The sequence below is a fragment of the Nelumbo lutea genome, chromosome 1 (genome assembly GCF_056320005.1).
Source record: "Nelumbo lutea isolate HS-2025 chromosome 1, American lotus-T2T, whole genome shotgun sequence".
NCBI lineage: Eukaryota > Viridiplantae > Streptophyta > Magnoliopsida > Proteales > Nelumbonaceae > Nelumbo > Nelumbo lutea.
In genome coordinates this window covers 147,133,562-147,205,650 of record NC_142684.1, presented here as the reverse complement: position 1 = coordinate 147,205,650, position 72,089 = coordinate 147,133,562, and the positions used below count along the sequence as shown (strand labels likewise).

The following is a 72,089-nucleotide window of genomic DNA, read 5'->3' as shown; positions in this document are numbered from 1 at the left end:
ATATATACTAAAATTAATATTTATTATATTTTTAGGAATTATTTATTGTATTTTTTGATAAATATGTTTTCAATAGTTATTTATAAATCTATTTTTGTTTTGTAAGTTAATAGAAAGTAATCAATAATTATTGGAGATTAAACAACTAAAATTTAACTTTTGAAATTAATTTATTGTATTTTTGTTTCAAATTTATTTTTAGTAATTATGTATTTCTTATAATTTAATAATTTATTGATTAATATTTATTAGAGATTAAAGTATTATTTGAGACTATTTATTGACTAATTTAATATATTTTCAGTATTTATTGTATTTTTGTAATTATTGTATATTTTATTAGATATCTATTATATTTTCATTATAAATTTATTTTCAATAATTGTGTATTTTTTGTATAAATGTTCAATAATTATTGGGTTTTAAACTATTGTTATTTATCAGAGGTTAGACTATTAATTTAGCTGAAATTAGCAGTGTTCAAGGATTGGTTTAATTTAGTTACAGGATATTTCGCCAATCAAATCGACTTGGTTAGGTTGGGAGTTTGTCCCTCGAAAACCGACTAACCATTTGTGAAAATCCACCAACTTGGGTTGTACTGGTTTGGGTCTATTTTTGGTTTGGTTTTTTTGTTCAAAAGATTTAATGTTAAAAATTAAATTTAAATTAAATAAATTAAAATTGTATTTTTAAAAAATAAATTACTAAAATTAAATTTATGATATAAAATATTTTAGGTTAAGAAATATGGGAATTTTTCCACTTTCTTGTATTAAAAAATATATTTAAAATATAAAATATATATATATGGTCAAGTCAATTCAATTTTGGTCAATTTACAAATAACCAAACCGAAACTGACCTAACTTAGTTGAATTGGAAAATTTCTGAACCAAAGCCGATCAGAAATACTAGAAAAGTAACCAATTCAGGTCGAATTTGATCCCATTGATTAAAACAATTATATACTCTTATATATTTCTGTTGTTTATCTTTCGCTTAACAAAACTCATGCATCACATGGGTCCTGCTAATATATTATAAGAGAAATCAAGTTTGATGCAATAGTTTCTCAACACGGTATATATATATTAAAGTAATTATCTCTTATAAAAATTGTTGACTTCTCCTCGATAAAAATGCTAAGTTATGAATTTTAGTGCCAACATATGAGAGAGAGAGATCATCAATCATCATCCCTTGTTGATGACTAGTGAAATTTCCAATCATCCCCTTTAGACCTCATTTTGAGGGAATCTGGAAAAATCTAACCAAATTTGAGGTGCAGTCTACTTATCCCAACTTTTATTTTATCGAGCTTCAATGCCGCACAATTTGAATGCATGGAGCTATTATGCCAGGGTTGCCAACTGACAGCTCAACTCAACGAGATTCTCTCTTCACATCACCATTAGGAAATTTGTTATGATAGCAATCATTGCAATGATTGCATCGTGAATCATTTGTTACGATCTTCAGGTCCATCTATATAACGATTGAGTAAAATAATGATTGGCATCTACCTTTACCCTTAAATCGTACTTTATCCCTACCTTCTTCCTCTCTGAGCGGTGAGAAAATCACCATAGCTCAAGGCAAACCCAAAGCCTTGTCCCGCAGAGGAGTTAAAACCAAGGATTAAAATAGTGACACGATATATATCGACAAGATATATATCAATATTGGTGTATATCGTATCGTATCAGTCGAGACTGATACATTCTGATACACGTTGATACGCACACATCTCTTGTCTTTCTTTGAGTGGTGAGAAAATCACCATACCTCAAAGCAAACCCAAAGCCTTGTCATGGAGAGGAGTTAAAACCAAGGATTAAAATATCAATATGACACGCTCGATATAGGGCATATCGACAAGATACAGAATAGTATTGGTGTGTATTGCACCGTATCAGCCGAGATTGATACGTTCCAATACACGTTGATACGTGCGCATTGTCTTGTTTAAAAACCATTGTTATGAAGATTCAAACTCAAGTCTTGACACCCATGCTACTATGTGCTAACATCTCTTGTCTTGTTTAAAAAGCAGTTGTCTTGGCGAGCTGCAAGAAAACAGTACCAAAGTGTCTAGGTTACTTTACCTGGAGTGGGCACTCCAATGTTTAAATTAGCGAAGAGTGTTTTGGAGAGCTAAAATGCAAGAGGACTTGAGAGTTGCGAGAACTAAATCGCATGTACATTTTCTGAGGAAGGGGACGCCTTTCTATAGGCAGATTATTGTGAGTTTCATGAAGCGTGTCCAAGATCACCAGCTCGTCTGGTTCAGAGGTGGTTTCACACACGAAGATGGACTCCGCGTAAACCAATAATGCTTATTCGGTTGCCTCCGAAGTGGGTGAGGCGGGGTTAGCTACATCGATGTGGTGTTGTGATCCCAGGGGAGTCGGGGACGATAACTCGCTTAAGAAGGAGGTCTCTCATCGCATTGTATAGGTTGCTAATTGAGCCTTGGTCAAGTCGGCGTAAGAGGAAACAAGGTTGGCATAGGCATGTTGCCTCTTATGCCGATTTGATACCTTTCAAGTTGTTTGCAAGTCAACCTACCGAGGTGGGGCCATGAAGGTCTAGATGGGTGTGAGGTGTCCAAAATGCTCCTGAAGTCTGCTTACATGGTACTATGATGTCATTTAACAGTTCTGTGGTACCACGTGTCGCAATGTCACTAGAGGGCCAAATCAACAAAGATGATCTATCAATAGCAAGGTGTAGTGTTTCATAGAACCTGTGGAGGTGATAATGGAGGAGGTTTGGAACTAGTGGGAGTGGCTTAATCTAGAGAGTGGAATCAATGATGATCATATGGAAACAGTCATTACAGAAATTAAGTTTCACGCAATGACGATGTTTCTTACACAATATTTTGAACATTCAAGGGAAAATATGATATTATAAAAACCTTTGAAATGAGCCAGTTAACGGCTTTGAAACGGTATGATTGTATAGGTCTTTTTATCTGCAGCCACTCAACTTGACATATATAAGTTGTTTTTTTTAATTTCAGTGTATATAAATAATTTATCATAGGAAAAATTCCCAATTGGTACCCTGTACTTTAGGCTGTGTGCCAATTTAATATCCGAACTTTAAAACACGACAATCTAATACTCAAACTTTCAAAATACGACAATTTAGTATCTACCGTTAATCATCTATTAAGTATTATGGCAAAAGACACATGCCTTTTAAGTGTCATCTAATTTTCTTTATTAACCATCAACAACAACTGTGTAAGAAATGCCCTTCCCGGTTTTTCAAAGACTAATGACTCAATGTTTTTCGTTGCCCTAAACAGCTGCTCATCGCCACTATTCATCCTCTTCGGGTACTAGATTGTCGCATTTTAAAGTTTGGATACTAAATTGGCACTCAGCCTAAAGTATGGGTACCTATCGGGAATTTTCCCTTTATCAAATGTACATTGTATGTAAGTGAATTCCAATCAACCCACCAACAAAGTATGTCCCACTTTTATGGTGACCCTAATTTTATAGTCAGATGTGCAAGTTATGAATTTCAACTTCGAAAAAAAAAAGATCCTTAGGTTGTGTTTGGTTTGAAGGAGATATAATTCTCCTTTTCTTTCAAACCAAACATAGCCTTATAAACATTATTAAATTCTCCTAGAAAAATGAAGGTGACCCTTATAAAAATTATCAAGTTCTAAAGAAAAGCAAAAGTTATGAATTTCAGTGCAAACATTTGAGAGAGAAACCCGATTCAGTCAGGGCAAGGTCCATTCCAACAACCTTCATAGCCTTGCACTGGGAATATCTCCCAATGAAATAAAACGCGGAAGTACGGAGATGTTCCCAATGCAAGGTTGTAAAGGTTGTTCGAACACCTACGATATCTCCGCACATTGGGAATATGTTCATACTTACGTGCTTTATTTCATAGGGAAATATTCTCTATTCCCATGAAATATCTCTACTTGCACTAACTGAACCCGACTTCCATAGTATTATGCACAGGCAAGGATTAAAATAGCGATACTATACGCCTGATACGGGGCATATCATATTGGTATCGGACTGCACCGATTAATGGTGCGGTGTCTCAGAATAAAAAAATGGAAGTGGCGTAATTTGAACCCACGTCGGTCGATGCGCACCTAATGCCCAAGCACGCTTTAACCATAAAGGCATTAAGGCATTTATTATTTTGTGTTAGTAAGTGTAATAAAATAATTTTTGTTAAACTTAATGGTTACATGCAAACAAAAACCAACGTACATTTATTTTCAAAAACTTCAACTATAAATTAAAAAGAACAATATTTAAAATTTGCATTTTATAAATTAATGGAATAAATAATTTATGAAATCCACATATATATCAAAAATGAATTTTAATTTTAAAAATTTATGCAAATAAAATATTCATAATAGTATAATTGTTTTAATACCTAAATTTTATAATTTGCATATGGTATATATCTTAAATTTTTATAAATTATTAATTAATATTTTAATTTGCATTAAATAACAATGTATTTATTATTAACAAAAATAAAAATATAGTTTACAAAGTATTTGAGAATATAATATAAATTGAATCTATCATATCCATTAATCTAGATTTTATATAAAAAATAATTTTTAACTTCAAAATTGTATAAAAATAACATATTAATAATATAATAATTATTTTAGTAATTAAAATCTATGAATTTTCATATGATATGCATTTTCAAAAATATAAATTTGATAAAATAACATATTTATTGTTTAAAAAAATATAAATATTATTTATCAAACATTCAAGAATTTTTTTTAGTTGAATTTTTTATTAATGTTAAAAAGTAAAAATAAAGAAATAGAAAAAAATGATATAATAATTCAAATATAATAGTTGCATATGCTTTATGCCTTACACTTTATTAGATAATAAAATAATATTGGCATTTTGTATATATTAATTTGTAAAAATCTATATAATATTTTCCTTGGACTCTTGGTTGATGTATTATTTATAAAATTGTATAATATCTACATGTCCTGCTATATTAATTATAATATATTTCTTCATATGCATATATATATATATATATCGTTTAAATATACAATTCCTATATATTTATATATTATTTATAGTTGTTTTGACTTTAAACTTAATGCTATTAATATATTTATGGAATTTGTGTGCATTTTGTTAGCGTATTTAAGCGTTTCCATATTTTTTCGTTTGTATCAATGCGTTTCTAAGCATATCCATATCTAGGTTGCCTAACACCGATACTTTAATCCTTAACACGAGGAGATATTCCCAATGTATGGGGGTAGTGTGTTATGGGTAGACATGGGTAGAGTTATTATGATCTGGAGATACGAAGTCCATTAATTACGTCAGTTTAAGAAAGAATTCACATTTGCGCTCCCACAAAGGGCGCCCCATAGCATATCCCAACGGTAAAATACAAAAACCTCCCCTGAAGTTTTTGACAATCATAAAAACCTCCCCTCTAGTTTCATTTTAACAAATACTGATGTAGTGCAATCTGACTGCTCCCAGCTGGAGGTGATCTAGCTTCTAGTAGACAACTGACTCGGTTGTTCTGCAAAAAGCGAATCAAAGAACCCGGGGTTGCTTACCTGGCGAGGTCGCTCTGATGCTTAAGTTAGTACTTGGTTGCGAGCTGATAATAGCTTAGAATGCAAGAGGGCTAGAGAGTAGAGATTATGCGTACCTTTTTCCCCTGGGGGGGTGGAGCCTTTATATGGTGGAACCTTCACGGGTTTCGCGGAGTGGTTCCGGGATCCTCATTACGATGAGGTCCATTTCCATGTTAATTGGCGATAACGCTGCCAACTGATAAGATTCATCATTTTCGTCCGAATCGGACGGGGGTTGCCATGTAGTGGTCGGTTAGTATTACCTGAGCTAGTGCCCTTTGGATCCGACCTTGTACGAATGCTAAAGTTCCTGGGGACCGAGGTGGTCCTGATGCGATCGTGCACCGAGGTGAACTCGTTCCAAGGTGGACTTGCCTCGAGGTGGTTCGGTTATTCGAGCTTGATCCATTGCAGACTTGGTGTGTCGGGCTGAGCTATCATCCTGCTAGTTAGGTTGTGCCCACATGTCCTCCTATTACTAGGTCGGGCCAAATCACCCTACATCAATTGCCCCCCACTCCCGAGCCAGGGGTCCCGACCCGGTGCGAGGAGTTCATGATAAGCCAAGTAAATTTGGTTTGAGGTCCAAGCAGATAACCAGATGAATCATGGGTTGGACTTGCTCGGCCACCCGGATCAACCAAGAAAAACCCAGGTCGCGTCTGGCCTATGCGCGAATGTCACACGATCTATAAACTCCGCGGACGTCAAAAAACGTGCTAAACCGATTTTATCTTTGGGGGTCGCACAACTGGTTTTCCTAGGAGCCGTTGGATTGCTTTGATCTCGACCGTTAGTTTTCGGACATAGCAGCTATAAATAGGGGGGCCTGTGACTCATTTTTCTCACCACAAATTCACAAGTCTTTGTTCTGAGGTCGCGTCGGAATCCTTCAGCTCGCTTCTTACTTCTTTGTTTTCCAAGGTCACTCTTTTCTTGGTCAGTTTGTGTTTTCCTAAGCTTGTTCTTCCTTTGTTTTTTTATCATGTCTAGCTCTAGTGTAGATAGACTTTTAGGTAACTCTAGTGAGGTTGAGGGTGCCGAGGTGCAATCCGCGGCCCCTGCTAAGGAGGTCAGCTTGTCGCTGGGTGACTCCCCTCTTCAGTCTTTAGAGGGAACTTCCGTGCCCGAAGTTGAGCCATCTCGGCTCGGGAAGACTGAGGTTCGGGAAGAGGGTCCATCCTCTAGAACGGAGGCCCCGTCTTCTTCCCGAGGTCAGGATCCAGATGACTTCGGTCCTCCTACTTTGACCTCAGATAGGCTAATGTACTTAGTAGCTCGCTGTTGTCTTCTCGATAGCTTAGTCTTTAGTCTTCCTCTAGGTTAACATCTTTGGGCTCACGATCACCATGAGCTTGCGGTCTTTGAGGAGTAGCTCGCGGTCGGGGTGGGCTTCCTGCTTCACCCCTTCATCATAGAGGTAGTAAAGTGTTTTAACATCACCGTCAACCAACTACACCCAAACTTCATCCGGAATATAGTTGGTACCATCTCCTTATTCCACACGTATAACCGACCTCTATCCCTAGATATCTTTAGCTCGATCTGTGCGATCAAGAGAAATTCTGCTTGTCTACGCAGGGACGTCAGGCAAAGCTATTACATCTCTCCTTGGCCTGGGTTCAAAATCCTGTTCGGCTGCTCGAACAAGGTTCCTTCATTGTCCAAAATTCTGAAGGGTGGTCTTTTCCAACTCACTGGAGGGTGGCTATCAAGGATCTTGGGGTGAGCTTAGATGCGGAAACTAGGGTAGTTATCAACTTGTGGAGGGACCTCGGCCTTGAGATGAAAGATTTCTTGAACGAGGAGAAGCTCGTGCGAGCTAGTCTGAGCCCTCCTGGTAGGTTTTCACCTTGGTTTTTTACTTTAAGGTTCTCTTTAGTTCGCATCTAACCTTTTGCTCTTGCAGTTACCATGCCAGGGGTCGATGCCAAGGACCTTCTCAAGAGCATTCAGAGAAGGAAGAAGAGGAAGGCTTCAAAGAATCCTCGCCGAGAGGCTGATTCTTTAGCCCCTGCCCCATCTGAAGTCCTCGCCGTGGAGTCGATCTCTTCCGACCTCCCTGAGGAGGAGGTCTGTCCTCAACCCCCCATAGTGGACTTGGATGATGACCAGGAGGAAGATGCTCAGCCTCATGAACCGGGGAGCACTTTTGTGCCCAAGCAAGAAGGCATCCAACCTCATGGGCTGGAGAGCGCTTCTACATCAGGACCCAAGTCCCCCAAGGAAAGCACAATTACTCTCCAGCTCGAAATGTGCAAGAGAAGGGATGCCATCTTTCCTGATGAGGTCACAGAGTGGACTGACATGCCTACAACCCTGCTTAGAGGCCGAGCTGCCAGTTATTGCATGGTGGTAAGTATCTTACTTTACATTTTATTTCCTTGTCAAATTTTCAAATGTACTTACCTTGGTTTTATTTACTAGGTGAACTCCGCCATTCATTCGATAATGTGCCAGTTCGAGATCCGCCTGAAGCAGGCTCGGGATGCCAAGGAAAAGGCATGATAGCTTCATCGCGAATTGGACATAGCTCAGGGCGAGATACTTCGGGCCAAGAATGGAGCTCGAAGCCAGCAGGGGCTGATCTTGGTCATGACCAAGGAGAATGCAAAACAACAGGAACTAATCTCCGCATTGACCGAGGAGAAGATGAAACAATAGGAGCTAATCTCAACGATGATCGAGGAGAAGGCGAGGCTTCAACGAGAGATCAAGATTCTTGAAGCGACGATCCAGGAGCAGGCTAAGATCTTCGAGACCGCCATCCAAGAGGCGCGAGCTGAAGAAAGAAGGCACGCTATCGAACGCTTCACGGGATCCTCGGAGTTCCTTGATCTCCAGGTCGAATATGGACCGAGCTTCTATCATTCCGGTTACAAGCTGTGTAAGTACTTGATGCGGCAGAAGTTCCCCGATCTTGATCTCGGAGTCGTCTCTATATCGGGCCTTACCCCCAAGGTGGCAGAGGCGGCAAACAAAGAGCCTGGCTCATCAGATGAGAAAAGCGACGACAATGTCGAAGAGGCAGGCCCCTCGGGTCAAGAGGACATGGGAGAGCACATGGAGACCGACCCGTCTGGCAGTCCTCATGCATGTTTCTGTCTTTTTCTTCTTTTTGTGTTTTGGATGTACACACCGAGGCCACCGAGCTCGGGTTACAATGAAATCTTTGTACTTACACTCTTTTCATAAATGAAATACGAACTTTTCTAAGTAATCCTTGTGCAAAAATATAACCAAAGTAAATGACTCCCGATCTGGGCAACAAGTGTATAGGTTACCCGAATTGTTGAGCTACCGAGCTGGACAACAAGTAAGGATAACCAAAGTAAAAATTTATCTAAGTGTTTGTTACCTTGAACTGTCTACTTGGACTACTAGTAGGGGCAACTTTACGTAATGTACGCCGGGGTGAGTGACATTGCAGGGTATATACCCGACCTGTCCGCGCACGGGCTACTCATTTAAATGTCGGTTGTCCCTAATGGGCCCAACCTGTTGATATATGCCGAAGTGGGCTAGACATCGTAGAGCTCACACCCGAGCTTCTACGCCTTAGGCATTAGAGGTACTTTGCCTATGTCGAAGAGGCAACTAGGACTTATATGCCCATGCCGAGGAGGCAACTAGGACTTGATTGCCCATGCAGAAGAGGCAACTAGGACTAGTTCACCCCAGCCGAAGAGGCGACTAGGACTTATATGATGTAGAGGTCTTTCATCAGCTTGACACTTTTAGTCCTTGGACTTCTGGGAGTGACTTGCAGTCCGCTCTCTAGTTCGACGATCACAAGTAGTATCACCTTAAATTGCTGATGTTCCACGCTCGAGGTACCTGTTTTCCTTCTAAGGTTTTGAGCTCGTACGTACCTTCCCTGAGCACCCGCTTTACTCGATAAGGACCTTCCCAGTTCGGTCCGAGCTTACCGACACCGGGCTCAGGCACCATAACTTTTCGAAGGACTAGGTCTCTGACATGGAAGTGCCGCTTCTTGACCCGGGCATTATAGTACCGAGCCACTCTTTATTGGTAGGCTGCGGTCTAAATATATGCGAGGTCCCATACTTCTTCCACTAGGTCGAAGTTGGTTAGAAGCTCGTCATCGTTGGTTTCTTCGTCGTAAGTTTCTAGACGTAGTGTAGGTACCTCTATCTCAGTTGGGATCACTGCTTCCGTGCCATAGATGAGGTTGAAGGGGGTTTCGCCCGTGGCAGTCTTCACGGTAGTTCGGTAGGTCCATAACACACTGGGCAGCTCGTCTACCCAAAGTCCCTTAACTTGGGCTAAGCGGGCTTTTAGTCCACGGAGTATAGCTCTGTTCGTGACTTCCGCCTACCCGTTTGCTTGAGGGTGTTTCACCGAAGTAAAATTATGTTGTATCCCCATCTTGGCACACCAGTTCTGAAACTTGATATCTTCGAACTACTTACCGTTGTTAGAGATAAGCACCCGATGTAGCCCAAAGCGGCATACTATATTCCTCCAAAAGAAGTTTTGTACGCTTCGAACTGTGATTGTTGCTAAGGGTTCCGCCTCCACCCACTTCGTGAAGTAATTCACTGCTACCACCAAGAATCTCCTTTGTCCTGTCCCTGGCAGGAATGGTCCAAGAATGTTGATTCCCCACTATGCGAAGGGCCATGGGCTGGTGAGGTAGTTCAGGTCGGCAGCAGATCAGTGGTTGATGTTGGCGTGCCTTTGGCATTTATCGCACTTCTTAACAAGCTCGAGTGTGTCTGCCTTCATCGTGGGCCAGTAGTACCCTTGTCACAACGCTTTCTGGGCGAGAGCCCTACCCCCCAAGTGTCCGCCACACAGGCCTTCATGAATGTCACGGAGAACGAGCTCGACCTCTGTGGGTTGCAAGCAGCGCAAGTAGGGGAGTGTGTAGGATCTCCGGTACAGCCATCCGTCTATTATGACATATTTGGCTGCTTGTCGCTCTACCCTTCTGGCCGCATTGCGATCTATAGGTAGGGTCTCGTGAAGTAGATAGCTCGCGAGTGGGTCAATTCAGCTCAGTTCTGCTTATGCAACAGGAGCGACCTATTCTGCCCACCGAGAATGTTGGCCCGAGTTAGGTTCTCTATATACACGGTCCTCATGGTGTTGCTGCTCATGTTGGCTAACCAGGACAAGGCATCGGCCTTAGTGTTCTCGGACCTTGGAATTTGCTTGATGAAGTATGATTGGAAGCTGCATAGAACTTCCCTGACCTTGGCTAGATAAGCAGCCATGCAAGGGTCACGAGCTTCATAATCGCCGATGACCAGGTTGAACATGAGTTGGGAACCACTACAGATGACAACATGTTTAGCTTGTACTTCATTCGCTAGAGTGAGCCCGGCTATCAGTGATTTGTACTCCGCTTCGTTATTAGATGCTACGAACTCGAACCGAAGAGCGTACTCCAGCTTCACCCCGCTTGGCCCGTACAAAATAATGTCAGCTCTGCTTCCTTGTTGATTAGATGAGCCATCTACGTGGAGGATCTAGGGTACCTCATCCCAGGTCGGTCTTGCTCTAACCGGGACAGGTGTCGCACTGGTTGAAGCTTCCTCTCTGTGCTCGAGCTCAATCAATTTGGGGACTGCGGTGCTGAACGTGCATTCTACAACAAAGTTGGCCAAGACTTGAGCCTTAATCACTGTATGAGGCTCATACCGGATGTCGTACTTGCTGAGTTCCATGGCCCACTTCATCAGTCTGACAGATACCTCGGGCTTGAGTAAGATTTGCCTCAGAGTTTTGTTGGTGAGAACGATGATGGTGTGGGCTTGGAAATATGGATGAAGCTTCCGAGTTGCTATTACCAACGCGTACACCAGTTTCTCGATCTCTGGGTACCCTACTTCAGTGTCCTACAAAACTTTGTTGACATAATAGATAGGTCGTTGGACCCGATTTACTTCTTTTATTAGTACCAAACTGACTACATCATCGCTTGCGGAGAGGTACAACTTTAAAACATCTCCCTCCTCGGGTTGGGTCAAAACCAGGATGCTAGCTAGGTATTTTTTGAGCTCATCAAAGGCGAGCTAACACTCTTCAGTCCACTCAAAGTCCTTACTTTTTCTAATTGCCTCGGAAAAAGGCAGGCAGCGATTTGCCGACTTGGATATGAAGCGACTCAAAGCGGCTATACAACTGTTTAGCCTCTTAACCTCCTTCAATTTACGAGGTGGCCTCATATCTAGGATGGCCTTTATTTTTTCAGGGTTGGCTTCGATGCCACATCGGTTAACTATGTAACCCAGGAATTTACCCGAGGTGACACCGAAGACACATTTTTTAGGGTTTAACTTCATATTATACTTGCAAAAAATTTCAAAGACTCATTGTAAATCATTTATTAAACAATTTGAAAATTGGGTTATGACGACCACGTCGTCTACATAGCACTCAACCTTGTTGCTGATCAACGGCTCAAAGATTCTATTTACAAGTCTTTGGAAGGTCGCCCCTGCATTTTTTAGTTCAAAGGGCATGACCTTGTAAAAGTACAATCCTAGTTCGGTTATGAATACCATTTTTTCCTTATTGGCAGGGTCCATCTTGATCTAGTTATATCCTGAGTACGCATCTAGGAAACTCAGCAACTCGTGCCCTAAGGTCGCGTCCACTAGACGGTCGATCTTAGGGAGTGGGAAACAATCCTTTGGGCAAGCCCGATTTAGGTCGGTATAATCGATGCACATGCGCCATTTATCGTTGGCCTTTTTTACCAGAATGGGGTTAGCTACCCAACTCAGGTAATGGACCTCCCTGATGAAATCGACTGTGAGGAGCTTCCCGACCTCCTCGTCGACTATCCTCCAGCACTCCGGGGTGAGGTTGCGTTTCTTTTGTCTAACAAGCCTGACTATAGGATCAATATTTAACTTATGAGTTATTATCATTGCATCTATACCGGGAATCTCTGCCGTAGACCATGCGAATATATCTAAATTTTTAATAAAAAAAAACTTACCAGCTGAGAACGGAGAGGTTCCTCGACCGATGCATTGATCTGGAGAGTTCTAGCTGGATCTTCTATTGAAATAGGGGCATGGATTATTTCTTCTATTGGTGTAGCTCGCTCGGTGTACTCCGTAGGTTGCTCCAGCTCGAGGTCATCCGCTAACTTGGCTTTCCCTTTGAGGGCGGCGACATAGCATTTGCGAGACTCGAGCTGGTCGCCTCGCGCTACCCCTGCTCCGAAGCCCGTGGGGAACTTCATAGCCAAATAGTAGTTGGATACCACTGCGCGAAGTGCGTGGGTGATGGGCCGACCTACAATGGCATTGTACGGGGAGGGAGTCGCGACCACTAGGAAAGTGTGCTCGAATCTCGCGATATTAGGCCATGTATCGACCTCCACAGGTACTAAAATTTTCCCTAGGGGTCTGACTTCTTCTCCGCTGAAGCCTACCAAAGGAGTACTCGCGATATTAGGCCATGTATCGACCTACAATGTTTGATGTCGCTTTCTTGGAGCTAGAGCTTGTCGAAGGCGTCCTTGAATAAGATGTCAGTCGAGCTCCTGAATCCACTAGGACACGCTTAACTTCAAAATCGTTAATCCTCATCTTTATGACTAGTGCGTCATCATGGGGGTATTGAATCCCATGCGTGTCGTCTTCTGTAAAGAATATGGGGTCTTCGAGCCTTGGTTGCTTTGGAGAATTCTGTTCTTCTCGTTCTAGTTCACGAACCGAGGTCTTCCCTGCTGTCGAGGTGCAACCCACGACAATGGACCAGCCAGTAATCATATGGATTACCTGCAGATCGGTCTCTCTTCGAGCAACTGTCTCTGGGGCTGCTTGCTCTGTCTACTGCTGGACTCAGGAGCATCTCTCCTTTGCTCCCCTTGTCGATCTGTTGATGTTCTCTGAAGCAGGAGGAGTAATCTATTTGTCCCTCCTGCCGCGAGATGAGACTTGGCTCCCAAGGGGATGTGGAACCTGGGAAGTCTGTCCTCACTGAGGAGGGCGAGTGTTCTAATGACGACATCTGCTTTACTGTGGGGTCGGATTCCGAGATGGAACCGACTGTTGATTTTGCGGTAGTGGAGAGAATTATTGCTAATATTTTTGCTAGTAAAAGTGGTGTAGGACCTGTTGCGGGTAATGCTGGAATTGTTGGACCTGTTGCATTTGGACCTGAATAGTCCGCACGCAGTGTACTAGGTCATCAAGCTGACTCTGCCCGACTACACAGGAAATCATAGAGGGTTCAGTAAAGGTTGCACCCACCGTAGGAGGGAGTGGGGCATTCATTGGTGCTATGACTCAAGGTATGTTCAATGTTGGAATCCCATCTGTAGAGAGAGGCATAGTGAACTGACCGATGCACACGGATAGGACCTGAGATTGCCCTCGGAGACGTTCATTTCACCGTTCTGTCCGACGTTACTAGAGGATGCCATGGATGCTTTTCGAGGAAAGAGGCTTCTTGTAGTGTTTCCCACAGATGGTGCCAAATGATGTAGCGCAATCCGGCTGCTCCCAGTTGGAGCTGATCTCGCTTCCAGTAGACAACGGACTCGGTTGATCTGCAAAAAGCGAATCAGAGAACCTGGGGTTGCTTACCCGGCGAGGTCGCTCCGATGCTTAAGTTAATACTTGGTTGCAAGCTGATAATAGCTTGGAATGCTAGAGGGCTAGAGAGCAGAGATGACGCGTACCATTCTCCCCCGGGGGGTGGAGCCTTTATATAGTGGAGCCTTCGTGGGTTTCGCGGAGTGATTCCAGGATCCTCGTTACGATGAGGTCCGTTTACGCGTTAATTAGGGATAACGCTGCCAACTGATAAGATTCATCATTTCCGCCCAAATCGGACGGGGGAGATCTTCGGGACCGAGGCGCAGAATCTGGTGGCGAGATCTTCAGGGTTGCCATGCAGTGGTCGGTTAGTATTACCCGAGCTAGTGCCCTTTGGATCCGACTTGGTACGAATGCCGAAGTGCCTTGGGACCGAGGTGGTCCCGATGCGATCGTGCACTGAGGTGAACTCGTTCCAAGGTGGACTTGCCCCGAGGTGGTTCGGTTATTTGAACTCGATCCGTTGCAGACTTGGTGTGTCGAACTGAATTGTCATCCTGCTAGTTAGGTCGTGTCCACGTGTCCCTCTATTACTAGGTCGGGCCAAATCACCCTACATCAAATACCTCCCTTGCACTTTTGAAAAACTCGACAAAAACTTCCCGTCCGTCACTGTCCCAGATGGAAAATGTTAGATTGATGCACCAATTTTTTCCAAATACACATTCTATCTTTTTATAAATTATTTTACATACAAAATTACTGAAATAACCCCATTTTAACTCAACAAAATCCTCTTTTAACGATCATTTCAGTAATTTTACATACAAAATTACTGAAATATATTTTTTTGTTGAGTTAAAATGGGATTATTTTAGTAATTTTGTATGTAAAAAAATTTATAAAAGGGTAGGATGGATATTTGGAAAAAAACGGTGAATCAATCTAACGTTTTCCGTCTGGAACAATATCAGAAATAGAGGTTTTTGTTGAATTTCTCAAAAGTTCATGCGAGGTATTTGTTAAAATGAAACTATAGGGGAGGATTTTATGATTATCAGAAATTTGAGGGCAGTTTTTTGTATTTTACCCTATCCCAACAGTATATTGGGAACATCCCCGACTGACAAACCTCCTCCCAATGCACTCTATGATCTCGTTCAAGAATTTGGTTCCAAAGGGTGTCCAACTCATTATGTAAGCACCTCTGTCAACAAACACCTACGGAGGGAATCCGGAAAAATCTGACGAAATATTGTGAATGCACCCAGTTTAAGAATTAGGTCCAAATACTAAAAGTAAAACTTTTTATTTTACCGAGTAAGATTTGAATGGCGCAAAGACAGTTTGATTAGTTTTGCTACTGTCTAAAACAAACTTAAACACAATACAGGCTTTATCTCAAGGATGCTCCAGAGTCCAGAGAATATACTAAATTACAAATACCACGCACAACGAAAACAAAATTAAGCTTTATCATGTCAAGGGAACACTTCTATAATTGATTCGATTGCAGCGATGGGTGTTATCTTGTACCCGCTGTAACCCGCCTCCTTGAAGAGTTTATGCCACTCTTTTTCACTTCTCTCTTTACCACCCACTGTGACCAGCATGTCCATCTCCATCCCCAGCCTTGCACCAGTGAACTCATACGACGATAATTCCACATCCATTACAATATCCACGATCACTACTTTTCCTCCTTTCTCCGATATCGCCTCCTTGCATTTCTTCAGAATCTTTACGCAGTCCTCGTCTCCCCAGTCGTGTAACACCGACTGATCAACCAGCAACCATTATACAAATTAATAATAAAACGTAACAGAGCCTTAATCAATAAAATGATGGAAGTATAAATTATAAAATACTGATTTGGGATTCATTCGTTGATCACAGGTTTACTCGCTCTCTCACCTTCATGAACACCACATCCGTTTTCGGAATTGATACGAACATATCGCCTCCGATCCGAGTCACCTCGGGGCACTCGGGCGCGTTGGCTACTACGTGGGGCAGATCAAACACCGCACATTTTATATTGGGGAACCACTTAGCGATGGCACGCGCAGCCACCCCAGTACTCCCGCCCACGTCAATTAGGGACCCTACTCCATCAAGGATGTGCGCCTTCTTGCAGCCCTTCACCAGCGCGTCCGTCACCATACTCGTGTGACTCGTCATCGCGTCGCTCAACAACTGATTCGCCACCGAGTCCTTCTTAAAGTACTCCCTGTAGTGCACGCCGCCGTGACACTTCTCCCAGGGTGTCACGGTACCTTCCACTGCGGCACTTAGGTGGTTCCAAGTGTCTATCTCGTACAATTGCAGGAGAACGAGGGATGCCAGGTTCTTCTCCTGGTTTTTGACCAAGAGCTTGGACGCGGGAGTGAGCCGGTACTTCTTTAACCCGTCGGAATCGACCTGCAGGTCGAAGAGTTTCATGTGCACGAGGTAACGCAACACCCTGTACAATCCGTCTTGGCTGACAGAGGGAAGAGGGATGGAGGAGGCTAACTCGGAGAGAGTCATGGGCTGACCATGTTCGTAGAGTATGTCCGCGATCCCGAGTTCGATCGCGCATTTGAGAGTGAATGACTCGACGAAGCCGTATATGTGTTTCCACACTTGGGCTTGAGCTTTCATGTCCTCCTCCTCCATGGGGTCCGCCTCTCTCTTTCTCTCTTTCTCTCAAAAGCTTAGTGATCGATCGAATTGGCCTCTTGGCAAACGCAGAGAATTTCTTTTATAGAGCTGATCGACCACTGATTTGTGGCTCCGCTAAGACCAGTAGGAGACCTTATCATTACCGCTGGTGGCATCTTACGTAGGCTGCGTTTGTTTTCGGTATAAATATTTATATATTTGTTTTTAGTATAAATTTCATATCGAAAATTGATATAAATTTTAAATACCGTTGAATTTTATATTGATAATTGATATAAATACTATATCAATAATACACTTAAAAAAATTCCAATAATTCACTCATTTTAAACTCGATCAACTGTATTTAACTTCATTAATGTACCTTTACATCAATGACAAATTTACACTAAAACAAACACAGCCCAAGGAAAACACCAACATTCATTACTTCCCGTTGTAGTCGGTTGACCGGTGGGTAAGACTGGAAATTGGAAGGGTATGGGCGGCTACTCAAATAGCAGCTGGTTAGTTGACCAGCGTAGTAAAAAATTGAGAAAACAATTAAATAAGCATGAAATCTTCTCACGTGGGAAGAGCAACAAAAGGAGCAGATAATCACGTGTTGCATGGTACTTCACTAGAAAATAGAAAGAAATCACGTACATAATTGAGATTTGAGATTAATGAAGCTTCCTCGGTCCCATTCATTAGCAGCTCTTAGTATCAGTTAAAAACCCTCCATTCAAAGGGAAGGGACTGACACTTCACTGATCACTATGACTACCTTGGCCCCTCAAGGGTGAAGGGGAGTTGGATTTAGGGCTGTCAATACGCTGGGTCTCAGCCGGGAATAAAACCACTATACTAATATTATATAAACCCACTATATTTCAATGTTATATATATAATTAATCGATCGGTTCGGGTCTTAATCGATTCAGAACAGTCAAAACCGATCCTGACTCGATAATAATAGGGATAAACATTTTAAAACCGAAACCGACACAATAGGGCAGTAAATGGAATCAAAACTGATATAATCAGTTCGGTTGGTTCAATTGTATCAGGTAGATAACCCATTGATAGCAGAGATTGGGAATCGATCTACGGAAAGGATTGAATTCAATATATCTATATAGAGTTCGGCTTCAGTCAGGGCAAACTCTGTTAGGACAGCCTATCCTGCCTTGCATTGAGAATATTTCCATACTGATATATTTTATTTTATGTCAATGTAAGGTCGGAAAAGGCTGTTAGAATGGTGTGGTTATGAATTTGCCCTGACCGAAGCTAGTTTCATCTATAAACACTCCTTCTTAATTTTCTGTTTTTTCGAATTTTTTATTTTTTTTAATTCCACATAATTACCCATTAAACCCATAAAGGAATTACATATACCTAACTATTTCTAATAACCATAAAGCTTTTATAATATTTAGCCAAGTGACACCACTTTCCTCCATTTTCTCTAATTCTTATTTATCTCCTAAATTATCTCTAACTCTTATTTATCTCTTAAATTGTCTCTAATTTAGTAGCGAGATTCTCTCCTAAACTATCTCTATTTCCTATTTATCCTCTCCCCCACTTTTTATCTATATCTATCTAAAAAAGTTTCAATTTAAAAAAAAAGGTAAATTACAAAGACCCCCTGTACTATGACCGTGAGACAAAGACCCCTTCCGTTAGCCTTCTGATGTAGCGCGATCCGGGAACTTCTAGCTGACCGCTGACTGGCTCCTTGCTAGCAACGAGCGGGACCTGAGAAGATGAAAGGAAGGGTTCCCGAGGGTTTACCCGGTGGGAATACTCTGATGCTTAAGTTAGTACTGTGTATGGGAAGTGAAAGGAAGAACGAAGGCTAAGAGTGGAGGTCGTGCATTTTTCTTGTACTCAAGAGATTTTTTTGTCCTCTTTTCCAGAAGAAGTTTCTCCTCTGCCCTGAGGGCATTTATAGGGGCGCTCCTTGGGAGGTCGGACATAACCGCCACTGGGCCCCCTGCTACAGCTGTTACCTGCCTGGGCTGCGCAGGTGGCCGTTGTGAAGTACTCCTTACCCGGGCGAGTGACACGTCTCCAAAGTGACAGGCACGCCTCCACTTACTGAGAGACATGGGTGGAGACTGCCGAAAGGACAGGGACGACGCCGTCAATAGGGGATATGGCACAGTCTGATTGGTACGGCCTGTCAGATAGAAGCTTCCTGCCAAATGCTCGTGCGACCCATTCGCGAGCTACTTTGTTGTGAGCTAGGAATACTTCAGGAGTACCCTTAGTAGAATTAGTCTTCGGGATGACTTGTCTGCTTGGGAGTTCGGGCGGGCTGGTTTTCTTACCTTGCGAGCTGAAGTTGCCTCGGAATATCCCTTTGGGGGTAGCTCGGGGAACCCGAAGCTTGCATCGTGGCGAGCTGCTTTAGGGGCCCGTTACTTAGCCGTACCGGGCCACAATGCTGAGTTGCCGCTTACGTCGGGTCAGTGTCCACATGTCGTTGTTTCATAGATCGGGTCAAATCACCCTTCATCAATTGCCCCCAACTCCTCGGGCTAAGGGTATCGCCTTAGCGCGGGGAGTTTATGAAGCGTGATGGGCTGATTTGACCGAAATTCAAACTTGATTGACTACCCTCATTAAATGCGTTCGCGGGAATGAAGAGATCTTTTGTCTTCCCTGACTTTTTGGATTCTGAAAACGTGCTGAGGTGGCCTTTAATTCTGAACGTCGTGCGGCTGCGACTACCTCAATCGTGGAAGACATGTCACCAATCGCCTTCGGTTTTCAGAAGGCGTGCAGTCAGGAAATCTGCGGACCATTGAATCTGCTTTGATCCGGGCCGTCAGTTTGAAAGGGCGGGGGCTATAAATAGGGGCCCCCCTCAGGCCCTATCTTCCTCCACGCCATCCTTTGGATTCTGAGGTCGCATACTTCGCCTAGCTTACTCGAGTTCCTCAGTCTGCTTCATTTTGTCTTACTCTGGTGAGTCTCAATCGCCGTCAGCCATGTCTGGGTACCCACGTCATGCCTATCATAGGGGCGATAGCTAGGATGATGATGCTCCCTCGAGCTCGGGGGGAGCCTGGGAGCATATCCCGGAGGCTCGGGAAGCCTCTGGCGATGCGGCATCTACTTCTAGGGGAAGGGAGCCTGATACCTTTTGCCCTTCCTTAATGACAGCGGAGAGACTCAGGTCTCTGATCTGCTACTTTCATCTCCCTGTGGACCTGGTTTACAGCCTCCCTAGTGGCAACTTCTCTTGGGAGCATGGTCTGAATGACATAGTAATCTTTTAGGAACAGTTGGAGGCTGGTTTGCGTCTCCCCCTGCACCCCTTGATAGTGGAGGTGCTAAATCATTTTAACATCACCATTGACCAACTTCATCCCAACGCCATTCGAAACATGGTTGGGACTATATCTTTGTGTTACGAGTACTGTCTCCCTTTAGATCTTGATATTTTTGCTTCTATCCTTTGTATAAAGAATGTTGCTCCTAGGGTTCCTCCGGAGAAGCGCTTTTATTACCTCTCCCCCCGTTGCGACTATAAGCTCTTATACGAGCTGCCGAATAAGATTCTCGCCTAGAAGCAGGACTACTTTGTGGTTCGTAACCCCAAGGGTGGCCCTTTCCCACTACTTGGAGGGGTGCTATCCAGGACCCCGGGGCCGAACTGGACACTAAGACTCGGAAAATGATGCTGTCTTGGGCGTCAGTAGGCTTCCATTGCTCAGACTACTTAGCCGAGGAGAAGCTCGTGTAGGCAGGCTTGAGCCCGGGTAGGTCGGTCTTTTAGGTCGCGTAGTGCCTTGCGACTTGTGTACACATGCATTTTGTTTATTATCGAACTATTACCTTGTGGTCTTGTGGCAGCCATCATGTCTAGTGCTGATTTGCGCTGCCTTCTCTCGGGCAGCCAGAGACGCCAAGCGAAGAGGACGCGCCCCGACCGAACTCCACCTTCGGGAAGTACTGAGTTCAGGTCCACCGAGTCTGTCCTTCCCTCTCCTTCGCCCAAGGTTCCGATGCCCCCCCTGAGGGAACTAGTGGGACTAACCCGGGGGGAGCGAACTCTCCTAGTCAGGGGAGGTATCCTTCAACCCCCTTCAACCTCGTCCTTACCCCCGATTCCCAGTGGTAAACTGGGAAGGGGTAAACGATTTTTTGGTAGCCCGCCAAAGGAGACGAAAAGCAGTTACCAATGATGAAATCGCTCAGTGGGGAAACATGGAGCCCAGGGATTTATTCGCGTTCGCCTCTGCTCACTATATGGTGGTAAGTGACCTTTTTCCCTCTTCTCTTGTTTTGCCCTTTCCCGCTGTGATCATCACGTGGGGCTCAACTTCTACCCACTAGGTAAAATAGTCCACCGCCACTACTAAGAACTTTCTTCCACCCGTTGCTGGCAGGAATGGCCTGAGTAGATCGATGTCCCACTGTGCAAAGGGCCATGGGCAAGTGAGATACTTGAGGTCAGCAGCGGGTTGGTGGTGAATATTGGCATGTCTCTGACATTTGTCACATTTTTTGACGAGTTCAATGGCATATGCCTTCATTGTTGGCCAATAATACCCTTGCTTAAGCACTTTCTGGGCAAGGGCCTTGCCCCCCAAGTGTCCGCTGCACAAACCCTCATGGATGTCACGGAGTACGAGCTCGGCTTTGGTGGGTCGCAAGCAACGCAGATAGGGGAGCGTGTAGGATCTCCTGTACAGCCGCTCGTTTATCATGACATATTTGGCTGCTTGGCGCTGCACCCTTCTGATTGCATTGCGATCTGCAGGGAGGTTCCTGTGTAGCAAGAAGCTCACGAGCGGGTCAATCCAGCTCGACTCTGCTTGAACTATGGGAGTGACCTCCTCTGCCCCCTTGAGAATGCTAGGCTGAGACAGGTCCTCTATGTACATGGTTCTCATGGTGATGTCGCTAGTGCTGGCTAACTTGGACAGGGCATCGGCCTCAGCGTTCTCCGACTTAGGGATCTGTTTGATGAAGTGTGACTGGAAGTTGAGCAGGACCTCTTTGACTTTGGCTAAGTAGGCGATCATGGTTGGCTCGCGAGCTTCGTACTCGCCGATGACTTGGTTGACAACAAGCTGGGAGTCGCTACAGATAACGATGTGCTTGGCTTTTACTTCTCTGGCTAGAGCTAGTCCAGCTATCAACGCCTCATATTCTGCTTCATTGTTGGATGCCTCGAACTCGAAACGTAGCATGTACTCCAGTTTTATGCCACTTGGGCCGTGTAGAACTATTCTGGCACCGCTACCCTGTTGGTTCGAGGAGCCATCTACGTGAAGGATCCAGGGCTCCTCATTCCAGCTCGCGGTTGGCCAAGCTAGGGGAGGTGCCACACTGGCTACTACTTCACGGGGTTCGGACTCGATCGATCCGGGAGCTCCGGGCTCACCCGAGGTGGGAGCCTCGTGCTCAACCGGACTGGGAACTTTGGAGTTGAATGCGCATTCGGCTATGAAATCTGCTAAGGCTTGGGCCTTAATGGAAATTCGCGGCTTGTACTGGAGGTCGTACTCGTTGAGCTCAATGGCCCACTTCATCAACCGACCAAAGACCTCGGGCTTAAGCAAGACTTGCCTCAGAGGTTTGTCGGTAAGGACGATAACAATATGAGCTTGGAAGTATGGGCGGAGCTTCCGAGCTGCAATTATCAATGCATATGCTAGCTTCTCCATCTCCGGGTATCTCATTTCTGCTCCCTACAATACTTTACTAACATAATAGATGGGTCATTGGACCCGATCTACTTCCTTTATTAGTACCGAACTGACCACTCTGTCACTCGTCGAGAGGTACAGTTCTAAAATGTCGCCATCCTCGGGCCGGGTTAAGATTGGCACACTAGAGAGGTAATTCTTGAGCTCGTCAAACGTGAGCTGACAGTCTCGGGTCCACTCAAACCCTTTGCTCTTGATTGCCTTAAAGAGTGGCAAACAGCGGTCCGCCGATTTGGACATGAAGCGGCTCAGGGCGGCTATGCAGCCATTGAATCTCTTAACCTCCTTCAACTTACGGGGTGGTCTCATGTCTAAGATGGCCTTAGCCTTATCTGGGTTGGCTTCAATGCCGCACCGGTTAACGATGTATCCCAAGAATTTACCTGAGGTCACGTCGAACACACACTTGTTCGGATTTAATCTCATGTTAAACTTACGCAAAATTTCAAAAACAGAATGCAAGTCTTGTATTAATTCATATGAGAATTGAGTTTTGACGACCATGTCGTCTACATAGCATTCTACTTTTCTGCCGATTAACGGTGCAAACAATTTATTTACAAGTCTCTAAAAGGTTCAATTGTATCAGGTAGATAACCCATTGATAGCAGAGATTGGGAATCGATCTACGGAAAGGATTGAATTCAATATATCTATATAGAGTTCGGCTTCAGTCAGGGCAAACTCTGTTAGGACAGCCTATCCTGCCTTGCATTGAGAATATTTCCATACTGATATATTTTATTTTATGTCAATGTAAGGTCGGAAAAGGCTGTTAGAATGGTGTGGTTATGAATTTGCCCTGACCGAAGCTAGTTTCATCTATAAACACTCCTTCTTAATTTTCTGTTTTTTCGAATTTTTTATTTTTTTTAATTCCACATAATTACCCATTAAACCCATAAAGGAATTACATATACCTAACTATTTCTAATAACCATAAAGCTTTTATAATATTTAGCCAAGTGACACCACTTTCCTCCATTTTCTCTAATTCTTATTTATCTCCTAAATTATCTCTAACTCTTATTTATCTCTTAAATTGTCTCTAATTTAGTAGCGAGATTCTCTCCTAAACTATCTCTATTTCCTATTTATCCTCTCCCCCACTTTTTATCTATATCTATCTAAAAAAGTTTCAATTAAAAAAAAAGGTAAATTACAAAGACCCCCTGTACTATGACCGTGAGACAAAGACCCCTTCCGTTAGCCTTCTGATGTAGCACGATCCAGGAACTTCTAGCTGACCGCTGACTGGCCTGTTACTTCGCCCTTATTTAATTAATCTAATCAACATAGTTTGTAATGGGCTTTTAGGCCCATTAAGCTTTCAAGCTCACTTCCTCTTTAATGCCGGTTAGCTTAGCTCTCTTTGTATGGTGTGGGACCCTGTCATTGATCTACACATCAGCCACATGGATTCAAACCTAGCATCTGTTACAAGGCATGGTCGAATTCACTGCTGAATACAGTGAACCCTTGAGTCCATCACTATGGGCTCTTAAAGGTTCCAACATTTACATTAAATGGTCATTGGGTCCAACCATCATATGAAAGCCCAAGGACTGTGGGCAGATGTAAGATTGGCCCATCAGGTATAATTCTCAATGATCTTATACTTAACCTCTCTGCCAATAATGATCAAACACTGCCCAACAAGAGAGAACCTCTCCCTTAACTGCAAGGTGCAGTGCTGCACTCTCTATTTGCATGGATCCTGGGAATTAAAACCTTTTGCGAACATTTTGAAACCATAATATATATATATATATATATATATATATATATGTATGTATATATAAATATGTATATATATATATGTATATATATGTATATATATATGTATATATGTATGTATGGCCCAGTTAGAATCAGAATAACATGTAAGGGTGTAATTAGCGAATGAAGAAAAGAAAATTCCTTGGCCTAGAGTTCATTACAAGAAAAATAGCCCAAGCAAGACAACAGTCGTGTAAGAGGATATGTGGCCCAGTCAGAATCATAGTAACCTGTAAGGGTGCAGTTAGTGAATGAAGAAAAGAAAATACATTGGCCTAGAGCTCATTACAAGAAAAATAGCCCAAGCCAGGCAACAGTCATGTAAGAGGATATGTGGCTTAGTCAGAATCATAGTAACCTGTAAGGGTGCAATTAGCGAATGAAGAAAAGAAAATTCCTTGGCCTAGAGCTCATTACAAGAAAAATAGCCCAAGCCAGGCAACAGTCGTGTAAGAGAACATGTGGTCCAGTCAGAATCATAGTAACCTAGGGTGCAATTAGTGAATGAAGGAAAGAAAATTCCTTGGCCTAGAGCTCATTACTAGAAAAATAGCCCAAGCTAGGCAACAGTCATGTAAGAGAATATGTGGCCGAGTTAGAATCATAGTAACATGTAAGGATGCAATTAGCGAATGAAGAAAAGAAAATTCCTTGGCCTACAACTCATTATAAGAAAAATAGCCCAAGCCAGGCAGCAATCGTGTAAGAGGACATGTGGCCCAGTCAGAATCATAGTAACCTAGGGCACAATTAGCGAATGAAGAAAAGAAAATTCCTTGGCCTAGAGCTCATTACAAGAAAAATAGCCCAAGCCTAACAACAGTCATGTAAGAGGATATGTGGCCCAGTCAGAATCATAGTAACCTGTAAGGGTGCAATTAGCGAATAAAGAAAAGAAAATACATTGGTTTAGAGCTCATTACAAGAAAAATAGCCCAAGCCAGGCAATAGTCATGTAAGAGGATACATGGCCCAGTCAGAATCATAATAACTTGTAAGGGTGCAATTAGCAAATGAAGAAAAGAAAATTCCTTGGCCTAGAGCTCATTACAAGAAAAATAGCCCAAGCCAAGCAACAGTCGTGTAAGAGGACATGTGGCCCAATCAGAACCATAGTAACCTAGAGTGCATTACAAGAAAAATAGCCCAAGCCAGGCAACAATCATGTAAGTGGATATGTGGCCCAGTCAGAATCATAGTAACCTGTAAGGGTGCAATTAGCGAATGAAGAAAAGAAAATTCCTTGGCCTAAAGCTCATTACAAGAAAAATAGCCCAAGCCAAGCAACAGTCATGTAAGAGGACATGTGGCCCAGTCCGAATCATAGTAACCTAGGGTGCAATTAGCGAATGAAAAAAAGAAAATTCCTTGGCCTAGAGCTCATTACAAGAAAAATAGCCCAAGTCAGGCAACAGTCATGTAAGAGGATATGTGGCCCAGTCAGAATCATAGTAACCTGTAAGGGTGCAATTAGCGAATGAAGAAAAGAAAATTCCTTGGCCTAGAGATCATTACAAGAAAAATAGCCCAAGCCAGGCAACAGTCATGTAAGAGGATATGTGGCCCAGTCAGAATCATAGTAACCTAGGGTGCAATTAACGAATGAAGAAAAGAAAATTTCTTGGCCTAGAGCTCATTACAAGAAAAATAGCCCAAGCGAGGCAACAATCACGTAAGAGGATATGTGGCCCCGTTAGAATCATAGTAACCTGTAAGGGTGCAATTAGCGAATGAAGAAAAGAAGATTCCTTGGCCTTGAGCTCATTACGAGAAAAATAGCACAAGCCAGCAGCAATCGTGTAAGAGGACATGTGGCCTAGTCAAAATCATAGTAAACTAGGGTGCAATTAGCGATTGAAGAAAAGAAAATTCCTTGAGGTGGCATTCCTCCCATGATCGCCACCTTCAAAACTAAAATAGCTAAAAATAATAATCAGGCAGCGGTCTTTGAAAATTGACACGGCAATTTCTTGTTCTGAACCGGAGAGAGAGAGAGAGAGAGAGAGAGAGAAGTTGAAACCAAAAACTCTCAAGACTCCCGCGCTCTCCCATGTTCCATAGAAGAAAAATTTTGTAGACAATTCCATCGAGAAGCAGAGATCAATCGAATTCAAGGGAAAACTCCATACCATCTTGTTGATCGACTGAGAATGCAAAATTGATTGACCGAGGAATCAACGGAGTACCAGCATTGTACGACTTTCCATTCTAGCATTATTCGTTTGAGTAGGCTCCATGGGGTCATGAATCAATCAAGTGAGGGATGGAAAGATTTGTCTCCATCGAAGGCTCCCATACCAGCATCGATCCTATGAAGAAAGGGGATAGAGGGGAACGAAAGACTCACACGTTAAGGAAACATGGTTTTTATTGGGGGTAAGAGAGTCTAAGAGACTAAAGAAGTAGCAACCAAACCCTGGTTTCGTTCATGGAATTTCATGGAAATATTTGTTGGATTTGAAGAATTTTGGAGAGAGAATGTTCATGGTGAATGGGCCACAATTATTGTCCTACACTTTATCGTCATCTGGCTAGGTCATTTGCCAAGCATTTCAGATCCTTTTCGGCTTCATAAATTGCAAAAAGGACCGGTTCCCCTTCTATAAATCAGCCAATCAAGTAACTTTTTTCCTTTCAATTCTCTTTAATGGGTTGTTCTTTGTTTAATTACTAAACCTTGAGTTCATTTGATCTTATGGTATTCCTCTGGCTACCATTCTTTGTTGTCGTAAGCTCCGTTATGTAGGGTCTGTTAAGTGTTCTACGTTTGGTCTCAAATCACTTGAGACTTCAAAAAGCAATGAAAATGCTGAGGATGTTACTTCAGTTGTTGCTGTTAACACCATTAATCAATCCGAATCAGGGAAGAGGAACAAGAGGCCAACTAACAAATGGAGGCCTATAGATGGTGCTTCTGGATGGTCAGGTACCTGTGCACTACATGGTGGCTTCTCTTGTTACTATTCCACTTTCTGTCAGGCTTTCAAGCTCCCCGAATCACCGGGGTCAAAGCTCAAGTAGGAAGGATTGAAAGCATTGCATCCTATCTTGTTGGTGCTCGGTATTTTTATTGGCGGTTTAAAGCTCTAGGAAGGTAGATCCTTTATCGAGAAACTTCAATAGGTTTGGATTTGTACTCTGTATACCATCATTTCTAAATCAAATTTCAATTGCTTGGATGCTCATTTCTGATTTCTAAATTGAGTTCTTGCAATTATGCCATTGTGTTGGTTGGAGCATTTGCTTCTGGATAGTGAGACAGGGCTAGACCCACTAGGCATCTAGGTTTGTCCTGTTATTGGGCTGGCTGTGATGGACTATTTTGCTTCTGGGTACTTTGTTTGGGCTACCCTTACCGAGAATCTGACGAGAATTGGATACAGGGGGAAGAATTTTCACATGGCTACTTATGATTGGAGGTTCTCTTTTCAAAATACAAAGTTTGTTTAGTTCCTCCTACTTCTATCTCTAGAAATTCAAGCTTTGCATTCATTTCATTAACTTTGTATGGTTAATTTCATTAACGTTGAAGCACTGACTCCTATGGGTGGTGATGGTGGTAATGGTGTGCTAAACACATCAAAGCAATCATGAACATTTGTCTGTTGTTTCTTGGTGTTCCAAAGTCAATTAGTAACATACTCTTTGCTAAGAATAAAGACATTGCTTTTGCCAGGTTAGTTTTCTCAATTCTAGTACCACTTGGCATGTGGTAACCAGTTAGATTTGTGTTGAATTGTTGATACCAAATTGAACTCTTAGCAATTTAGCACTTATTTGTCAAAATAGAGGCACTACTTTAACTACATGAGTTGAATTTTATAAAGAAGCCACTTTTTTAGTTTTCACTTTAATTAGCTATGTTTTTCTTTGTTGGAATTGACTTAGAAATATTTTGCCAACTTTTACAACATCTTTTGTTTCTTTAATGAATCTCAATCTGCAACATAAAATAATATTTTCCTTTCAATCCTGAAGGTCTTATATGATTATGAAGACAAAATCAACCAGGTTGTCTTCTAAGGGCTTCAAGGTGGTCCACACAATCACACAATTGCTGGGTTAGTAGTTTAATTAAAGTTGGTTTTGTATTAATAAATGATTTTTGGCCTATTTGGAAGTGTACGGTTAATAAAGATTCACTTTTCTTGTTTTATTCTTTAATGTTCTATTTTCCTGTTTTAAATATCTAAATTACAACCGAGTTCATTTTCTATGCATTCCTCCTGATAAGTCAAACCAGATCATGTTAATCAAAGACGTTGTTCTCGCAATAGACCAAGTCACAGTTCAATTTTTAGCTAAATTTGAAATATGATATGTTTAGGTCTTGTTTGGAGGTCTCTTCAGCCTTTTGAACTTATAGCTCGATGACAGCCTGGAAAAATTGGTTGTCAATAGGCTATAGGATCACCTTAGTCCATTGGAGTGTGTTTATGTTAAGTAGGTTATTTCTGTAGCCATTCCTAATCAATATAGGTTAGTGTTATTCTTTCCTTCTTACTTGTTCTGAAAGGGAGTCATTAAGAGATTAGGATAATAATAAAAGTTAATCATATATTTGGAACAAGATTGACAATATTGCGAGACATCATTATGCAAATCCTTTCACATAATTTATGATTTAAGAATAAATTAGATTAAAGTTTTCTTATATACCTATATGTGTCGCTTTAGTTAGTCATTTTTGTAGATTCATCTACCACAATCATTTAAATGGATGTAGGCCACAATTCTAGAGTACAAAACCTATCAAGAACAAGTTCTTAGAAATTGCTCAAAATTTGCGAAGGTATAGCTGACAAGAATTTTCCATCATTTGCATAAGATATATATTCCTGCCTCTATGGTGATCCATTTTGGTTATTCTTTTGTTTTGATTTGACATATTCTAAGTGCTACTTGGTGTTCGATTATTATATAATAGGTTTAGTGAACTTCTTTAGTGCACAAATTTTGCATAGCTTGGTAGAGAAGGGCTATGAGCTTGTCTCTGGTGGAACTGAAAACCATTTGGTTTTGGTGAATCTCAAAAACAAGGTAAGCAGGCAATTTTCATTCTTCCTTTTATCTTTTTATGATTTAAGTTCTTTAGATTTTACTTTTTCTTCTTCAAGCAACATTATGATTGGCACTTGATTAACTAGTGAACTTTGGGTAAATTCTTCTACTATAGAATCTTGATGTCTGGTCATTTTATAGTTTCAATAAAATACAAGATATGCATTTAGTTCAATATCTATAATAGAAATTATATTATTTTTAGCATAAAATGAGAATGCATGAGCACTACAGGACTTCTGTTCTACAAGGTATTGATGTCTCTAGAGTTGAAAATGTACTAGAATTAGTGCATATTGTAGCCAACAAGAACACTGTTCCTGGGGATGTGTCTGTCATGGTTCTTGGCAGCATCAGGATGGATAAAGTGCCCTTTGTTAATAGAATTGAACTTTCTTGATCCATGCATAATTCATTTTGATGAGCCTCCATCTATGGTGATTTAGGAACCCTAGCCCTCACATCAAAGGGATTTGTTGAAGAGGATTTTGCAAAAGCAGTTAATTTCTTTGACACTGCTGTGAAGTTGGACTTGAAAATAAAGGCTGAAACCAAAGGGTGCTAATTTACAAGCCTAGATTTCTTTGTAAATGTTGAGTGTGCTTCATTGAACCCATGTGGCCTTCCATGGACGATTGTTAATGTGAGATGCACTCTGTTATGGATTTTCATGACCAAGGACAAAATTGAAAGACTTTTTAGGTACAGTCCAAACAAGTGCTAGCATCCAATTTGTGATGATCTGCACACAATGACACACATCATAAATAATTATTAGGGGAACGAACAAAAGAAAAGAAGCTAACTATTGCCACCAAACAACCACTTACTAGGCCACATAAGCTCAAGTGGATTCTCTTCTGTTGACCAATGATCAAACAGAGTATAATCAATATGCAGAACAAGTAGTTTCTTATCCTTCCGGCATGGATTGAGAAGTTCAATCTATTGGGGACACATCCAATGGACAAATATAGGCAAAGTATGACAAAGCCATGCCTAGGTAGCATCAAACACTACCCATTTGCTAACATCCTCCTATTCATTCCATGCCAAGTATTATGTGGTGTATTATTTATCTTGTGCCATGATTTTGTTCATTTGAGGCTTCATTTGCACTAATAGTAATAAAACTACTATGATGTTTCTGTACTTTGCTTGTAGGTAGTGATGGCTTGTAGTGATGATGGCAGCACTGTACAAGTGAGATTCTAATGAAATAAAGATGACTCTTCTTGTGATGCAACACATTATTTGAGGAAGAAAGTTCCATTTCTTTAAAGAGTTTTGCTTCACTGCTATAACAAAATTTCAGTTTTACTGAACAAGGTATAATCAGCAATGGACACATATGGTAATGTTCTTCATTTCTTTTTATTTTCCCCTCTTTTCATACTTCTTGGAAATGTTTGTTGATCTCTTGCAACAAATTTGGTAATTTCAGTGTTTTAGAATTTTAGTATGTGGGTCAGTCCTCCATGAGCATTTTTTGATATAATTGATTGTATCTTTTCATGATTTGTTATTGAATAAAGATAAACACACATTCAAACAACCACTAAGAGAAATTGTGAGCTTATCAAGGGAGCTTGGGGTGTAATTTAGATGGGTATCTTTTTGCAATTTGTAATCCTTGAGCCAATAGCATAGGTCATCAACTCATCGCCTTGGCTTTTACTGCATCAGGATTATCTATATTAGTTTATCCATTACACAACATCTTCTCTGGGAAATATGTTAAACAATACATATGCTCAATAGAGTAGCGTATGGCAGACTGATTGTAATACATGCAGCTTGTCTTTCTAAGTCTGTGACTTGAAATCATTCTGATTTATCTGGGTGTTCATTGTCTTCTTTCTTTGACTTGTTTCTAGCAAACCCTTTTGATTGTGGAACTCAAGATCATAACAAATTCATAATATCCATTCATGCAATAGGTTATACACAACTATTTCAGGAACACTAAAACAAGAAGGGAATGAAGGAAGTCGTCTTTTCAAGATTATGGCCAATTTCTTCTCAAAGAGGTGGTAGAATGGCAAGAATAGAAATTTCCAATACCTCAATCTTAACACTCTAGCAGGACGTGGATATAGTGACCTTACTCAGTATCCAGTGTTCCCATGGATTCTTGTAGACTATGAGGGAGTAAAACTCTGAACTTGGATGACCCCAACACATTCTGTAAGCTTGACAAGCCAATGGGATGCCAAACAATAGAGGGAGAAGAAGAATTTGAGAAAAGGTTGCTATAACATATATCTATCATGTTACCATTTTTTTATTTTTATGTGATTTTATTTTTTATTTGTCATCTGCGACCAAATTTTATATATGGTTAAATAAGTTGATCATCCTTGCTTCACTAGCATGGTGCTAATATCATCTTCCATTCAAAGAGATCTATGCAACCACCTGATGTTCTTATTTTATTTTATTTTTTGTCTTCTCTTGTTATATCAGATATGAGAGTTGGGATGACCTAGATATTCCGAAGTTTCACTATGGTACACATTATTCTAGTGCAGGAATTGTACTATTTTATCTTTTACGCCTTCCACCATTCAGTACAGAGAATCTGAAGCGACAAGGAGGCCAATTTGACCATGCCGATCACCTTTTCAATAGTGTAAAAGATACATGGTTAAGTGCAGCATGGAAGGGTAATACATTAGGTGTGAAAGACAGGGATATCAAGTGCTGTTTGGGACTTCATGGGGTCATATGCACAAATTTTAAATGTCCTGTACTTTTTTTATATGTCAATTGTATATTGTGTTTAAGTAATTTGTTTTAGATATTATAATAAGTAACAATTTAATTAAAAGTTTTTATTTTTATTTCCATTTTTTGTTTAAATTAAATTTTATGTATTATCTACCATGAGATTTGTATTAAACAAGTACCAAAAAAATGTTGAAATCAAATTGACATAAATAATAAAAAATAAAAAAAGGCAGCGGTCAAAGGAGACCTATGCCGGCGGTCCGAACTGCCACAAAAAAAATGAAAGAAATATTTTAACTGGCCTTAGGCGGCAGTCATAGGAGATCTAAGCCGGCAGTTAGGATTGCCACCTTAAATTGGAAGGAACATTTTAACTGGCCTAAGGTGGCGGTCTAAGGAAATCTAAGCCGGTGGCCAAAACCATTGCCTTATTAACACTAACCCGGTAGCTTCGATAGATTGCCGCTTTAGAGCAATTTGAACCGCCCTCGACCAGCCATCAAAGGTGGCAATCATTTTAACCTAAGCCGGCTGTCCTGATCTAAGGCGACAGCTTTTTAGGGGGCGGATGCATGACCGCCGCCTTAGATCTTTGACGATTTTTCTTGTAGTGGCTGCTTTGATGTAACGTACAATGCGAAGAGCAACTTGCATGTGCTCTTTATGAGGATCATGCATAAATTGTGACAACATGTGAACTGGAAAAGTCAATTCGGGCCTAGTGATGGTGAGGTAGATAAGGCGGCCAATGAGCCATCGATATTGGTCTGGATCAGTCATACCTATTTCAGTGATGATGTCCATGGCATACTTATTTTGACACACAAAAATTCCAGAATTATACAATGTGACATCAAGCCCAAGAAAGTAGTGGAGGGGCCCAAGATCTTTGAGATGAAAACAACCATGAAGATATGTCTTAAGATCATCAATGCGGGTAGCATCATTCCCGGTGATAACTAGATCATCAACATACACCAGGACAACCACAAATAGATCCAAAAGGTTGGAGGTAAACAATGAGTAATCCGCAATTGATTGGGTAAAACCATAGTTCCTTAGGGGCAGTGGAATTTTTTTTTAACTAGCAATGAGAGGCTTTTTTGAACCCATATAAAGATTTCTACAGCTTACAAACTTTGTTTTTAGCATGTTTATGAAAACCTAGAGGAATGGTTATATATACTTTATCGAACAAGTAGCCATGTAAGAAGAAGTTAGTCACATCCAACTAATGTAGTTCCCATCCTCTTATAGTAGCAAGGGTGAGAAGGCACCGTAGAATTACGAGTTTGGCCAAAGGAGCATATGTATCATGATAATCATAGCCCTCAATCTGTGTATAACCTTTAGCCACTAGTCGCACCTTATAGCGCTCAATGGATCCATTGGCACAGAGTTTCAATTTATACACCCATTTGGATCCCATTGGTTTCTTTCCAGGTTGTAGGTCCATAATTAACCATGTTTGGTTACACTCCAATGCAACAATCTTAATTTCCATGGCCTTACACCAATTGGGGTCACGTGCAACCTAGGAGAAAGTGGTGGGTTCAGCTGGTAAGGGGGCTGTAGAAATGGTGTTGGAGAGGGAGATGAGTAAACTGTAATCATAGTCACAAAGGTGAGATGGAATGTGCCTAGTACGTTGAGGATGTGGCATTGGGTTTGTGAGTAATCTATCTAAATCAGAATTGGATGCTACTGGTGCATCATTAACAATGGGCAGGTTATCATGGGAACTGCTGACGATGGGTTCGGCTTCATTATCCATGAATCTTGTGTTGTTAATGTCAATAGGTATTGTAGGGGGTGAAAGGCTAATACATAGGTCATTAAACTGGGGTGAAGGTGTTAGACAGTTTTGTATGCCCTTAGCTCTAATCAGTTTTGATGTACTTTTGACATTTAGTGTAAATGAATAAAGTGCATGTTTGATTCATATTGTGTGGTATGTTTCTGTGTAAGACCCTTAAACTAGACACTTAATGAGACTCGTATTAGTTTAGAATGTTCACAGCCGTTGAATAAGTCTAGGGAGATTTATCCTACCAAGGCTGACACTAGTGTGCTACCAAAAGTTGGGGTGACTTGTCTTAGCCGCCAGGGTGAGACCCAAGGTACATGTAGTGTAGGATTACTTGAATCTTTGAACCGGACCAGATTTCCAATTTTGCCCTGAACCTTGGAGATTGATGGGCAAAATTGAAAAGTTACACATGACCCTAGACTCGATTATGATACTATACTAAGATGGCTTGGCCTAAAAAGTTACACCTGATGGGCTAATCTTGCATCTACCCACAGTCCTTGGGTTTTCATAAGATGGCTTGGCCTAGGGACCACTTAGTGTAAGTGTTAGGCCCATAGAGTCCATGTGATGGGCACAAGGGGTTCACTAGGATTTCAAGTGAATTCGGCTAGGCCTTGTAACAAAGGCTGGGTTGAACCCATGTGGTTGATGTGTAGATTAATGCTTGGGTCCACGCTATACAAAGAAGCCCAACTGGGCAGCAGTTTGGAAGCCTATTGAGCACTTAATACATATTGGGCCTAAAGCCCATTTCGAACCGGGCTGATTTGATCAGTCACTTAAAGGGGTGGATCTGAGATTAGGTCAAGCCAAAAGGATTGGATGTTAACCCTATCCACTCATGGAGACCAAATTCAAATTAGGATTTGAATCTGGTAACCTCCTGATAAGATCAGGAGTGGGCTGATCTAATCTATAGATAGGATTAAGAAGACTCCTTATCCAAATATAGATTTGGATTAGGATAACTCCTAACGAGATTGGGAGGTTTCTTAATCACTAATAAAAGAGGGGAGAAACCCTAAGAAGACTCCTTTTCCTCCAGTAGCCGCTGCCATCTATTGCCAGTTCGAGTTCTCTATGACGGACGAACACTACTGATTTTGTTCCATCATCACTATGTCATCTTCAGTGGGAGCAGTTCTTGGGATTTTCTTTGGGCATGAACACCGATGTTGGGAGATACTGCTTCTCCGGGTCAGGTATATCCCTTCCCTTCTCTTTTGGTTCAGAACTAGTTCGGTTTTGATTCAAGATAAATCCTGGAAAATTCAGGGAATACAATTCCCAGTTGGAAGAATGGCAAGAATTTTTTGATGTCCATATGATGGATCTTACCATTTTGGTGTCCATATGATGGATCTTACCATTCTTTCTATGGTATCAGAGCCACATGTTCGAATCTTGAATCAAATAGAATAAGATCTGAACCTGCGCAAATGGGCAGAAGGTGTTCTACCTAGATTTGTGCAGACTATTTTTCTTTCTAGAAAATTGTTTCTAGATGTGGGATGATTGATCTGAAATTAATTTTGAATTGTTCTTTATTTATTTCTTGATTTCCTGGGCTGTTCATACCTGGAGATCGAGATACAGATTCAGCGCAGAATGTTTGCGCATTCTTTTAGCAGTTTCTATTCATTCGGTTTGTAAATATTTTTTTTTATTTTTCTAGACCGAATGTATAGGATTCAATCAAGTTGTAATTAATTAATAGAAATTAGGTTTTCTGTTTTTTTTTTTATTTTTTTATTTCTTGATTGAAGTTGGCGGCGGTGCTGGAGGTTCGCAGATATCGCTATCGCAATCTGCGTTTTGCAGTTTATGAAACAGCAACCCTGCGTTCTAACCTCTATTTTGCAGGTGGATTTGGTACGAACAGTCTCATGTCTGATTTCTGAATGTCTATAATCAGAATTATTAATTTCAAATCTTTCTTGAATTGAAAATAAGTTTCAAACCGTTTTGGACCAGATTGGACCGAATCTAGGGTTCGAAGGAGACTGTTTTCAGTCATGATTTCTCCCACTTTTAGGTCTGAAACAAATGTTCAATTGTAAAAGTCAATTCGTCCCAACTTGTAAAGCCCAGTTTTAAAGAGTTAAAACTGCAAAAGCCAACTTTTGTGTGAAAGTTATATGGGCCGAACTGCTAACTACTATTCAGCCCATATACCTAGATAATATTAGTTGTTAATATTATGGACTTTTAATGGGCTTTACAACAATTGATTAATTGGATCAATTCTTCCATTTCATGTGATGTATGGATGTTTGATGTGCTGCGACCATGGGCCATAAGCACTTGGCCTGTGATGATACGATAGTGGCTCTTGCGCACACCATGGCTGAATGCATATCATTTCCATGGTGTCCCTTGCGGTCATTGGATGACCCCTCCCTTTGTAGTGGGCCCCACAACCCTGAAAGGGGTCACGTGCGGAAACCCTAGCTGAATTGGGCCACTTTGGTTTGACCTAAATTAACTAGGGCATAATTTTTGTTCCCTCCAGCAATATGAGTGCCTGTGATAGGGAGATTCATGTGATGAACTCTCTAAAGGCCTTCCGTCATTAGCACGATGATGGGTCCTTCAGTAATGAGGAAACACACCATAAAATTGGGCTATCCATTTGCTGTTGGATTTGTTAGAGTGTTTCATAAGATGATAGGGGCATCATAGACCGATGTGGGAGGGGCTTCACTACAAAATGGGAACTCTCTCACGGTACTTTGGCATAACCTGAATATGATGGGTGAGCACTCATTGGACAGAAATGTTTACCCTAAAATGGCTATGAACCATGTCTGACAGAGGCCAAAGGGAAAACTCATACGATGAGTGGATGTGATCCTTTACAAAAAGGTAGTGGGGTTATGCAACTGAAACAGTTGGCTCCATGCACCCTATGTGATTTCCAACATTTCCAGAGACATTTCGCCATCTCCATCACTAAGATATGAGGGAAATCTTAGAGATGAATAAATGGAAATGGAACATAGATTAAAATCCATATCTATGTAGGTAACATGAATCAAATTAAGGTTGGACTAACATTTTGTTGTTTTACCAGAAAATGGCAAACAATCAATTTGCAAAGCTTCTCGACGATAATAAGCTTAAGGGCCTGAACTATGTTGACTGATACAAAAACCTTATGCTGGTCCTGACTTCAGAAAAGTTGGATTTAGTGGCAAAGAATCCTGCACCGGAACGTCCAAGAGACAGGGCTTCAGAAGCCCACAGGAGGGACTACCAAGAATGGGAGGAGAAAAACTTCCTAGCCCGCTGCTATATCATAGCCTCTTTAGATAATCCGATACATAGGCAATTCGATCAGATCAAACTCACTAAAAACATATTGGATAGTCTAAAAACTATGTACAAAGAGAGTGCAACATTGTTCCTTGCAGAGGGTGCAATTGATTTTTAGATAGTCTAAAAACTATGATCGATCAATTCAGATCGAATCCCTAGCTAGTAGTTGATTTCAATCGTTGGAATTTTGTTTTGCAAAATTTATATATAAGATATATACATATATATGGTTTCAAATTATTTGCAAATGGTTTTAATTCCTGGGATCCATGTGAGCAGAGAGTGCAGCATTGTTCCTTGCAGCCGAGGGAGAGGTCCTCTCTTGTTGGGCAGTGTTTGATCATTATGGGCTGAGAGGTTAAGTGTAAGGCTATTTAAGGTTATACCTGATGGGATAATCTTGCATCTGCCCACAGTCCCAAGGTTTTCATAAAATGGCTTGGCCCAGGGACCACTTAGTGTAAGTGTTGGGCCCATAGAGTCCATGTGATGGGCTCAAGTGGTTCATTGGGCTTTCTAGTGAATTCGGCTAGGCCTTGTAACAAAGGCTAGGCTGAACCCATGTGGCTGATGTGTAGATCAATGCTTAGGTCCCACGTCATACAAAGAAGCCCAACTAGGCAGCAGTTTGGAAGCCTATTGAGCACTTAATACATATTGGGCCTAAAGCCTATTTCGAAGTGGGTTGATTTGATCAGTCACTTAAAGGGGTGGATCTGAGGTTAGGTCAAACCAAAAGAATTGAGTCTTAACCCTATCCACTCATGGAAGAATGGCAAGAAATTTTTGAAATTCACCCACCCACTCCACAACCCTTTGGGCGTCCATATGATGGATCTTACCATTCTTTCAAAAGGGATGATCACATATTTGTGAGGTGGAACAGGTGAAGGTTGTGATATGGCGGTAGTAAAGGGAATGGTTGTTTCATAAGAAGAAACATCTCGAGAAGTAAAAATTCGATGGGAATCAAGGTTGTAAATTTTGTATCCCTATTTTACCAAAAGGATAGCCTATAAAATTACATTTAGAAGCCTTTGGCACAAACATCGAAAGGATAGCCTATAAACTTTGTCTCCCTTTTTGACCAAAGGATGGCCAATAGCATAGCACAAACATCGAAATGTCCGTAAATGGGTGTAAGAAGGAGTTTTGCCAAACAACAACTCATAAACAGATTTACCTTGTAATGGCATTGTAGGAAAGTAATTGATAGTGTAGGCTACAGTGAGAACACATTCTCCCCAAAATACTAAAGGGAGTGAAGCTTGAAAAAGCAAAGCCCATGCAACTTCCAGTAAGTGACAGTGTTTTCTCTCAACAACACCATTTTGATGAAGAGAGTCTACACATGATGCTTGATGGACAATGCCGTTGTCCATAAAGTATTACTGTATTGGGCCTAAGAGAAATTCTTTACCATTATCAGAATGCACAACCCGAACAATGGTGTGAAATTGAGTTTTTACTGTCACAAAATGAAATCAAGAAATTGTATGTACTGGACTTATTTTTCACAAGGAACACCCATGTACAACGGCTGCAGTATGAGATCAATGTATGAGATCAAATGGTAAGCACCCCAAGGTGGGTTTGGCCTTTTCACATACATCGCAAGCTTTATTTGGTGAAGCTAAGTTGCCATTAGAGATGATTGACAGTTGGTGAGACGAGGAATGTCCTAGTCTATTGTGCTAAATATAGCCTTCTATAGTACGAAGAGATAGAGCAACTGAAGGTTTTATCTACATCTATCTAAAGAAGGTTTCAATTGAAAATTTTCAGAATTATTTAAATATTATAATGAAATTATATACTAACTTTAAAATATTTATTCAAAATACAAAAAAAAATCATAAATAGATTTTATAATATTCATATTAATAATAGCTCTATATTTTTACAAAATACATCATGAAATTATGTAGTAATAATATAAATTATAATGAATTATTCAATTTAAATGTTATTAGAAAAATAAAAATTTGACATTCAAAAATAAAACATTATTTAAATATTTCAAAAACTAAATATCTAAAATAACTAAACATAAAAAATAGCTAAATAGTTATACAAAAAAAATATTTGATATTATGTAATAACATTAAAACAAATAAAATTCAAATAATTAGAAATTTTAGATATTTTATGTATTATTTAAATATTTATGGTTAAATATTTCACATGACGAAATTTTAAATAGTTAAAATATCTACATTATGTAATAAATTTAAAAAATTTCTTAAATGTAGAAAAATAATTATAAAATATTTCATAATTTTCCTATTAATAATAATTTTATATTTTTAATAAAGAATTATGTAATAATACTACTAAGTATAATTTTATGGGTTACTAAATTCAATAAATAATTAATATTTTAAAAATATAAATAACAATATTTTTTAAATAACTAAATAATATTGTAAATAACTAATTTCACTTATAGCAATTAATAATTGTAGAAAATAACTTTCAGAAAATTAATATTTATTAGTAATAATTTCACAACAATATTGTATATTCATTATATACTTATATATATATATATATATATATATATATATATATATATACTAAAGTTAATATTTATTATATTTTTATGAATTATTTATTGTATTTTTTGATAAATATGTTTTCAATAGTTATTTATAAATCTATTTTTGTTTTGTAAGTTAATAGAAAATAATCAATAATTATTGAAGATTAAACAACTAAAATTTAACTTTTGAAATTAATTTATTGTATTTTTGTTTAAAATTTATTTTTAGTAATTATGTATTTCTTATAATTTAATAATTTATTGATTAATATTTATTAGAGATTAAAGTATTATTTGAGACTAATTATTGATTAATTTAATATATTTTCAGTATTTATTGTATTTTTGTAATTATTGTATATTTTATTAGATATCTATTGTATTTTCATTATAAATTTATTTTCAATAATTGTGTATTTTTGGTATAAATGTTCAATAATTATTGGGTATTAAACTATTGTTATTTATTAGAGGTTAGACTATTAATTTAGCTGAAATTAGGAGTGTTCAAGGATTGGTTTAATTTAGTTACAGGATATTTCGCCAATCAAATCGACTTGGTTAGGTTGGGAGTTTGTCACTCGAAAACCGACTAACCATTTGTGAAAATCCACCAACTTGGGTTGTATTGGTTTGGGTCTATTTTTGGTTTGGTTTTTTTGTTCAAAAGATTTAATGTTAAAAATTAAATTTAAATTAAATAAATTAAAATTGTATTTTTAAAAAATAAATTATTAAAATTAAATTTATGATATAAAATATTTTAGGTTAAGAAATATGGGAATTTTCCCACTTTCTTGTATTAAAAAATATATTTAAAATATAAAATATATATATATATATATATGGTCAAGTCAATTCAATTTTGGTCAATTTACAAATAACCAAACTAAAACTGACCTAACTTAGTCGAATGGGAAAATTTTTGAACCAAAGCCGATTAGAAATACTAGAAAAGTAACCAATTCAGGTCGAATTTGATCCCATTGATTAAAACAATTATATACTCTTATATATTTATGTTGTTTATCTTTCGCTTAACAAAACTCATGCATCACATGGGTCCTGCTAATATATTATAAGAGAAATCAAGTTTGATGCAATAGTTTCTCAACACGGTATATATATATTAAAGTAATTATCTCTTATAAAAATTGTTAACTTCTCCTCGATAAAAATGCTAAGTTATGAATTTTAGTGCCAACATATGAGAGAAAGAGATCATCAATCATCATCCCTTGTTGATGACTAGTGAAATTTCCAATCATCCCCCTTAGACCTCATTTTGAGGGAATCTGGAAAAATCTAACCAAATTTGAGGTGCAATCTACTTATCCCAACTTTTATTTTATCGAGCTTCAATGCCGCACAATTTGAATGCATGGAGCTATTATGCCAGGGTTGCCAACTGACAGCTCAACTCAACGAGATTCTCTCTTCACATCACCATTAGGAAATTTGTTATGATAGCAATCATTGCAATGATTGCATCGTGAATCATTTGTTATGATCTTCAGGTCCATCTATATAACGATTGAGTAAAATAATGATTGGCATCTACCTTTACCCTTAAATCGTACTTTATCCCTACCTTCTTCCTCTCTGAGTGGTGAGAAAATCACCATAGCTCAAGGCAAACCCAAAGCCTTGTCCCGGAGAGGAGTTAAAACCAAGGATTAAAATAGTGACATGATATATATCGACAAGATATATATCAATATTGGTGTATATCGTATCGTATCAGTCGAGACTGATACATTCTGATACACGTTGATACGCACACATCTCTTGTCTTTCTTTGAGTGGTGAGAAAATCACCATACCTCAAAGCAAACCCAAAGCCTTGTCATGGAGAGGAGTTAAAACCAAGGATTAAAATATCGACATGACACGCTCGATATAGGGCATATCGACAAGATACAGAATAGTATTGGTGTGTATCGCACCGTATCAGCCGAGATTGATACGTTCCAATACACGTTGATACGCACGCATTGTCTTGTTTAAAAACCATTGTTATGAAGATTCAAACTCAAGTCTTGACACCCATGCTACTATGTGCTAACATCTCTTGTCTTGTTTAAAAAGCAGTTGTCTTGGCGAGCTGCAAGAAAATAGTACCAAAGTGTCTAGGTTACTTTACCTGGAGTGGGCACTCCAATGTTTAAGTTAGCGAAGAGTGTTTTGGAGAGCTAAAATGCAAGAGGACTTGAGAGTTGCGAGAACTAAATCGCATGTACATTTTCTGAGGAAGGGGACGCCTTTATATAGGCAGATTATTGTGAGTTTCATGAAGCGTGTCCAAGATCACCAGCTTGTCTGGTTCAGAGGTGGTTTCACACCCGAAGATGGACTCCGTGTAAACCAATAATGCTTATTCGGTTGCCTCCGAAGTGGGTGGGACGGGGTCAGCTACATCGATGTGGTGTTGTGATCCCAGGGGAGTCAGGGACGATAACCCGCTTAAGAAGGAGGTCTCTCATCACATTGTATAGGTTGCTAATTGAGCCTTGGTCAAGTCGGCGTAAGAGGAAACAAGGTTGGCATAGGCATGTTGCCTCTTATGCCGATTTGATACCTTTCAAGTTGTTTGCAAGTCAACCTACCGAGGTGGGGCCAAGAAGGTCTAGATGGGTGTGAGGTGTCCAAAATGCTCCTGAAGTCTGCTTACATGGTACTATGATGTCATTTAACAGTTCTGTGGTACCACGTGTCGCAATGTCACTAGAGGGCCAAATCAACAAAGATGATCTATCAATAGCAAGGTGTAGTGTTTCATAGAACCTGTGGAGGTGATAACGGAGGAGGTTTGGAACTAGTGGGAGTGGCTTAATCTAGAGAGTGGAATCAATGATGATCATATGGAAACAATCATTATAGAAATTAAGTTTCACGCAATGACGATGTTTCTTACACAATGTTTTGAACATTCAAGGGAAAATATGATATTATAAAAACCTTTGAAATGAGCCAGTTAACGGCTTTGAAACGGTATGATTGTATAGGTCTTTTTATCTGCAGCCACTCAACAAGACATATATAAGTTGTTTTTTTTAATTTCAGTGTATATAAATAATTTATCATAGGAAAAATTCCCAATTGGTACCCTGTACTTTAGGCTGAGTGCCAATTTAATATCCGAACTTTAAAACACGACAATCTAATACTCAAACTTTCAAAATACGACAATTTAGTATCTACCGTTAATCATCTATTAAGTATTATGGCAAAAGACACATGCCTTTTAAGTGTCATCTAATTTTCTTTATTAACCATCAACAACAACTGTGTAAGAAATGCCCTTCCCGGTTTTTCAAAGACTAATGACTCAATGTTTTTCGTTGCCCTAAACAACTGCTCATTGCCACTATTCATCCTCTTCGGGTACTAGATTGTCGCATTTTAAAGTTTGGATACTAAATTGGCACTCACCCTAAAGTATGGGTACCTATCGGGAATTTTCCCTTTATCAAATGTACATTGTATGTAAGTGAATTCCAATCAACCCACCAACAAAGTATGTCCCACTTTTATGGTGACCCTAATTTTATAGTCAGATGTGCAAGTTATGAATTTCAACTTCGAAAAAAAAAGATCCTTAGGTTGTGTTTGGTTTGAAGGAGATATAATTCTCCTTTTCTTTCAAACCAAACATAGCCTTATAAACATTATTAAATTCTCCTAGAAAAAAGAAGGGGACCCTTATAAAAATTATCAAGTTCTAAAGAAAAGCAAAAGTTATGAATTTAAGTGCAAACATTTGAGAGAGAAACCCGATTCAGTCAGGGCAAGGTCCATTCCAACAACCTTCATAGCCTTGCATTGGGAATATCTCCCAATGAAATAAAACGCGGAAGTACGGAGATGTTCCCAATGCAAGGTTGTAAAGGTTGTTCAAACACCTACGATATCTCCGCACATTGGGAATATGTTCATACTTACGTGCTTTATTTCATAGGGAAATATTCTCTATTCCCATGAAATATCTCTACTTGCACTAATTGAACCCGACTTCCATAGTATTATGCACAGGCAAGGATTAAAATAGCGATACTATACGCCCGATACGGGGCATATCATATTGGTATCGGACTGCACCGATTAATGGTGCGGTGTCTCAGAATAAAAAAATGGAAGTGAAGTAATTTGAACCCACGTCGGTCGATGCGTACCTAATGCCCAAACACGCCTTAACCATAAAGGCATTAAGGCATTTATTATTTTGTGTTAGTAAGTGTAATAAAATAATTTTTGTTAAACTTAATGGTTACATGCAAACAAAAACCAACGTACATTTATTTTCAAAAACTTCAACTATAAATTAAAAAGAACAATATTTAAAATTTGTATTTTATAAATTAATGGAATAAATAATTTATAAAATCCACATATATATCAAAAATGAATTTTAATTTTAAAAATTTATGCAAATAAAATATTCATAATAGTATAATTGTTTTAATACCTAAATTTTATAATTTGCATATGGTATATATCTTAAATTTTTATAAATTATTAATTAATATTTTAATTTGCATTAAATAACAATGTATTTATTATTAACAAAAATAAAAATATAGTTTACAAAGTATTTGAGAATATAATATAAATTGAATCTATCATATCCATTAATCTAGATTTTATATAAAAAATAATTTTTAACTTCAAAATTTTATAAAAATAACATATTAATAATATAATAATTATTTTAGTAATTAAAATCTATGAATTTTCATATGATATGCATTTTCAAAAATATAAATTTTATAATAACATATTTATTGTTTAAAAAAATATAAATATTATTTATCAAACATTCAAGAATTTTTTTTAGTTGAATTTTTTGTTAATGTTAAAAAATAAAAATAAAGAAATAGAAAAAAATGATATAATAATTCAAATATAATAGTTGCATATGTTTTATACCTTACACTTTAATAGATAATAAAATAATATTGGCATTTTGTATATATTAATTTGTAAAAATCTATATAATATTTTCCTTGGACTCTTGGTTGATGTATTATTTATAAAATTGTATAATATCTACATGTCCTGCTATATTAATTATAATATATTTCTTCATATGCATATATATATATATATATATATATATATATATCGTTTAAATATACAATTCCTATATATTTATATATTATTTATAGTTGTTTTGACTTTAAACTTAATGCTATTAATATATTTATGGAATTTGTGTGCATTTTGTTAGCGTATTTAAGCGTTTCCATATTTTTTTGTTTGTATCAATGCGTTTCTAAGCATATCCATATCTAGGTTGCCCGATACCGATACTTTAATCCTTAACACGAGGAGATATTCCCGATGTATGGGGGTAGTGTGTTATGGGTAGACATGGGTAGAGTTATTATGATCTGGAGATACGAAGTCCATTAATTACGTCAGTTTAAGAAAGAATTCACATTTGCGCTCCCACAAAGGGCGCCCCATAGCATATCCCAACGGTAAAATACAAAAACCTCCCCTGAAGTTTTTGACAATCATAAAAACCTCCCCTCTAGTTTCATTTTAACAAATACTGATGTAGTGCAATCTGACTGCTCCCAGCTGGAGGTGATCTAGCTTCTAGTAGACAACTGACTCGGTTGTTCTGCAAAAAGCGAATCAAAGAACCCGGGGTTGCTTACCTGGCGTGGTCGCTTTGATGCTTAAGTTAGTACTTGGTTGCGAGCTGATAATAGCTTAGAATGCAAGAGGGCTAGAGAGTAGAGATTATGCGTACCTTTCTCCCCTGGGGGGGTGGAGCCTTTATATGATGGAACCTTCACGGGTTTCGCGGAGTGGTTCCAGGATCCTCATTATGATGAGGTCCATTTCCATGTTAATTGGGGATAACGCTGCCAACTGATAAGATTCATCATTTTCGTCCGAATCGGACGGGGGAGATAATGTTAGCCATTGCGAGGCGTGATCCCGTGAGGCACAGAATTTGGTGGCGAGATCTTCGGGGTTGCCATGTAGTGGTCGGTTAGTATTACCTAAGCTAGTGCCCTTTGGATCCGACCTTGTACGAATGCTAAAGTTCCTTGGGACCGAGGTGGTCCTGATGCGATCGTTCACCGAGGTGAACTCGTTCCAAGGTGGACTTGCCTCGAGGTGGTTCGGTTATTCGAGCTTGATCCGTTGCAGACTTGGTGTGTCGGGCTGAGCTATCATCCTGCTAGTTAGGTCGTGTCCACGTGTCCTCCTATTACTAGGTCGGGCCAAATCACCCTACATCAATTGCCCCCCACTCCCGAGCCAGGGGTCCCGACCCGGTGCGAGGAGTTCATGATAAGCCAAGTGGATTTGGTTTGAGGTCCAAGCAGATAACCAGATGAATCATGGGTTGGACTTGCTCGGCCACCCGGATCTATAAACTCCGCGGACGTCAAAAAATGTGCTAAACCGATTTTATCTTTGGGGGTCGCACAACTTGTTTTCCTAGGAGCCGTTGGATTGCTTCGATCTCGACCGTTAGTTTTCGAACATAGCGGCTATAAATAGGGGGGCCTGTGACTCATTTTTCTCACCAAAAATTCACAAGTCTTTGTTCTGAGGTCGCGTCGGAATCCTTCAGCTCGCTTCTTACTTCTTTGTTTTCCAAGGTCACTCTTTTCTTGGTTAGTTCGTATTTTCCTAAGCTTGTTGTTCCTTTGTTTTTTTATCATGTCTAGCTCTAGTGTAGATAGACTTTTAGGTAACTCTAGTGAGGTTGAGGGTGCCGAGGTGCAATCTGCGGCCCCTGCTAAGGAGGTCAGCTTGTCGCTGGGCGACTCCCCTCTTCAGTCTTTAGAGGGAACTTCCATGCCCGAAGTTGAGCCATCTCGGCTTGGGAAGATTGAGGTTCGGGAAGAGGATCCATCCTCTAGAACGGAGGCCCCGTCTTCTTCCCGGGGTCAGGATCCAGATGACTTCGGTCCTTCTACTTTGACCTCAGATAGGCTAATGTACTTAGTAGCTTGCTGTTGTCTTCCCGATAGCTTAGTCTTTAGTCTTCCTCTAGGTCAACATCCTTGGGCTCACGATCACCATGAGCTTGCGGTCTTTGAGGAGTAGCTCGCGGTCGGGGTGCGCTTCCTACATCACCCCTTCATCATAGAGGTAGTAAAGTTTTTTAACATCACCGTCGACCAACTACACCCAAACTTCATCCGAAATATAGTTGGTACCATCTCCTTATTCCACACGTATAACCGACCTCTGTCCCTAGATATCTTTAGCTCGATCTGTGCGATCAAGAGAAATTCTGCTTGTCTATGCAGGGACGTCAGGCAAAGCTATTACATCTCTCCTTGGCCTGGGTTCAAAATCCTGTTCGGCTGCTCGAACAAGGTTCCTTCAATGTCCAAAATTCTGAAGGGTGGTCTTTTCCAACTCACTGGAGGGTGGCTATCAAGGATCTTGGGGTGAGCTTAGATGTGGAAACTAGGGTAGTTATCAACTTGTGGAGGGACCTCGGCCTTGAGATGAAAGATTTCTTGGCCGAGGAGAAGCTCGTGCGAGCTAGTCTGAGCCCTCCTGGTAGGTTTTCACCTTGGTTTTTTACTTTAAGGTTCTCTTTAGTTCGCATCTAACCTTTTGCTCTTGCAGTTACCATCCCAGACGTCGATGCCAAGGACCTTCTCAAGAGCGTTCAGAGAGGGAAGAAGAGGAAGGCTTCAAAGAAGCCTCGCCGAGAGGCTGATTCTTTAGCCCCTGCCCCATCTGAAGTCCTCACCGTGGAGTCGATCTCTTCCGACCTCCCTGAGGAGGAGGTCTGTCCTCAACCCCCCATAGTGGACTTGGATGATGACCAGGAGGAAGATGCTCAGCCTCATGAACCGGGGAGCACTTTTGTCCCCAAGCAGGAAGGCATCCAACCTCATGGGCTGGAGATAGCTTCTACATCAGGACCCAAGTCCCCCAAGGAAAGCACAATTACTCTCCAGCTCGAAATGTGCAAGAGCAGGGATGCCATCTTTCTTGATGAGGTCGCAGAGTGGACTGACATGCCTACAACCCTTCTTAGAGGCCGAGCTGCCAGTTATTGCATGGTGGTAAGTATCTTACTTTACATTTTATTTCCTTGTCAATTTTTCAAATGTACTTACCTTGGTTTTATTTACTAGGTGAACTCCGCCATTCATTCGTTAATGTGCCAGTCCAAGATCTGCCTGAAGCAGGCTCGGGATGCCAAGGAAAAGGCATGATAGCTTCATCGCGAATTGGACATAGCTCAGGGTGAGATACTTCGGGCCAAGAATGGAGCTCGAAGCCAGCAGGGGCTGATCTTGGTCATGACCAAGGAGAATGCAAAACAACAGGAACTAATCTCCGCACTGACCGAGGAGAAGATGAAACAATAGGAGCTAATCTCAACGATGATCGAGGAGAAGGCGAGGCTTCAACGAGAGATCAAGATTCTTGAAGCGACGATCCAGGAGCAGGCTAAGATCTTCGAGACTGCCATCCAAGAGGCGCGAGCTGAAGAAAGAAGGCACGCTATCGAATGCTTCACGGGATCCTCGGAGTTCCTTGATCTCCAGGTCGAATATGGACCGAGCTTCTATCATTCCGGTTACAAGCTGTGTAAGTACTTGATGCGGCAGAAGTTCCCCGATCTTGATCTCGGAGTCGTCTCTATATCGGGCCTTACCCCCAAGGTGGCAGAGGCGGCAAACAAAGAGCCTGACTCATCAGATGAGGAAAGCGACAACAAAGTCGAAGAGGCAGGCCCCTCGGGTCAAGAGGACATGGGAGAGCACATGGAGACCGACCCGTCTGGCAGTCCTCATGCATGTTTCTGGATTTTTCTTCTTTTTGTGTTTTGGATGTACACATCGAGGCCACCGAGCTCGGGTTACAATGAAATCTTTGTACTTACACTCTTTTCATAAATGAAATACGAACTTTTCTAAGTAATCCTTGTGCAAAAATATAACCAAAGTAAATGACTCCCGATCTGGGCAACAAGTGTATAGGTTACCCGAATTGTTGAGCTACCGAGCTGGACAACAAGTAAGGATAACCAAAGTAAAAATTTATCTAAGTGTTTGTTACCTCGAACTGTCTACTTGGACTACTAGTAGGGGCAACTTTACGTAATGTACGCCGGGGTGAGTGACATTGCAGGGTATATACCCGACCTGTCCGCGCACGGGCTACTCATTTAAATGTCGGTTGTCCCTAATGGGCCCAACCTGTTGATATATGCCGAAGTGGGCTAGACATCGTAGAGCTCACACCCGAGCTTCTACGCCTTAGGCATTAGAGGTACTTTGCCTATGTCGAAGAGGCAACTAGGACTTATATGCCCATGCCGAGGAGGCAACTAGGACTTGATTGCCCATGCAGAAGAGGCAACTAGGACTAGTTCACCCCAGCCGAAGAGGCGACTAGGACTTATATGATGCCGAGGACTTTCATCAGCTTGACACTTTTAGTCCTTGGACTTCTGGGAGTGACTTGCAGTCCGCTCTCTAGTTCGACGATCACAAGTAGTATCACCTTAAATTGCTGATGTTCCACACTCGAGGTACCTGTTTTCCTTCTAAGGTTTTGAGCTCGTACGTACCTTCCCTGAGCACCCGCTTTACTCGATAAGGACCTTCCCAGTTCGGTCCGAGCTTACCGACACCGAGCTCAGGCACCATAACTTTTCGAAGGACTAGGTCTCTGACATGGAAGTGCCGCTTCTTGACCCGGACGTTATAGTACCGAGCCACTCTTTATTGGTAGGCTGCGGTCTAAATATATGCGAGGTCCCATACTTCTTCCACCAGGTCGAAGTTGGTAAGGAGCTCGTCATCGTTGGTTTCTTCGTCGTAAGTTTCTAGGCGTAGTGTAGGTACCTCTATCTCAGTTGGGATCACTGCTTCCATGCCATAGATGAGGTTGAAGGGGGTTTCGCCCGTGGCGGTCTTCACGGTAGTTCGGTAGGTCCATAACACACTGGGCAGCTCGTCTACCCAAAGTCCCTTAACTTGGGCTAAGCGGGCTTTTAGTCCACGGAGTATAGCTCTGTTCGTGACTTCCGCCTACCCGTTTGCTTGAGGGTGTTTCACCGAAGTAAAATTATGTTGTATCCCCATCTTGGCACACCAGTTCTGAAACTTGATATCTTCGAACTACTTACCGTTGTTAGAGATAAGCACCCGAGGTAGCCCAAAGCGGCATACTATATTCCTCCAAAAGAAGTTTTATATGCTTCGAACTGTGATTGTTGCTAAGGGTTCCGCCTCCACCCACTTCGTGAAGTAATTCACTGCTACCACCAAGAATCTCCTTTGTCCTGTCCCTGGCAGGAATGGTCCAAGAATGTTGATTCCCCACTATGCGAAGGGCCATGGGCTGGTGAGGTAGTTCAGGGCGGCAGCAGATCAGTGGTTGATGTTGGCGTGCCTTTGGCATTTATCGCACTTCTTAACAAGCTCGAGTGTGTCTGCCTTCATCGTGGGCCAGTAGTACCCTTGTCACAACGCTTTCTGGGCGAGAGCCCTACCCCCCAAGTGTCCGCCACACAGGCCTTCATGAATGTCACGGAGAACGAGCTCGACCTCTGTGGGTTGCAAGCAGCGCAAGTAGGGGAGTGTGTAGGATCTCCGGTACAGCCATCCGTCTATTATGACATATTTGGCTGCTTGTCGCTCTACCCTTCTGGCCGCATTGCGATCTACAGGGAGGGTCTCGTGAAGTAGATAGCTTGCGAGTGGGTCAATTCAGCTCAGTTCTGCTTGTGCAACAGGAGCGACCTATTTTGCCCACCGAGAATGTTGGCCCGAGTTAGGTTCTCTATATACACGGTCCTCATGGTGTTGTTGCTCATGCTGGCTAACCAGGACAAGGCATCGGCCTTAGTGTTCTCGGACCTTGGAATCTGCTTGATGAAGTATGATTGGAAGCTGCATAGAACTTCCCTGACCTTGGCTAGATAAGCAGCCATGCAAGGGTCACGAGCTTCATAATCGCCGATGACCAGGTTGAACATGAGTTGGGAATCACTACAGATGACAACATGTTTAGCTTGTACTTCATTCGCTAGAGTGAGCCCGGCTATCAGTGATTTGTACTCCGCTTCGTTATTAGATGCTACGAACTCGAACCGAAGAGCGTACTCCAGCTTCACCCCGCTTGGCCCGTACAAAATAATGTCAGCTCTGCTTCCTTGTTGATTAGATGAGCCATCTACGTGGAGGATCTAGGGTACCTCATCCCAGGTCGGTCTTGCTCTAACCGGGACAGGTGTCGCACTGGTTGAAGCTTCCTCTCTGTGCTCGAGCTCAATCAATTTGGGGACTGCGGTGCTGAACGTGCATTCTACAACAAAGTTGGCCAAGACTTGAGCCTTAATCACTGTATGAGGCTCATACCGGATGTCGTACTTGCTGAGTTCCATGGCCCACTTCATCAGTCTGACAGATACCTCGGGCTTGAGTAAGATTTGCCTCAGAGTTTTGTTGGTGAGAACGATGATGGTGTGGGCTTGGAAATATGGACGAAGCTTCTGTGTTGCTATTACCAACGCGTACACCAGTTTCTCGATCTCTGGGTACCCTACTTCAGTGTCCTACAAAACTTTGTTGACATAATAGATAGGTCGTTGGACCCGATTTACTTCTTTTATTAGTACCAAACTGACTACATCATCGCTTGCGGAGAGGTACAACTTTAAAACATCTCCCTCCTCGGGTTGGGTCAAAACCAGGATGCTAGCTAGGTATTTTTTGAGCTCATCAAAGGCGAGCTAACACTCTTCAGTCCACTCAAAGTCCTTACTTTTTTTAATTGCCTCGGAAAAAGGCAGGCAGCGATTTGCCGACTTGGATATGAAGCGAATCAAAGCGGCTATACAACTGTTTAGCCTCTTAACCTCCTTCAATTTACGAGGTGGCCTCATATCTAGGATGGCCTTTATTTTTTCAGGGTTGGCTTCGATGCCACATCGGTTAACTATGTAACCCAGGAATTTACCCGAGGTGACACCGAAGACACATTTTTTAGGGTTTAACTTCATATTATACTTGCAAAAAATTTCAAAGACTCATTGTAAATCATTTATTAAACAATTTGAAAATTGGGTTATGACGACCACGTCGTCTACATAGCACTCAACCTTGTTGCTGATCAACGGCTCAAAGATTCTATTTACAAGTCTTTGGAAGGTCGCCCCTGCATTTTTTAGTTCAAAGGGCATGACCTTGTAAAAGTACAATCCTAGTTCGGTTATGAATACCATTTTTTCCTTATTGGCAGGGTCCATCTTGATCTAGTTATATCCTGAGTACGCATCTAGGAAACTCAGCAACTCGTGCCCTAAGGTCGCGTCCACTAGACGGTCGATCTTAGGGAGTGGGAAACAATCCTTTGGGCAAGCCCGATTTAGGTCGGTATAATCGATGCACATGCGCCATTTATCGTTGGCCTTTTTTACCAGAATGGGGTTAGCTACCCAGCTCAGGTAATGGACCTCCCTGATGAAATCGACTGTGAGGAGCTTCCCGACCTCCTCGTCGACTATCCTCCAGCACTCCGGGGTGAGGCTGCGTTTCTTTTGTCTAACAAGCCTGACTATAGGATCAATATTTAACTTATGAGTTATTATCATTGCATCTATACCGGGAATCTCTGCCGTAGACCATGCGAATATATCTAAATTTTTAATAAAAAAAAACTTACCAGCTGAGAACGGAGAGGTTCCTCGACCGATGCATTGATCTGGAGAGTTCTAGCTGGATCTTCTATTGAAATAGGGGCATGGATTATTTCTTCTATTGGTGTAGCTCGCTCGGTGTACTCCGTAGGTTGCTCCAGCTCGAGGTCATCCGCTAACTTGGCTTTCCCTTTGAGGGCGGCGACATAGCATTTGCGAGACTCGAGCTGGTCGCCTCGCGCTACCCCTGCTCCGAAGCCCGTGGGGAACTTCATAGCCAAATAGTAGTTGGATACCACTGCGCGAAGTGCGTGGGTGATGGGCCGACCTACAATGGCATTGTACGGGGAGGGAGTCGCGACCACTAGGAAAGTGTGCTCGAATCTCGCGATATTAGGCCATGTATCGACCTCCACAGGTACTAAAATTTTCCCTAGGGGTCTGACTTCTTCTCCGCTGAAGCCTACCAAAGGAGTACTCGCGATATTAGGCCATGTATCGACCTACAATGTTTGATGTCGCTTTCTTGGAGCTAGAGCTTGTCGAAGGCGTCCTTGAATAAGATGTCAGTCGAGCTCCTGAATCCACTAGGACACGCTTAACTTCAAAATCGTTAATCCTCATCTTTATGACTAGTGCGTCATCATGGGGGTATTGAATCCCATGCGTGTCGTCTTCTGTAAAGAATATGGGGTCTTCGAGCCTTGGTTGCTTTGGAGAATTCTGTTCTTCTCGTTCTAGTTCACGAACCGAGGTCTTCCCTGCTGTCGAGGTGCAACCCACGACAATGGACCAGCCAGTAATCATATGGATTACCTGCAGATCGGTCTCTCTTCGAGCAACTGTCTCTGGGGCTGCTTGCTCTGTCTACTGCTGGACTCAGGAGCATCTCTCCTTTGCTCCCCTTGTCGATCTGTTGATGTTCTCTGAAGCAGGAGGAGTAATCTATTTGTCCCTCCTGCCGCGAGATGAGACTTGGCTCCCAAGGGGATGTGGAACCTGGGAAGTCTGTCCTCACTGAGGAGGGTGAGTGTTCTAATGACGACATCTGCTTTACTGTGGGGTCGGATTCCGAGATGAAACCGACTGTTGATTTTGCGGTAGTGGAGAGAATTATTGCTAATATTTTTGCTAGTAAAAGTGGTGTAGGACCTGTTGCGGGTAATGCTGGAATTGTTGGACCTGTTGCATTTGGACCTGAATAGTCCGCACGCAGTGTACTAGGTCATCAAGCTGACTCTGCCCGACTACACAGGAAATCATAGAGGGTTCAGTAAAGGTTGCACCCACCGTAGGAGGGAGTGGGGCATTCATTGGTGCTATGACTCGAGGTATGTTCAATGTTGGAATCCCATCTGTAGAGAGAGGCATAGTGAACTGACCGATGCACACGGATAGGACCTGAGATTGCCCTCGGAGACATTCATTTCACCGTTCTGTCCGACGTTACTAGAGGATGCCATGGATGCTTTTCGAGGAAAGAGGCTTCTTGTAGTGTTTCCCACAGATGGTGCCAAATGATGTAGCGCAATCCGGCTGCTCCCAGTTGGAGCTGATCTCGCTTCCAGTAGACAACGGACTCGGTTGATCTGCAAAAAGCGAATCAGAGAACCTGGGGTTGCTTACCCGGCGAGGTCGCTCCGATGCTTAAGTTAATACTTGGTTGCAAGCTGATAATAGCTTGGAATGCTAGAGGGCTAGAGAGCAGAGATGACGCGTACCATTCTCCCCCGGGGGGTGGAGCCTTTATATAGTGGAGCCTTCGTGGGTTTCGCGGAGTGATTCCAGGATCCTCGTTACGATGAGGTCCGTTTACGCGTTAATTAGGGATAACGCTGCCAACTGATAAGATTCATCATTTCCGCCCAAATCGGACGGGGGAGATCTTCGGGACCGAGGCGCAGAATCTGGTGGCGAGATCTTCAGGGTTGCCATGCAGTGGTCGGTTAGTATTACCCGAGCTAGTGCCCTTTGGATCCGACCTGGTACGAATGCCGAAGTGCCTTGGGACCGAGGTGGTCCCGATGCGATCGTGCACTGAGGTGAACTCGTTCCAAGGTGGACTTGCCCCGAGGTGGTTCGGTTATTTGAACTCGATCCGTTGCAGACTTGGTGTGTCGAACTGAATTGTCATCCTGCTAGTTAGGTCGTGTCCACGTGTCCCTCTATTACTAGGTCGGGCCAAATCACCCTACATCAAATACCTCCCTTGCACTTTTGAAAAACTCGACAAAAACTTCCCGTCCGTCACTGTCCCAGATGGAAAATGTTAGATTGATGCACCAATTTTTTCCAAATACACATTCTATCTTTTTATAAATTATTTTACATACAAAATTACTGAAATAACCCCATTTTAACTCAACAAAATCCTCTTTTAACGATCATTTCAGTAATTTTACATACAAAATTACTGAAATATATTTTTTTGTTGAGTTAAAATGGGATTATTTTAGTAATTTTGTATGTAAAAAAATTTATAAAAGGGTAGGATGGATATTTGGAAAAAAACGGTGAATCAATCTAACGTTTTCCGTCTGGAACAATATCAGAAATAGAGGTTTTTGTTGAATTTCTCAAAAGTTCATGCGAGGTATTTGTTAAAATGAAACTATAGGGGAGGATTTTATGATTATCAGAAATTTGAGGGCAGTTTTTTGTATTTTACCCTATCCCAACAGTATATTGGGAACATCCCCGACTGACAAACCTCCTCCCAATGCACTCTATGATCTCGTTCAAGAATTTGGTTCCAAAGGGTGTCCAACTCATTATGTAAGCACCTCTGTCAACAAACACCTACGGAGGGAATCCGGAAAAATCTGACGAAATATTGTGAATGCACCCAGTTTAAGAATTAGGTCCAAATACTAAAAGTAAAACTTTTTATTTTACCGAGTAAGATTTGAATGGCGCAAAGACAGTTTGATTAGTTTTGCTACTGTCTAAAACAAACTTAAACACAATACAGGCTTTATCTCAAGGATGCTCCAGAGTCCAGAGAATATACTAAATTACAAATACCACGCACAACGAAAACAAAATTAAGCTTTATCATGTCAAGGGAACACTTCTATAATTGATTCGATTGCAGCGATGGGTGTTATCTTGTACCCGCTGTAACCCGCCTCCTTGAAGAGTTTATGCCACTCTTTTTCACTTCTCTCTTTACCACCCACTGTGACCAGCATGTCCATCTCCATCCCCAGCCTTGCACCAGTGAACTCATACGACGATAATTCCACATCCATTACAATATCCACGATCACTACTTTTCCTCCTTTCTCCGATATCGCCTCCTTGCATTTCTTCAGAATCTTTACGCAGTCCTCGTCTCCCCAGTCGTGTAACACCGACTGATCAACCAGCAACCATTATACAAATTAATAATAAAACGTAACAGAGCCTTAATCAATAAAATGATGGAAGTATAAATTATAAAATACTGATTTGGGATTCATTCGTTGATCACAGGTTTACTCGCTCTCTCACCTTCATGAACACCACATCCGTTTTCGGAATTGATACGAACATATCGCCTCCGATCCGAGTCACCTCGGGGCACTCGGGCGCGTTGGCTACTACGTGGGGCAGATCAAACACCGCACATTTTATATTGGGGAACCACTTAGCGATGGCACGCGCAGCCACCCCAGTACTCCCGCCCACGTCAATTAGGGACCCTACTCCATCAAGGATGTGCGCCTTCTTGCAGCCCTTCACCAGCGCGTCCGTCACCATACTCGTGTGACTCGTCATCGCGTCGCTCAACAACTGATTCGCCACCGAGTCCTTCTTAAAGTACTCCCTGTAGTGCACGCCGCCGTGACACTTCTCCCAGGGTGTCACGGTACCTTCCACTGCGGCACTTAGGTGGTTCCAAGTGTCTATCTCGTACAATTGCAGGAGAACGAGGGATGCCAGGTTCTTCTCCTGGTTTTTGACCAAGAGCTTGGACGCGGGAGTGAGCCGGTACTTCTTTAACCCGTCGGAATCGACCTGCAGGTCGAAGAGTTTCATGTGCACGAGGTAACGCAACACCCTGTACAATCCGTCTTGGCTGACAGAGGGAAGAGGGATGGAGGAGGCTAACTCGGAGAGAGTCATGGGCTGACCATGTTCGTAGAGTATGTCCGCGATCCCGAGTTCGATCGCGCATTTGAGAGTGAATGACTCGACGAAGCCGTATATGTGTTTCCACACTTGGGCTTGAGCTTTCATGTCCTCCTCCTCCATGGGGTCCGCCTCTCTCTTTCTCTCTTTCTCTCAAAAGCTTAGTGATCGATCGAATTGGCCTCTTGGCAAACGCAGAGAATTTCTTTTATAGAGCTGATCGACCACTGATTTGTGGCTCCGCTAAGACCAGTAGGAGACCTTATCATTACCGCTGGTGGCATCTTACGTAGGCTGCGTTTGTTTTCGGTATAAATATTTATATATTTGTTTTTAGTATAAATTTCATATCGAAAATTGATATAAATTTTAAATACCGTTGAATTTTATATTGATAATTGATATAAATACTATATCAATAATACACTTAAAAAAATTCCAATAATTCACTCATTTTAAACTCGATCAACTGTATTTAACTTCATTAATGTACCTTTACATCAATGACAAATTTACACTAAAACAAACACAGCCCAAGGAAAACACCAACATTCATTACTTCCCGTTGTAGTCGGTTGACCGGTGGGTAAGACTGGAAATTGGAAGGGTATGGGCGGCTACTCAAATAGCAGCTGGTTAGTTGACCAGCGTAGTAAAAAATTGAGAAAACAATTAAATAAGCATGAAATCTTCTCACGTGGGAAGAGCAACAAAAGGAGCAGATAATCACGTGTTGCATGGTACTTCACTAGAAAATAGAAAGAAATCACGTACATAATTGAGATTTGAGATTAATGAAGCTTCCTCGGTCCCATTCATTAGCAGCTCTTAGTATCAGTTAAAAACCCTCCATTCAAAGGGAAGGGACTGACACTTCACTGATCACTATGACTACCTTGGCCCCTCAAGGGTGAAGGGGAGTTGGATTTAGGGCTGTCAATACGCTGGGTCTCAGCCGGGAATAAAACCACTATACTAATATTATATAAACCCACTATATTTCAATGTTATATATATAATTAATCGATCGGTTCGGGTCTTAATCGATTCAGAACAGTCAAAACCGATCCTGACTCGATAATAATAGGGATAAACATTTTAAAACCGAAACCGACACAATAGGGCAGTAAATGGAATCAAAACTGATATAATCAGTTCGGTTGGTTCAATTGTATCAGGTAGATAACCCATTGATAGCAGAGATTGGGAATCGATCTACGGAAAGGATTGAATTCAATATATCTATATAGAGTTCGGCTTCAGTCAGGGCAAACTCTGTTAGGACAGCCTATCCTGCCTTGCATTGAGAATATTTCCATACTGATATATTTTATTTTATGTCAATGTAAGGTCGGAAAAGGCTGTTAGAATGGTGTGGTTATGAATTTGCCCTGACCGAAGCTAGTTTCATCTATAAACACTCCTTCTTAATTTTCTGTTTTTTCGAATTTTTTATTTTTTTTAATTCCACATAATTACCCATTAAACCCATAAAGGAATTACATATACCTAACTATTTCTAATAACCATAAAGCTTTTATAATATTTAGCCAAGTGACACCACTTTCCTCCATTTTCTCTAATTCTTATTTATCTCCTAAATTATCTCTAACTCTTATTTATCTCTTAAATTGTCTCTAATTTAGTAGCGAGATTCTCTCCTAAACTATCTCTATTTCCTATTTATCCTCTCCCCCACTTTTTATCTATATCTATCTAAAAAAGTTTCAATTTAAAAAAAAAGGTAAATTACAAAGACCCCCTGTACTATGACCGTGAGACAAAGACCCCTTCCGTTAGCCTTCTGATGTAGCGCGATCCGGGAACTTCTAGCTGACCGCTGACTGGCTCCTTGCTAGCAACGAGCGGGACCTGAGAAGATGAAAGGAAGGGTTCCCGAGGGTTTACCCGGTGGGAATACTCTGATGCTTAAGTTAGTACTGTGTATGGGAAGTGAAAGGAAGAACGAAGGCTAAGAGTGGAGGTCGTGCATTTTTCTTGTACTCAAGAGATTTTTTTGTCCTCTTTTCCAGAAGAAGTTTCTCCTCTGCCCTGAGGGCATTTATAGGGGCGCTCCTTGGGAGGTCGGACATAACCGCCACTGGGCCCCCTGCTACAGCTGTTACCTGCCTGGGCTGCGCAGGTGGCCGTTGTGAAGTACTCCTTACCCGGGCGAGTGACACGTCTCCAAAGTGACAGGCACGCCTCCACTTACTGAGAGACATGGGTGGAGACTGCCGAAAGGACAGGGACGACGCCGTCAATAGGGGATATGGCACAGTCTGATTGGTACGGCCTGTCAGATAGAAGCTTCCTGCCAAATGCTCGTGCGACCCATTCGCGAGCTACTTTGTTGTGAGCTAGGAATACTTCAGGAGTACCCTTAGTAGAATTAGTCTTCGGGATGACTTGTCTGCTTGGGAGTTCGGGCGGGCTGGTTTTCTTACCTTGCGAGCTGAAGTTGCCTCGGAATATCCCTTTGGGGGTAGCTCGGGGAACCCGAAGCTTGCATCGTGGCGAGCTGCTTTAGGGGCCCGTTACTTAGCCGTACCGGGCCACAATGCTGAGTTGCCGCTTACGTCGGGTCAGTGTCCACATGTCGTTGTTTCATAGATCGGGTCAAATCACCCTTCATCAATTGCCCCCAACTCCTCGGGCTAAGGGTATCGCCTTAGCGCGGGGAGTTTATGAAGCGTGATGGGCTGATTTGACCGAAATTCAAACTTGATTGACTACCCTCATTAAATGCGTTCGCGGGAATGAAGAGATCTTTTGTCTTCCCTGACTTTTTGGATTCTGAAAACGTGCTGAGGTGGCCTTTAATTCTGAACGTCGTGCGGCTGCGACTACCTCAATTGTGGAAGACATGTCACCAATCGCCTTCGGTTTTCAGAAGGCGTGCAGTCAGGAAATCTGCGGACCATTGAATCTGCTTTGATCCGGGCCGTCAGTTTGAAAGGGCGGGGGCTATAAATAGGGGCCCCCCTCAGGCCCTATCTTCCTCCACGCCATCCTTTGGATTCTGAGGTCGCATACTTCGCCTAGCTTACTCGAGTTCCTCAGTCTGCTTCATTTTGTCTTACTCTGGTGAGTCTCAATCGCCGTCAGCCATGTCTGGGTACCCACGTCATGCCTATCATAGGGGCGATAGCTAGGATGATGATGCTCCCTCGAGCTCGGGGGGAGCCTGGGAGCATATCCCGGAGGCTCGGGAAGCCTCTGGCGATGCGGCATCTACTTCTAGGGGAAGGGAGCCTGATACCTTTTGCCCTTCCTTAATGACAGCGGAGAGACTCAGGTCTCTGATCTGCTACTTTCATCTCCCTGTGGACCTGGTTTACAGCCTCCCTAGTGGCAACTTCTCTTGGGAGCATGGTCTGAATGACATAGTAATCTTTTAGGAACAGTTGGAGGCTGGTTTGCGTCTCCCCCTGCACCCCTTGATAGTGGAGGTGCTAAATCATTTTAACATCACCATTGACCAACTTCATCCCAACGCCATTCGAAACATGGTTGGGACTATATCTTTGTGTTACGAGTACTGTCTCCCTTTAGATCTTGATATTTTTGCTTCTATCCTTTGTATAAAGAATGTTGCTCCTAGGGTTCCTCCGGAGAAGCGCTTTTATTACCTCTCCCCCCGTTGCGACTATAAGCTCTTATACGAGCTGCCGAATAAGATTCTCGCCTAGAAGCAGGACTACTTTGTGGTTCGTAACCCCAAGGGTGGCCCTTTCCCACTACTTGGAGGGGTGCTATCCAGGACCCCGGGGCCGAACTGGACACTAAGACTCGGAAAATGATGCTGTCTTGGGCGTCAGTAGGCTTCCATTGCTCAGACTACTTAGCCGAGGAGAAGCTCGTGTAGGCAGGCTTGAGCCCGGGTAGGTCGGTCTTTTAGGTCGCGTAGTTCCTTGCGACTTGTGTACACATGCATTTTGTTTATTATCGAACTATTACCTTGTGGTCTTGTGGCAGCCATCATGTCTAGTGCTGATTTGCGCTGCCTTCTCTCGGGCAGCCAGAGACGCCAAGCGAAGAGGACGCGCCCCGACCGAACTCCACCTTCGGGAAGTACTGAGTTCAGGTCCACCGAGTCTGTCCTTCCCTCTCCTTCGCCCAAGGTTCCGATGCCCCCCCTGAGGGAACTAGTGGGACTAACCCGGGGGGAGCGAACTCTCCCAGTCAGGGGAGGTATCCTTCAACCCCCTTCAACCTCGTCCTTACCCCCGATTCCCAGTGGTAAACTGGGAAGGGGTAAACGATTTTTTGGTAGCCCGCCAAAGGAGACGAAAAGCAGTTACCAATGATGAAATCGCTCAGTGGGGAAACATGGAGCCCAGGGATTTATTCGCGTTCGCCTCTGCTCACTATATGGTGGTAAGTGACCTTTTTCCCTCTTCTCTTGTTTTGCCCTTTCCCGCTGTGATCATCACGTGGGGCTCAACTTCTACCCACTAGGTAAAATAGTCCACCGCCACTACTAAGAACTTTCTTCCACCCGTTGTTGGCAGGAATGGCCTGAGTAGATCGATGTCCCACTGTGCAAAGGGCCATGGGCAAGTGAGATACTTGAGGTCAGCAGCGGGTTGGTGGTGAATATTGGCATGTCTCTGACATTTGTCACATTTTTTGACCAGTTCAATGGCATATGCCTTCATTGTTGGCCAATAATACCCTTGCTTAAGCACTTTCTGGGCAAGGGCCTTGCCCCCCAAGTGTCCGCTGCACAAACCCTCATGGATGTCACGGAGTACGAGCTCGGCTTTGGTGGGTCGCAAGCAACGCAGATAGGGGAGCGTGTAGGATCTCCTGTACAGCCGCTCGTTTATCATGACATATTTGGCTGCTTGGCGCTGCACCCTTCTGATTGCATTGCGATCTGCAGGGAGGTTCCTGTGTAGCAAGAAGCTCACGAGCGGGTCAATCCAGCTCGACTCTGCTTGAACTATGGGAGTGACCTCCTCTGCCCCCTTGAGAATGCTAGGCTGAGACAGGTCCTCTATGTACATGGTTCTCATGGTGATGTCGCTAGTGCTGGCTAACTTGGACAGGGCATCGGCCTCAGCGTTCTCCGACTTAGGGATCTGTCTGATGAAGTGTGACTGGAAGTTGAGCAGGACCTCTTTGACTTTGGCTAAGTAGGCGATCATGGTTGGCTCGCGAGCTTCGTACTCGCCGATGACTTGGTTGACAACAAGCTGGGAGTCGCTACAGATAACGATGTGCTTGGCTTTTACTTCTCTGGCTAGAGCTAGTCCAGCTATCAACGCCTCATATTCTGCTTCATTGTTGGATGCCTTGAACTCGAAACGTAGCATGTACTCCAGTTTTATGCCACTTGGGCCGTGTAGAACTATTCTGGCACCGCTACCCTGTTGGTTCGAGGAGCCATCTACGTGAAGGATCCAGGGCTCCTCATTCCAGCTCGCGGTTGGCCAAGCTAGGGGAGGTGCCACACTGGCTACTACTTCACGGGGTTCGGACTCGATCGATCCGGGAGCTCCGGGCTCACCCGAGGTGGGAGCCTCGTGCTCAACCAGACTGGGAACTTTGGAGTTGAATGCGCATTCGGCTATGAAATCTGCTAAGGCTTGGGCCTTAATGGAAATTCGCGGCTTGTACTGGAGGTCGTACTCGTTGAGCTCAATGGCCCACTTCATCAACCGACCAAAGACCTCGGGCTTAAGCAAGACTTGCCTCAGAGGTTTGTCGGTAAGGACGATAACAATATGAGCTTGGAAGTATGGGCGGAGCTTCCGAGCTGCAATTATCAATGCATATGCTAGCTTCTCCATCTCCGGGTATCTCATTTCTGCTCCCTACAATACTTTACTAACATAATAGATGGGTCATTGGACCCGATCTACTTCCTTTATTAGTACCGAACTGACCACTCTGTCACTCGTCGAGAGGTACAGTTCTAAAATGTCGCCATCCTCGGGCCGGGTTAAGATTGGCACACTAGAGAGGTAATTCTTGAGCTCGTCAAACGCGAGCTGACAGTCTCGGGTCCACTCAAACCCTTTGCTCTTGATTGCCTTAAAGAGTGGCAAACAGCGGTCCGCCGATTTGGACATGAAGCGGCTCAGGGCGGCTATGCAGCCATTGAATCTCTTAACCTCCTTCAACTTACGGGGTGGTCTCATGTCTAAGATGGCCTTAGCCTTATCTGGGTTGGCTTCAATGCCGCACCGGTTAACGATGTATCCCAAGAATTTACCTGAGGTCACGTCGAACACACACTTGTTCGGATTTAATCTCATGTTAAACTTACGCAAAATTTCAAAAACAGAATGCAAGTCTTGTATTAATTCATATGAGAATTGAGTTTTGACGACCATGTCGTCTACATAGCATTCTACTTTTCTGCCGATTAACGGTGCAAACAATTTATTTACAAGTCTCTAAAAGGTTGCCCCTACGTTTTTCAACCCGAAGGGCATAACCTTGTAATAGTAGAGGCCAAACTCTGTGATGAAGGCAGTCTTTTCTTCATCTGCCGGGTCCATCTTGATCTGGTTATAGCCCGAATAGGTGTCCAAGAAACTGAGCAACTCATGCCCTGAGGTCGCGCCCACCAGATGGTCGATTCAGGTGAGTGGAAAGTAGCCTTTCGGGCAAGCCTGGTTTAGGTCGGTGTAGTCGACACGCACATGCGCCACTTGCCGTTGGCCTTCTTTACCAGGACGGGGTTGCCTACCCAGCTCAGGTATTGGACTTCTCTTATGAAGTCTGCCACAAGGAGCTTCTCGACTTCCTCGTCGACCGCTTTCCACCATTCCAGGGCTAGGTTGCGTTTCTTCTGTCTAACGGGCCTAATAGTTCGGATCGTAGGGGCTTCTAGACGGAAGTGCCGATTTGAAGCGTCCGAGCTGGGTCTGTTGTTGAGGTCGGGACCGTGATTGTTTCTTCCATGGGCGCAGTCTGCTCTTCGCCTTGCTCTGTGGGTCATTCTAGTTCGAGGTCATCGGCCACCTTGGTTTTTCCCTTTACAGCGGCAACGTAGCACTTGCGGGACTCGAGCTGGTCACCCCACGCTACTCCCACACCAAAATCTGCTGGGAATTTCATAGCCAAGTGGTAAGTGGAGACCACCGCCCGTAGGACATGGGTGATCGATCGACCCATTATGGCATTGTAGGGAGAGGAGTTCGCTACCACCAAGAAGTTGTGTTTGAATCTGACCACACAAGGCCACGTGCCGATCTCTATAGGTATTGTTATCTTCCCAAGGGGGCGGACTTCCTCTTCGTTGAAGCCCACTAAAGGGGTGTCCATAGGCCTCAGATCGCTTCTCTGCAATTGAAGCTGGTCGAACGCAGCTTTAAAGAGGATGTCGGCCAATTTGCCTAAGTCCACGAGTACGCGCCTGACCTCGAAATCGTTGATCCTCAGCTTTATCACGAGTGCGTCATCATGGGGGTAGTGGACCCCTCGCGCATCGTCTTCTGTGAAGAAAATTGGATCTCCCATCTTCGGCCGCTTTGGGGGGTTCTGCTCTTCCCGAGCGGCCTCACGAACTGACGTCCGAGTTGTTGCTGAGGTGCAACCCGCAACGATCGAACCTCCCACTATCATATGGATGGTTCCTTGAACTGGCCTCTCCTTCGGAGGCTGCCTTTGCGGTTGTTTGCCCGGCTTGCTGCTGGACTCCAAAGCGTCTCTGTCGTGCTCCCCTTGCCGACCTACTCTATTACTATTATTATTATTATTATTATTATTATTATTATTATTATTATTATTATTATTATTATTATTATTATTATTATTATTATTATTATTTTGTACAAAGTTTCTCAAATATTCGCGACGGATGAGCTCCTCTATCTCGTCGCGAAGGTTTTTACAGCTTTCGGTACTGTGACCATGGTCTTTGTGAAAACTACAATACAAACTCTTATTTCTTTCATTGGGATTCCCCCTTAGACGGGGTGGCCACTTCACGTACGGGGTGTCCTTGATTGCCATCAGGATTTTGGCCTGCTTCGCATTCAATGTGGTGTAATCAGCTCAGTCTGGTGCAGGAGCTCGGAACAATTGACCCGGCTTTGCACTCTGAATTGGTTCCTTTTTTCTTCGGGTGTCTACTTGACTGGAAGGTTCTTCTCTTTTTCTTTTTTCTGGTGCGCCCTCCCCCTTCTGGTTGATCTCTTCTTCGGTGGCTATGAACTTATCCACCAGCTTTAGAAACTCGGTTATGGTTGCGGGTTGGTTGACGACCATGTGCCACTTGAACTCTTTGTGCTTCACGCCCTTCTTGGCCGCTACTAGGCATATGGCGGGATCCAGGCGCAGTGTCTACATACAAGCGTCATTGAACCGCTTGATATAACTCCTGATGGACTCTCCCTCCCTTTGTGCTATGTTGAAGATGTTTTCTTCAGTTCACGGGCACCGCTTGCTGGTGACGAAGTGCGACGTGAAGGCTTGTGCGAATTGCACCCAACTTCTTATTGACCTGGGCACCAAGTTTCGGTACCACGTGCGGGCTGCTCCCCTAAAAATAGTGGAGAAGGCCACGCACATGCACGACTCGCTGGCTTGGGCTAGGTGCATATGTGACTGAAAGGCGTCTACATGATCATTCGGGTCGAACGACCTGTCGTACTTATCAAGAGGGGGGAGCTTGAAATCCTTGGGCATCGGGACTGCTAGAAGTTCGGAAGACAGGGGGGACGGAACTGAGAGAAGGGGAGCTTTGGCTTCGGCCGAGCCTACCTCTTCTTTACCCATGAGCTCGGGCAAATTGCGGGTGATAGATTGGCGAGCTCGGCATCGGCGCCTCTGCTTCCTGATGGGCTCGGCGTTTGTGCTGCTCACTTCTGTGCTATCTAGGATAGTTTGTGCCAGGGGTAGCTTGGTCCACTGGTGATGGCTACGGACAGAAGGAGCCTACCTGGAGTCTGCTGCTAGGATTTTGAACCGGTTCTCTAGGATAGGGGTTCCAAGCTTCAACTGTCGGGGCGACATAGACCTGCCAAGTCGGGGTCCTCCCGGCCTGTCCGCCTGCGGCGAGATCGGGGTAGCCGGTCTCTCCCGTCTGCCGTGGGGGGAGGCCTTGTTTTTTGGGGGGTTTTGGAGGGCCTCTCCTCGGCCAGAGTGCTCATTCTGGCAGCGAGATTTGGCTTGCTACGAAGCTAGGCGCTGAGATGAGAGCTGAGGTTGGGGCAACTGGGGGAACTGCTACTAATATTGATACTGGGAGACCTGATGCAGTACGTGCTGTTGATAGAGCTGAAGTTGTTGGAACTATTGCATTTGAGCCTACATGGCCCTCATGCACTACACCAGGTCCTCCAGCTGGTTCAGGCTGGCCGCTGGGGGCACGACCAAAGGTTCGGTGAATGTTGTTCCGACTGTAGTAGGAAGTGGAGTGATGGCAGGTGCCATTGTGAGAGGCACGCTTAAGCTGGGGATTTCGTCCGCTAAGAAGGGGACGGTGAACTGTCCAATACAGACAGTAGGAAGTTGGGGGTGTTCCCTGGAGTTATCTATCTCCGTGCTTCGTCCGACATTGCTAGAGGAGGCCATGAGCGTTGGATTGTTTCAAGGAAGAAGGAAGGACTGAAAAAGTTTAGAGAGAAAGGCTTTTTTAAGCAGTTCCCATAGATGGCGCCAAATGATGTAGCGCGATCCAGGCACTCCTAGCTGACCGCTGACTGGCTCCTTGTTGACAACGAGCGGGACCTGAGAAGATGAAAGGAAGGATTCCCGGGGGTTTACCCGGTGGGAATACTCTGATGCTTAAGTTAGTACTGTGTATGGGAAGTGAAAGGAAGAACGAAGGCTAAGAGCGGAGGTCGTGCATTTTTCCTATACTCAGGAGATTTTTTGGTCCTCTTTTCCAGAAGAAGTTTCTCCTCTGCCCTAAGGGCTTTTATAGGGGCACTCCTTGGGAGATCAGACATAACTACCACTGGGCCCCCTGCTACAGTCGTTACCTGCCAGGGCTGCGCAGGTGGCCGTTGTGAAGTACTCCTTACTCGGGCGAGTGACACGTCTCCAAAGTGACAAGCACGCCTCCACCTATTGAGAGACATGGGTGTAGACTACCGAAAGGACATGGACGGCGCTGTCAGTAGGGGATATGGCGCAGTCTGATTGGTATGGCCTGTCAGATAGAAGCTTCCTACGGAATGCTTGTGCGACCCATTCGCGAGCTACTTTGTAGCGAGCTAGGAATACTTCAGGAGTACCCTTAGTAGAATTAGTCTTCGAGATGACTTGTCTGCTTGGGAGTTCAGGCAAACTGGTTTTCTTAGCTTGCGAACTGAAGTTGCCTCGGAATATCCCTTTGGGGGTAGCTCGGGGAACCCGAAGCTTGCGTCGTGGCGAGCTACTTTAGGGGCCCGTTACTTAGCTATACCGGGCCACAATGCTGAGCTGTCGCTTACGTCAGGTAAGTGTCTACGTGTCGCTGTTTCATAGATTGGGTCAAATCACCCTTCATCACCTTCCGTAAAAAACAGCAGTTATAATGTTCTTTAATTCCCATACTACCCTTGTAATAACTATTCAGATAAGGGAGAAAAATATTGTTCATCTTCCCTGACCTCACGATATAGAAACAACAGCGGCGGTAATCCCTCTACCTCAGATTCCTTCGCATTTCTCTCTCCCTCTCTCTCCTCTCTCTCTCCCCCGATCTCTCTTCTTCCCCTTCTCCATCATCTACCACCACAGCAATGTCACTATTCTGCATTTCATTTGCATCAATAATATCCAAGTCCTCACCCCCAATCACCATCAACAGCCTCTTCATCATCTTCCTCTACACCCCTCCCTGCATTATCCAGCCCACCCTCAAAGATACCTTTCATATCCCTAAACAAGGGCCAATATCCTCCACAGAGAATAGGTGATGGAGGCATCAGAAGCGATAGTATTCTCGCCTTTGGCAAGGTTGGAACATTATCTCCCAATTCAGCTGCAAGACGTTCAGCAACATCCTGGAGACCTTGGACAGCAGCAGTAGCATATGCGAGGGGCAAATGGCCAGCATTCTCCAAAATCTTGACACGCTCCTTGACATCACCCAAGTACAGGACATTATGAAATTGGTCCATCACATCATTTATGTTTTCCTTTTCCGACTTGTTGTTTCTTTATATTACCTTTTTTCACCTCCATCTCTTTGTCTCTGGTTGAAGTCTTGAAGACATAATCAAAAGGGTATTGGTAAACCCACATTCATACATTTCTTTCACTGTGTTTTAGAATGTTGAAGGCGAATCTGCATTGTGTTGTTGTTTTGATTTCAGTTTTTAGGTGTTTTTGAGCAATTTAATTTTGAAAAGCTATTCTACACTGAGTTCCTAAATCTTTAGTGGAATGTTTGAAGTTTGAAAGAGAAACTTTATAATTTGGTATGTAAACTTTCGATTGAGTTATGCCTTTACTTGCTTTCTTGTAGGATTCATGAGAATTTTGGATGAGCAGGAAGTCGACTGGTAATGACTTTTTTTGAACTTTTTTTGCTTTGGCATGCTTGATCTTTGTTGTTGGTGTTTCTTTAATAGATAATATTCATTTTGTTTATTTGTTCTATTTTATTTCTGAATGGGAATGCCAGACTAGTTAGTTGGATGGCAAAAGGGCAAAACAAAGGTTAAATAGGTTTTAAGAGAAAAAGGGCAAAAAAAAAAAGAAAAAGTTTAGTGGGCTATTTTGGTAATTTAATGCATTCCGTCATCTGTCTAAACGGTCAAGGGGGTCTTTGTCCCACGATCATAGTACAAGGGAGGTCTTTGTCGCAGAACAAAGTACAAGGGGGTATTTGTCACAAACCCCATAGTATGGGGGGTCTTTGTAATTTGCCCTAAAAAAATTCAAAACTATTTAAATGTTATAACGAAATTATATACTAAATTTAAAATATTTATTCTAAACACAAAAATTAATAGATTTAATAATATTCATATTATTAATAATTCAATATTTTTACAAAATTAATCATGAAATTATGTAGTAACAATAAAAATTATAATTTTACGAATTACTCAATTTAAATGTTAGTCAAATAATAAGAATTTAACATTAAAAAATAAAACATTATTTAAATATTTCAATAACTAAAAATCTTAAATAATAACATTAAAAATAGCTAAATAATATAACAAAATATTTTATATTATGTAATAACACTAAAAAAATAAAATTCAAACAATGAAAATTTTTAAATATTTTACATATTATTTAAATATTTAAATAACAAAATATTTAACATGACAAAATTTTAAATAGTTAAAATAACGAAATTATGTAATAAATTAAAAAAAAATCTTAAAAGAAGAAAAATAATTATAATAGAATTCGTAATATTCATATTAATGATAATTTAATATTTTTACAAAATTATTAACGAATTATGTAATAATAGTACAATTATAATTTTATGGATTATTAAATTCAACAAATAATTAATATTTTAAGAACATAAATAACAATATTATTTAAATAAGTAAATAATATTGTAAATAACTAATTTCACTTATATCAATTAATATTTATTTTATTTTCAGTAACTATTTATTATTTTTAAGAAATATGCTTTCAATAATTATTTTTAAATGTATTTTTATTTTGTTATTTAATAGAAAATTATCAATAATTGTTGGAGATTAAAAAACTATTTATTTAACTTTTGAAATTTAAATTATCATATTTATATATTTTCGTTATAAATTTATTTTTACTAATTATATGTTTTTTACACTATTTATTGACTAATTTAGTATATTTTCAGTATTTATTATATTTTTGTAATTATTGTATTTTTATTATATATCTATTATATTTTCATTATAAACTTATTTTCAATGATTGTGTACATTTGTTATAAATTTTCAATAGTTGTTGAAGATTAAACTATTATTATTTATTAGAGATTAGACTATAAGTTTAGTTGAAATTAGGAGTCTTCAATGATTGGATCAGCTCAGTTGCAACCTGTTTTGCCAACCAAATCGATCTGGTCAAGTCCATAATTTGTCACTCGAAACTGATTGGCCATTAGCGAAATCCCACCAACTTGGGTTGTACTGGTTTGGGTCTATTTTCGGCTTAGTTTGTCTGTTCAAAAGATTTAAACTTAAAAAATTAACTTTAAATTTCATAAATTACAATGATATTATTAAAAATTAAATTATAGAAATTAAATCTATGATATCAAATATTTTAGACTAACAAATATGAGAATTTTCCTACTTTCTCGTATTAAAAATTAAATTTTAAATATAAAATATTAATATATATTTATTAAACCGAAGTCGATCTAAAATACTAGAAAACCGACTAACTTGGTTGAGTTTGATCAGATTGTTTATTAAAAAGTTCAAATATAAAACAATTATATACTCTTATGTATTTCTATTGTTTAACTTTCGCTTAACAAAGGACGGGAACCCGTCACCATGCCTCTCCTTGCTCCATTATCCCCACCCTGCATCGCCTGGTGTGCGGCATTAACTTTAAATTTCACCCTACATTCGCTTAACAAAGCACGGGGAGTGGGTGCCTTGCCTTGAGATTGGCTTGGTGTGCGACATTGCCTGACCCAAGGCTCAGCCCATGGACCAGCCAGACCAACGCATGACATGGGCCCATGCGGGCTCGAGCTGTGGGCCATGCCAAACCGACCCCCCAAATTATTCTAAAGGAGGGAAGCACAACCTGGGATGCCTCATGGGCCAACACGACACGACTCACACTTTGTGCAGGCCACATGTGGGTCATGTCATGCCGACCCAGCATGATAAATTTTACACATCTACTTGAACCCACCCAATACTAGGGATAGGGCAAGGAAATTCGAGGATTCTCCATCCTTAATGAGGAGTGGGGTGCCTTGCCCCTGAACTCGCTTGACATTGAGGAGTGGTTACCTTGCCTTGAACTCGCATAACACTGGGGATGAGGTGGGGATGGGGTGCCCTACCCTGAATCCACCCCATTGTCATTCCTATATAATTGTTAATTATTAGTGGAATTAATAAAAATGTTAGCTTTTATAATTATTTTTATTTATTTTAAAAGTAATCAAAATTTCATTTAAAAATAATAAAAAGAATAAAAATTATTAAAATTACTACAAATTATTAATAAAACTAAATTTATTAAAAAATATTTATTCATATTAAATTAACAATTATTATTTTTTTATAAGTCAACATTAAATGAAAAATAAAATTATTAAATCTTTCAATTTTTTTCCATGCATCACACAGGTCCCTACTAGTATATATATATATATATATATATATATATATATATATATATATATATATATTAAAATTGGTTCATCCATGTCAGCATATCTCTCATTTGAGAGAAGCTATTTATCTATTTTCTCCATCTTTTGTATTTTTTCTTATTTTCTTTTGTTTTAAAAATATAAAACAGTAATCATTGCTTATCTTGATAAGATTAAGCAACCAATGAGATGCACTTTCCCAGAACCTAAATAATCGCTTCTCCTAAAATTTCTCCTAAATTACCTCTCCCACTTTCTCCAAAATTATCTCTAATTCCAATTTATCTTCTAAATTATCTCTAATTTCTATTTATCTCCAAAATTATATCTAATTTAGTAGAGAGTTTCTCTCCTAAATTATCTCTAATTTATATTTATCCTCTCCCCAACATTTTATCTATTTCTACCTAAAGAAAGTTTGGTTTAAAAAATTTAAGAATTATTTAAATATTCTAACAAGATTAAATAATAACTTTAAAATATTTATTAAAAACACATAAAATAATTTTATATTTTTACAAAATATATCACAAAATTATGTACTAAAAATTTAAACTATGTTGTTACAGATTATCAATTTAAATGTTTTTCAAATATTTAAAAATATGTAATAGCTTTAAATAAATAAAATTCAAATAATAAATATTTTAAAATATTTTATAGATTATTTAAATATTTATCATAACAAGATTTTAATATTTAAAATAACAGAATTATGTAATAAATTTAAAAAATTTATTTAAAGTAGAAAAATAATTATAACAAAATATTGAAATTAATTACAATTTAAAATATTACAAAATTAATATAAAACTATGTAATAATAGTATAAATTATGATTTTATGGATAATTAAATTAAATAAATAATTAATATTTTAAAAAATAAATATTTTACATGTTAATTAAGTATTTAAATAACAAAATATTTAACATAACTAGATTTTAAATAATTAAAATAAAGAAATTATGTAATAAATTTTAAAAAATCTGAAATGTAGAAAAGTAATTATAACATTATATTGAAATTAATAATAATTTAATATTTTTACATAATATTGTAAATAACTAATTTCACTTATATCAAGTAATAATTTGAGAAAATAACTATAAAAAACATTAATATTTATTAATAATAATTTTAAACTCTTAATATGTATTTATTATATAATTATATATTCTAAAATTAATATTTATTGCATTTCAATAATTATTTATTTTTTGTGATAAATGTATTTTCAATGATTATGTATAAATTTATTTTATTTTTTTATTTAACAAAAAACTTCCAATAATT

The 72,089-nt window shown here is 41.3% G+C and overlaps 2 protein-coding genes across 2 annotated transcripts; both read right to left on the bottom strand.

Moving 5' to 3' along the window:
• Positions 1-15,453: 15,453 nt before the first annotated feature.
• Positions 15,454-16,877, bottom strand: LOC148878221 ((RS)-norcoclaurine 6-O-methyltransferase-like). The gene is made up of 2 exons (XM_088951270.1): positions 16,078-16,877; positions 15,454-15,941 (listed from the first exon to the last, which is right to left on the bottom strand). The coding sequence occupies exons 1-2, from the start codon at positions 16,819-16,821 to the stop codon at positions 15,645-15,647; spliced, it is 1,041 nt and encodes a 346-aa protein (XP_088807396.1). The 5' UTR covers positions 16,822-16,877; the 3' UTR covers positions 15,454-15,644.
• A 38,418-nt stretch (positions 16,878-55,295) lies between these two features.
• Positions 55,296-56,719, bottom strand: LOC148878220 ((RS)-norcoclaurine 6-O-methyltransferase-like). The gene is made up of 2 exons (XM_088951246.1): positions 55,920-56,719; positions 55,296-55,783 (listed from the first exon to the last, which is right to left on the bottom strand). Exons 1-2 carry the CDS (start codon positions 56,661-56,663, stop codon positions 55,487-55,489), a joined length of 1,041 nt encoding a protein of 346 aa, XP_088807372.1. The 5' UTR covers positions 56,664-56,719; the 3' UTR covers positions 55,296-55,486.
• Positions 56,720-72,089: the final 15,370 nt, after the last annotated feature.

Coding starts and splice junctions, on each gene's coding strand:
- LOC148878221 (XM_088951270.1), bottom strand. CDS start 16,821: ATGGAGGAGGAGGACATGAAAGCTCAAGCCCAAGTGTGGAAACACATA. Junction 15,942..16,077: donor CGGATGTGGTGTTCATGAAG/GTGAGAGAGCGA, acceptor CTGGTTGATCAG/TCGGTGTTACACGACTGGGG.
- LOC148878220 (XM_088951246.1), bottom strand. CDS start 56,663: ATGGAGGAGGAGGACATGAAAGCTCAAGCCCAAGTGTGGAAACACATA. Junction 55,784..55,919: donor CGGATGTGGTGTTCATGAAG/GTGAGAGAGCGA, acceptor CTGGTTGATCAG/TCGGTGTTACACGACTGGGG.